Source organism: Papio anubis, chromosome 18 (assembly GCF_008728515.1).
Source record: "Papio anubis isolate 15944 chromosome 18, Panubis1.0, whole genome shotgun sequence".
NCBI lineage: Eukaryota > Metazoa > Chordata > Mammalia > Primates > Cercopithecidae > Papio > Papio anubis.
In genome coordinates, this window is record NC_044993.1 from 65,852,597 (window position 1) to 65,924,685 (window position 72,089).

The 72,089-nt window shown below is 41.3% G+C and overlaps 1 long non-coding RNA gene across 1 annotated transcript; it reads right to left on the bottom strand.

Moving 5' to 3' along the window:
• Window positions 1-14,967: 14,967 nt before the first annotated feature.
• On the bottom strand, window positions 14,968-45,645 carry LOC103880298. The gene is made up of 6 exons (XR_002519130.2): window positions 42,455-45,645; window positions 40,781-40,878; window positions 38,864-40,156; window positions 36,249-36,376; window positions 34,441-34,540; window positions 14,968-15,297 (listed from the first exon to the last, which is right to left on the bottom strand). It is a non-coding gene; the product is annotated as an uncharacterized LOC103880298 (long non-coding RNA).
• Between the last annotated feature and the right edge of the window lie 26,444 nt (window positions 45,646-72,089).

The window sequence follows — 72,089 nt, forward strand, 5'->3', positions numbered from 1 at the left end:
GGGGTCTCACTGTCACTCAGGTTGGAGTGCAGTGGCGCAATCTCAGTTCACTGCAACCTCTGCCTCCCAGACTCAAGCGAGCTTGGCACCTCAGCCTCTTGAGTAGCTGCGACTACAGGAGCATGCCACCACACCTGGCTAATTTTTTGCATTTTTGGTAGAGATGGGGTTTTGCCATGTTGCCCAAACTGGTCTCAAACTCCTGAGCTCAGGCAATCCAACTGCCTTGGCCTCTCAAAGTGCTGGGATTCCAGGTGTGAGCCACTGTGCCTAGTCATCTTTTGTTTTTTTAATTAACAAAAGATTTTGGTTATGCCACTCAATGCAAACGCATTTTAGATAGACATATCAAAATTGGAAAAAAAAAAAAAACATTTTGTTACATGTAGTAAGGACAAAAGGCATCTCTGATTTTTAATCTTTTCAGTTGGGTATGGAAAAAGTCAGGTTGGAAAAGTGTTAGAGTAAATCTCAGGGATGAAATGCAGTTGTCAGCTATGTGTGATGTTTATCAATAAAAGAGCAGATAATCTTAAAAGTTGTTCTTACGCTGTGTAAAAAGATTCACATTTAAATTAGCCATATCAAAAGTTCAAACATTCTTCCAGTTGGCATTTTCCAGATGTTTTTATTTTCCCTCTTTTTCTCATCTTCACTAACCCATGAGCCGTGTTTTATGTAGTAAATGTTAATTTTCTTATTATGCAGACAGAAAATGAAAGCTTAGAGAGGTTTTAAATTGAGCAATCATTTAATGAACATTTACCATGTGCTCAATATTTTATTCATATAATCCTTACAGTAGCTCTGAGAGGCAGGCATTACCATACCCATTTGACAGATGAGAAAATTAATATCAGGGAGATTAAATACTTTATCCAAGCTTATACAACAATTGACTCAAAATGAATTAAATACTTAAATGTAAGAGCTAAAACTGTAAACGTCTTAGAAGAAAAAATAGAGGAAAATCTTTATGACACTGGATTTAGCAATGATTTCTTGGCTATGACACTAAAAGTCCAGGTGAGAAAAGAAAAAATATAAACTAGACTTCATCAAAATTCAACTTTCATGCTTTAAAGGACACTATCAACAGTCAAAAGAAGACCTGCAGAATGGAAAAAAAATAGATATATATCCTCCATCTGATAAAAGATTACTATCCAGAATATATAAAGAACTCTTACAACTGAACAACAACAGAACTCAATTTAAAAATGCACAGGTGGCTGGGCATGGTGGCTCACACCTGTAATCCCGGCACTTTGGGAGGCCAAGGCAGGCAAATTGCTGAGCTCAGGAGTTTGAGACCAGCCTGGGCAACATGGTGAAACCCCTTCTCTACAAAAAACACAATAATAAGCAGGGTGTGGTGGCACGCACCTGTAGTCCCAGCTACTTGAGGGTGCTGAGGCGGGAGGATCGCTTGAGCATAGGAGGTTGAGGCTGCACTGAGCCATGTTTTTGCAGCACTGCACTCCAGCCTGGGTGACAGAGCAATACCCCATCTCTTAAAAATAAATAAATAAAAGGACAGAGAATTTGAATAGATATTTCTCCAAAACAGATATACCACTGGCCAATAGCATATGAATAGATATTTATATCACGAATCATTGCTAAAATGCAAATCGAAGCTGCAATAAAATGCCACATTACATCTATTAGGATGGCCACTATTAAAAAAAAATTAAAAAAAAAAAACAGAAACCAAATGTTGGTGAGGATTTGGAGAAACTGAGGCCCCTGTTCATTGCTGGTGGGAATGTAAAATGATGCAACCGCTGTGGAAAACAGTAGGACGGCTCCCCCAAAAATTAAACACAGAATTGCCAAATAATCCAACCATTCCACTTCCAGGTATATGCACACACAGACGCTGAGGACTGCAGCTCAAAGAGGTATTTGTACACCAAATCCATAGCAGTAGGATTCACAGTAGCCAAAGTGTGGAACTCTCACGAATGTCCACGGAGAGACGAATGGATAGACAAAGAGTGGTACACACATACAGGCACAGATAAATAGTGGAATGTTATTTAACCTTAAAAAGGAGGGAAACCTGGATACATGCTACAACCTGAATGAACCTCGAAGACATTATTATGTTAAGCGAAATAAGCCAGACACAAAAGGACAAATATTGTATGATTCCCCTCCTGTGAGGTATCAAGCATAGTCAAATTCCTGGAGGCAAAAAGTAGAATGGTGGTTATCAAGGACTCAGGGTAGGAGAAAATGGACAGTTAATTTTTAATGGGTTTTAGTTTCATTTTTGGATGATGAAAAAGTTCTAGAGATAGATAGTGGCGGCTGGGTGCGGTGGCTCACACCTCTAATCCCACCACTTTGGGAGGCTGAGGTGGGTGGATCGCCTGAGGTCGAGAGTTCGAGACCAGCCTGGCCAACACAGTGAAACCTTGTCTCTACTAAAAACAGAAAAAAAAATTATCTGGGCATGGTGGCAGATGCCTTTCATCCCAGCTACGCGGGAGGCTGAGGCAGGAGAATCGCTTGAACCCAAGAGGCGGAGGTTACAGTGAGCTGAGATTGTGCCACACTGCACTGCAGCTTGAGCAACAGAGCAAAAGTCTGTCTCAAAAAAAAAAAAAAAAGAGTGGTGATGGTTGCACCACAACATGAAGACACTTAATGAACTAAACTGTACACACTTAAAAATGGCCACAATGGCAGCTTTTGTGTTATGTATATTTTACTATAATTTTAAAAGTCTTGAAAATGAAAGAGGTTAGCACAGAGGGCTCAAAAATGGTTCAAATCGGATTCCATGAAAAAGCAACAAAAATATGAGTCCTAAAGTTGCTAAATAGAAAGTCTCTAAGAAGCCAGAGATCAGAGCAGCAGAGTACAGGTGGCAGGTATCCCATGGGGCTCACAGCACTTGCAAACAACTTGTTGGATTTTTACTATTTCCTTTTCTTTTCTTTTCTTTTTTTTTATTTTTCTTTTCTGGAGTCTTGCTCTGTGGCCCAGGCTGGAGTGCAGTGGCATGATCTTGGCTCACTGCAACCTCTGCCTCCCATTCAAGCAACTCTCTGCCTCAGCCTCCCGAGTAGCTGGGATTACAGGCGCCCACCACCACACCCGGCTAATTTTTTGTATTTTTAGTAGAGACAGGGTTTCACTATCTTGGCCAGACTGGTCTTGAACTCCTGACCTCGTGATCCACCCGCCTCAGCCTCCCAAAGTGCTAGGATTACAGGCGTAAGCCACCACGCCCGGCCAAGCATTCTTATGATTTTCTAAGGGGAAAATAATTCTCACCCTGAAACGTGCCCAGAGTTAATATTTTCCTTCTACTCTTTCAACCATCAGCTACCCCTTAGCTCTAATATTCAACAGCTTTTATGATTAAATAGGGACAGGTTGAAAAGATGGCACATTAATTAATGATGAATTACCCTGGACCACTGCAGAGTTCCTCCTATAAGAGTCACATTAATAGCAGAAATCAGTTCTTCATTATTAAGGAGGAAAAGGAGAAGTAAGAACGAGGCCCTCATTTTCTGCTAGATATTATTGCCGAGTCGATTTAGCATCTCGGCTCCTAAGCTCCACTCGAGTTCACCGAAGCTTCACAACTATTAAAATGCTCAGGATTCAACGGAAACACCGAAAATAAAATGGAAACTAATCTACATAACAAAGGCAGAGAGAAAGCAGGCATCTCATCAGCCATCACCAGATCTTTGCTTTGAACAAGCACTGAAGTCTTATAGGGTGAATATAATACAATAGGCTGCATCATTTGAAGGTAAGTACCTGCTTTGGGCAATCAGGACAAAGTGGTGCACATAGAGATGTAAACACTCTAGGAGTGAGTGTGTGTGTGTGTGTGTGTGTGTGTGTTAGGGGGGACATGGAAAGCAGTGGACTAGATGGTTTCTTTTAAGGTGTTAGTGTGTCTCTGTATTTACTATAGTGTCAGCTGCTCTCTGTTCCACACACGTTCCTTTAAGCCTAAAAAGATGCATTCTCCCGAATCCTTCTTGCCCGTGTAACCAAGTCTCAAATGTAATCTGACCTCTAGGCCAGGAGCTTAAAATTCCAATACTTTTAGGAGCCAGGAATGTCTCATACATTGGAGAAGTGAGTCAGTTATTATAAAATAGAGAGTGGTGGTAAGTCTGGTACATATTAAGCATCCAGTAAATTTTTTAGGATTGTGATTTGGGCATCATAATTTCATAGAAAGAGAACTCCTTTGGTAATATTGTTTGTATTTAATCTAAATTTAATCTCTCTCTACTTTTTTTTTTTTTTTTTTAAATACAGGGTCTGCCGCTATGGCCCAGGCTGGAGTGCGGTGGCATGATCTTGGCTCACTGCAACCTCCACCTCCTGGACTCAAGCCATCCTTCCACCTGAGCCCCCCGAATAGCTGACACTACAGGCACATGCCATCACATCTGATTAATTTTTTGTATTTTTAGTAGAGACGGGGTTTTGCCATGTTGCCCAGGCTGGTCTCAAACTCCTGGACTCAAGGAATCCACCCACCTGGGCCACCAATGTGCTGGGTATACCTGCCTTTTAAAAAAAGCAATGAGTTTATTGTGAAACCACACAGGCCCGTAGAATAAAGGCATCTAGGAAGAGATCAATGAAAGGGGTGAACTAACGATTGAATTGGACCATGCATCTCGCTCTGAGCTTCCTGGTAGACAATAGAAAGTAGAAAAGTGATGCAGTAAAGGCTTTCATGGTCTGATTACCAATTTATTTTATCAGGTCTTCAGAAACATCATACCTCTTAACTGAGGTTTGGATATTAAGAAGGGACTAGCTATGCCCCAAAAAAGAGTACCATGGAGAGGGAACAGCAGAATAGAGGTCCATGGGAAGTCACAGTCTTTGAGTGGTGATGATAATGTAGATGTTGATATGTACTTCATAGACAGATTAGTATTTATTCACTCAGCAAAGATTTGTTGAGTGCCTATGGTGTGCTAGGAAGTATTCTAGATATTAGGGATTAATGAGTGAAGTAAGTAAAAATTTCTGTTCTCGTTCTAGCAGAAGTAAGAAAATATGCAGCCTATATAATGAACAAGGAGTTTAAGTGTTATGTGAGAAGTGATGTATGCATTAGAAAAAAAATAAAATGTAAAGTGGAGTAAGGAAATCATGGATGATATGGAAATAGTAATGGACATTCTTCTCTTGATCTCAGGATATCTCTGAGAATCAAATGAAATCAGACAGTGAAAGAGTTCCAGAAACTATTTTGTAAAAATAAATTAGTTAAGATAATTGAGAAGGCTGTTTTCAAAGACTTCACCCATCCATGCATGCACACACATACACATTAATATTTAGCTATTGGAATACCCTGAAAGGACACATCTATCTCACTCTTTCTCCTGGTAAAGGATTATCTATTAGTGGCGAAATATCCTTGGTTCTTGGCCAATAGCAATTAGGAGATGGCATTTCAGAAGATAAGGAACAGAAGTGTGACCCCTTCACCTTGGTTGATACCTCTCTAGTCCCCATGCTACTGGTAATATCACCACAGGCACAAAGCCAGTAAGCCAATCAGAGCCTCTCTGCAGTTCACTGGGGAATGTCACATCTTCTTCCTTTTCTACTTGTTGATGATTGAGAGAGAAACAATCACACCATTTCTTTCCTCCATTGAAACAGACACATAATAGTTAAACACTCAAACTGACTGATATAGTGTTCATTATAACTGAAACCAGTGAGCAAAAACAAGTTTTAGGATCGAGTAGTTGCCAACAGAGTTAACCCAACAACTAAATACATCATGTAAAGTTTCTTTTGAAATCCTTGTTTCCTTACAGAGCTACATAGTCCTCATTCCGTCAAGTTCTGGGTTGGCAAGATGGCAGAACCCATAGGATTTTTTGGTGGACTGGATGTGGGGTTCTTAAAAAAGAAAGGAATTAGGATGCGTTTATGGTTTTTTGTTCTGGGCAGTTAAAAGGATGGGATTGTTCTCAGTGGAGATGGGAAAGGCTGTGGATGGAGCAGGATTTGAAGGGTGGATGAAGAGTTTAGCTTTGGATATTTTGAGTTTGAGATGTCAATTGGTCATCCAAATAGAGGTGTTAAAAAGAGAAGTATATATAAGAGTCTGGCATTTGAGAGAGAGTTCTAGGCTGGGAATCTAAATTGGAGTTATCAGAGAATATATCATGTTGTTTGAGAGCAGATGGCCAATGCTTACTAGGTCACATCATTGTGTGTCTACCAGTGTCAGTCAAGTGGTGGAGGACTAGAAAAGGGAGAAGAAAAACTACAGACAACTCTTTCAAGGCGTCGTACTGCAAAGGGTAGTTAAGAAATGGAACAATAGCTGTAACATTAAAATTTATAATTTGCTAAGTGCTTACAGTATTTGTGATTCTGGAGTAGACTTCACAGCTTAACCTCAATTATCCTAAGAACCTGTGAGGAGGACTTGTCATCCCAATTTTACCAAAGAAGAAAGGAGTTCAGTGAGATTGGGTGCTGCTCAATGTCATATTGCCTTAAGCGACTGAGCTTGGATTCAAACCCAAGACTCTAACTCTATGCCCAAGTCCTTGTACTGTGGATCTATGCATGTGTCTTCTCAACATTGTCCCCCTTTGCTAACTTTTGGGAAGGGTGGGAGGTAAGGAAAACAGAGATTTGGGAATTTTTCTCATTCATTTTGTGTTTAACAAATTAATTCAGTGTGAAAAGTAAAATGAGCTCAATGTCATATTGTGTCTGAATTATTGACAACCATTCTTATTCTAACCAGGAAAAAGCATCACTTGGTAAAATCAAAGCCCCTCACTTTCACTCTACCTTTTCTATTATTAAAAAAAAAAAAGCCGCACAATTTGGTACCTATTATTTTACATTGTAAAGTGATGAAGAATTAGAAAATTGTTAGATAGCAGGTGACAAATTGCAATCTGATGGGCCAACATGAACCTATAAAAATGTTATCAAGATGATATTAAACAGTCTATTCCTTACTTAGCATCCAGGCAGGAAATTGGAGCTATTCTTGCTGGGATATCTCACACTTAGATATTTTTCATTTAGATAATGCTATTTGAAATTTAACTGGATTACTGGTAATTTGTCTCTCCAAGTGATGTACCTGAACCCTTGGCTCAGAATATCCTTTGCCTAGTTTTTAGTGAAAGGCCTTTGGAATTTCTGAAACTTTTGTGTGTGTTTTTGGCAATGATGTTTCGTTTGTTTCATCTCCTTCAGGGCTCCTTTTCTTTAAAGGAAAGAAAACCATATTTTCTTTCTTATGCCAATATTTGTGTTATGTGTCAATTAGACAGGAGGTACGATTGGGTTCGTAAGTACCGTATGGCATAACGTGTGTCTATGAAGTTCATCATTAAATCCCAAGAGCTCAGTACAGTCCCTGCTGCATAGTAGGGACTCAATTCACATTTACTGAATGAACACGTTTCATTCATTTATATTAAACCTGTACTTTACATGGTATCCAGCACAGAATAGGTGCTAAATTAATATCCATTACATTGCCCGACTCAGGAATTTGGTAGTTAACAACTCCCCACTGCATGGAATCATCTCAACCCAATTTCACCTCATACCTCTTTTCTCACAGTCATCTTATGGAGGTTGAGGCAGCTCTGTCTCATAAGACTAGGCTGTTTTTCTGCATAAAGGAGAACACCTGTTACTGCCTAAAAGTAGAATTAGAGGTAGTGAAATTTAAGGTAGTGTTTGGAAAGTGGGAGGAGGATCATTGTAGGCATGATCACAAAATTGTACCTGAAGGCCAAAAATAATTCTCAAAAAAAAAAGCTCTATCTTATGAAAATAATAACATAGAAACCATCTGGGTTTGACTCTCAGATTGTATTTGCAAAGTCTGAGAAGAGAGGAAGACGGGATGAAGAAATTCCTTCCTTTAATAAAAAAAGTTACTGAGCCTGTGTTGGGTGCCATGCTTTTTGCTTGGTGCTGGAGCTGCAGTGGGGACAAGGAAAAGTACCTGATTCGTGAGTCAGGTATACAAGAGTTTATCTATGACAAAAGTCATACACTCTATGGGAAAGACAGATTATAAAGAAGTTAAAATGGACAGGCGAGGTGGCTCACACCTGTAATCCCAGCACATTGGGAGGCCGAGGTGGGTGGATCACGAAGTCAGGAGTTCAAGACCAGCCTGGCCAACATGGTGAAACCCCATATTTACTAAAGTACAAAAAAATTAGCTGGGCATGGTGGCGGGCGCCTATAATCCCAGTTACTCAGAAGGCTGAGGTAGATGATTGCTTGAACCCAGGAGGCAGAGGTTGCAATGAGCTGAGATTGTGCCACTGCACTCTAGTGTGGGCACAGAGCAATACTCCGTCTCAAAAAAAAAGAAAAAAAAAAAAGGAAGAAGAAGTTAAAATGCATATAGTTGTGGAAATGAGTCACACATAACAAAATAGTTTAAACGATGCTGACTTGAGAAAATTAATATTAGCCAATAATAGGGTAAAGAATAAGAGGTATGCTCTTTACATTATTGGAAAAGGCACATGGTAACCAAAACATATTCCCAGAAAAAAAGTCAGAAACGGAAGCCCTGGCCAGGCACGGTGGCTCATGCCTGTAATCCCAGCACTTTGGGAGGCCGAGGTAGGTGGGTTGCATGAGCTCAGGAGTTCAAGACCAGCCTGGACAACATGGCAAAACGTCATATCTACTAAAAGTACAAAAATTAGCCAGGCCTGGTGGCACATGCCTGTGGCCCCAGTTACTCGGGAGGGTAAGGTGGGAGGATCACTTGAGCTCAGGAGGTCAAGGCTGCAGTGAGCTAAGGTTGCACCACTGGGTATCAGAGCAAAGCCCTGTCAAAAAAAAAAAAAAAAAAAAACTAGAAAGAAAAGAAAGGGAAGCCCTAAAAGCAAAACAACAACAAACAGAACAGACAGAAGACAGAAGGTAAACTGAGTGGCTTTTCAGAATATGTAAAGAAATGAAAATCAAATGCAACTATTTGGAAAGGGAAATGACATAAATAGTTAAAATCAATGGGACAAGCCAAGTTTTACCTGAAGAAAACAAGCAAAAAGCAGAGTTGGAAATTCTACTTTTTGCTAAGGTAAGATGCAAAGCAAAGTTCATGAAATGCAACAGGGATCACTTTACACTGGTAAAACATGCAATCTGCAATAAAAATATAGGCCAGGTGCAGTGGCTCATGCCTGTAATCCCAGCACTTTGGGAGGCTGAGGTAGGTGAATCACCTGAGGTCAGGAGTTCAAAACCAGCCTGGCCAACATAGTGAAACCTCGTTTCTACTAAAAGTACAAAAATAATAATAAAAAATCAAAGCTATGTGCATGTGATGTCAAAACTATGACTCTTTTTACTCTTCTTACTTCTATTATCCCTTCCATCGGAAAGACAGAAGATGAAAATGCTACCCATATTACAGAAAAATATGAAAGACAACCAACCTACATGTTTTAAGCACACTTGCAACTTTTAATCCACATGAGCAAACGCTGACCATTTTGTTACAAATCAATCTGATAATTTAAAGCAGGAGTTCTACAGGACTCATATTCAGTCACACATTGTGTTATCCTCTTAATAAATCTTTGTTTTTTGATACTTGTGGGCTAGAGGAGGTACCCAAATGCTGGTAGGACCTTGACCCCAGCTGGTGTCCAAGCTCTTGATGCCATTACAAGAAAGAATTCAAGAACGCGTCAGAAAATAGTGAAAGTACAGACATGTATTGCAAAGGGAAAAGCACACACTCAAGAAAGGCGAGTGCAGGTGCATTCAAGAGACAGAGTAGCATCCAACTTTGGGTTTGGGGCTTCTGTCTTTATGGATTTCTCTAATCAAGGGGTAGAATATTCACGAGGATTCCTGGAAAAAGTGAAGATTTCTGGGAACTGTGGTGCCATCCATTGTTATACCAGAAATGGGTGCTCCCAGAACTGTCATGGTGCTGGTGGGTGTGTGGTTTAGTATGTGAATGAGTCTATCATGAGGTCCTAGGTGAGACCTAGGTCAAATCCAGTGCCATGTTGGGTCCAGTTGGTCTTAGCCAGCTTGGCCCACATCCTGATTTTCAGGGTCATTTCGGCCCCTAGATTCTGCAGCTATCTCAACAGTTTCCTTTTTGCTGGTCATGGGCAACTCCTGCCTGGAATTTTCTATTCTGTGACCAACCTATATTTTTCCTGTCTCATTTCTACTAAAAAGTTGAAACCCTAAATCCTCATCTCTTACAATACTGTGAAAGGAAAATAAATCTTGGGACCCCAAAATCACTGAGCCAACAGAAAAACTCAAGCTGGGAACTGTGTCAGGCAAACCTGCTTCCCATTTTATTCCTAAATAAGATAGCTACAAAGATAGAAAAGCTACATACCTCCCTCACAGTCTTCCCACAAAGAAAGTTTTTTGTGGACAAAGGATGGACGGAACTCAAAGTCATCCCTCTGCTCACCTGAGACAAATGCACATCTGACTGCTTCCTCTGCCCTATTTCACTAAGCCAGACGAAGGTATAAGTGATTATTCCTCTACCCTCCTCTCACATGTAAATTGTGTATTCAGTGAAAGACTCATCCAGAGACTCCAAAGAATGCAATCGATTCTCTCTTATGTACCTGTGGGATATGATGAAGTTTCTCTTCAAATAACCTGATCAATCTTTTATTCTTTAATTCATAGTACCCCTTCCCCCCTACCTTTTCTCTTTTGTCACCTTTTACCTTTGTTAGATGCCCAGGCATGCCACAGTACCAGGCATTATCCGTACCAGCTCACATTCCTTTCCTTATTTGGAAAGACAACTAACTTTCTAGTTCATTACAGACACCCCTTCCCCTTTCCTCTCCGCTTTCTTTTACATGCCCACCTTATCTAAAAAAAATCAAACGTTTAGCCAACCAGGATTAGTTTAGATTGTACGAACCAACCCCAACCAATGGGGAAAGGACACAGGGGCAGGACTTGCATCAGGGATAAAGGCTCTCGAGCCCCTTTGTTCAGGTGTGCTTTCATGGCGACTGGCCAAGGAGGCACCCCTCTGTGCAGACATAAAATTGCTTTGCTAAGAATCCTTTGTACAAGTGTTCAATTTCCTTAGGATTTTGAGCGTTACTCCTAACATACCTATGACCCAGAAGCTCCCTCCTCCACTTCGAGTTGTTCTGCCTTTCTGGACCAAACCAATGTATACCATTCACAGATTGTCTCATGTCTCCCTAAAATGTATATATCCAAGCTGTGCACCAACCACCTCGGGCACATGTTGTCAGGATCTCCTGAGCCTGTGTCTTGGGCATATCCTTAACTTTGGCTAAGTAAACTGTCTACGTGGATTGAGCTCTGTTTCAGATGCTTTTGGTTTCACAATACCCTTTGTTGCTTTTGAGTGGTGGGCTAACAAGAGCAGAAAGGCTAAAGCTACACACACATCCCAGGAACCGACCGAAGGAACCCAGTGTCCCATGGCAAGCGATGAACAGGAGGAAGCCCTTTTTCTCCTTTGTCTTTGTTTCCCAGAAGACAGCCCAGAAATCCTAAGGTCCCAGGAAGCAAGTATTGGTTGCATAATTTCGTCATGGAAAAGATTATAGCACTTTTTGAGAATGGAGACCAGAAAAGCTTGGCCTTTAGAAATGAGGGCTTCCAGGTAATCTAACCTCTTGAAGTGAATGTTAATATTTACATTATCTTGTTAACATCTTTATGCTTTCTCTTTCTCTGAGATATGAGCCCAAAGGTTCAAATATTTTAAATGTGTGTTCCTTGGAGGGAATCTGGTCTATCACAGCATTTTATAGAGGAAAGAGTGTAGCCTCTGTTATCCACCCATCTCAGTTTGAATCCCATCATGGTCATTTATCTATTTATTTAGAGACAAGGTCTCACTCTGTCATGCAGGCTGGAGTGCAGTAGTATGATCTTGGCTCACTGCAACCTCCGCCTCCTGGGTTCAAGCGATTCTCGTGCCTCAGTCTCTTGAGTAGCTGGGATTACAGGCGTGTGCCACCAGGCTCAGCTAATTTTTGTATTTTTAGTAAAGACAGGGTTTCACCATGTCAGTCAGGCTGGTCTCAAACTCCTGACCTCAAGTGATCCACCCACCTTTGCCTCCCAAAGTGCTGGGATTACAGGCATGAGCCACTGCACCTATCCATGGTCGTTTTTGCTGGATAATCTTGGGAATATAAGGTACTCTGGGCTTGAAGTCTTTCATCTGTAAAATGGGAAAACCGTAGCCTTACTTGCTCAGTTCCTGAGTGACAAACTGGGATCTTTTATTGAAAGTACCTACTGCCTGGCACATAGTGCAAGCTATTATAGTTATTTTTGCTGTTGTTTTCATGGCTTATTCAAAACTGTTGCAGTTAGAAGCAGATCTGCTCTGATTTTCTTCACACTGTCTTTTAAAGATGCCCCAACATTGATAATATGAACACATGATGATACATTTTACTAGCAGCTTGTACTTTTCACAATGACATGGTACCCATTGTGACAGGTAAATCATGTGATGGTCATGAGTTCAGATGCCAGGCCAGACTATCTGTACTCAAATCCTGGTGTCACCACATTCTAATGACCTTGAAAAGATATTTAGCCTCTCTGTGACTCAATAGCCTCATCCTCTAAGTAGCAATAATTGGGGTGTCCACTTTATGGGGTTCTTACTTGACTAAAGTCAGTTATACTTGAATAGTTCTTGATGCCTGGCAAGTAGTAGGTGCTTAATAAACGTTAATGATTATTATTAGTTCATTGAAATGTGGTTGCCTCATGCAAATGACACTCTCATCTGAAACGTAGAGAGACTGAATCACGGAGCAGTTTATAGGAATGGCCACAGTCACACAGTGCATTTGCAGCCAGCAGTCCCATCACCCAGAACAAGGCCCAGGTGCTGGAGCTCCAGGCAGGATTTATTTCAAAGGCAGCTTTCCTGCACACCCTCCCTTCCCCCGCAACTCCCCACCACTGTTGCAGGAAATTATGCTTCGAGCCATGTATCTTCTTTGACACGCTCTGCTCTTGAAGAAACACTCCCAATTACTGTGGCTGTGTTCTCCGTGATTGCAATGTGTCATGACATTTCCAAGATGTAAGTTTCTTTGAAAAAGGCATTAGCACCAGGCGAGTGAAGCGGCTCATTTTTCAAACTTGGAAACTGTCGTTGGCCCCGCTCAGCGCTGGTGAAGCCTGAACACACTGTTTAGTGAGCTCCGTCAGGCGACCAGGGTTCACCCCGTGGGCATGTTCAGCTGCGTTCCCTTGGGGAAGGTTGCTGAGAATGTGCAAACGTGTGTGCACATCCACCCACACCCACCCTCACACATCCATCCCTGCCTTACACTACACACACTCAGTCTATGTCAGGTTCTCCCGAATTCCAGATTCCCTCCTAGATCCTAATCCCCTCCTCCAGCCTGGAGCCACTTGATACTCCACTTACAGACTCCTCTACCCCTGTCCACCACCATGAGAAAGCATTACACTCCTTCACGGTTCTCCATCTGTATCAGCCAGGGTTATTCATTACAAGCAAAATAAACTATCATTTGCTGATTTAAGCAGTAATGGAATTTACCAGAAGGCTTTCAGTTGGCCCATAGAATTACCAACCTCAGGAAACAGGCAGGAAAAAAGGAAGTTAAGACAGCCAGAACCCTGGGCAAATTCATACCATAGCACCAGTCCAGTGAGAGCACCACTGAGCACTTGCTGCCCCATTGATTGGCATGACTCTCCCATTGGAAAGGATGCTGGTGCTGTGCCCCTTTTCTGGTTCAAGTCCTGTTGCATGCATCTGATTGGTTAACCTCAGTCCAATGGCACTAGTATAGCTGCAAGGGAGGCTGAGGAAGTGAGGAATGGCCATATTGCTTTCCTACCGTAGTTATAACAAAGTACCACCAACTGGGTTGTTTAGAACAATAGAAATGCATTGTCTCACAGTTTTGGCTATACTCCCTCTGAAGGCACTAGGGAAGGGTTGGCTCCACACCTTTCTCCTAGTTTCTGGTAGCCTTGGACATTCTTTGGCTAGTAAATGACTGTCTTCTCCCCATGTCTGTTCACATAATCTTTCCTCTATGTCTGTCTGGCTTTGTCTAAATTTCCCCTTTTGATAAAGACACCATCATTCTGGATTAGAGACCACCCTAGTGACCCCATCTCGACTATATCTGACAAGACCCTACTTCCAAATACAGTCAGATTTTGAGGTTATTGGTGCTAGGATTTCAATGTATCTTTCTTGGGGGACATAATTCAACCCATGCCATTGGCCTTTCAGTTTATTTGATACGAGGCAGGCTATAGTGGCTGCCAAGACTTATGCATGGTAGTTAATTTCTTTTACACATACAAAGAGGTTCAGATGCAGAAGCCAAACCCTGCTGACAGAACATCTGAAAAATATCCATTATACCCTCACCCTAATAATTCAGTACTCTAGGATTAGATATTCTCTGGTGTGTTATAATGATCCACATACCATTTCCTGAATATTTTGTAGCAGATGAATTGCTAAGAAAAAAACTTTACCAGCTGGGCATAGTGGCTCATGCCCTAATCTCAGCACTTTGGGAGGCCAAGGCAGTTAGAACCAGGGTCTAACTTCCCTTACAGTCATACTTCTTTGCAGAATATATGCGGTGGTTGAAAGTGGAAACTGGGTACAACGCCATGTCTTCTTAGGTCACCATTATTTGCATGGGCCCAGCCTTTTTTTTTTCCTGAGACAGAGTCTCACTCTGTCAGGTTGGAGTGCAATGGTGCAATCTCGGCTCACTGCAACCTCTGCTTCCCAGGTTCAAGTGAATCTCATACTCAGCCACCTGAGTAGCTGGAACTACACGCATGCACTACCACGCCTAGCTAATTTTTGTATTTTTTGTAGATACAGGGTTTTGCCCTGTTGGCCAGGCTGGTCTCAAATCTTGACCTCAAGTGATCTGTCTGTCTCCCTTCCCAAAGTGCTGAGATTACAAGTGTGAGCCACTGTACTCAGCTAGGCCCTGCCTTTTTCCTAGAATCACTTCCCCTTATCTTGGCTAATTATTCCTATCCTCCTGGTCCCAGTAGTCTACGCTCACTTCCCCTTCCTGGGATGAATGACTTCTTTCCCAGAACCTGGTGCTCTGTATATGTCATGGAACGCCGGGGTTGCACTTACCTCTTTTCTAGTCTGTCTTCCCCACTGCGATCTTCTGGGGCCATCATCACTGTATTTGATTTCTCAATGTCTAGCACAAGGCTAGGTGCATAACTGATGCTCACTCACTGAAAAATGAAGGAAATGATAAAAAACAATGAGATGGTTGCCCCAACCTCCTGGACCTTGGGAATAGGTTGACAATAACTTGTCCAAGGAGGAGACAAGGCCCATCTGTAGCATAAGAACTCCCTGAGGGTCTCAGTTCCAGGCTGGGATTAAAATAGGGTGGTATTGTCCAATATGCCAGAGACCAGCCACGTATGGCTATTTACTTATTTAAAGAGAAGGTCTTGTTCTGTTGTCCAGGTTGGAGTGCAGTGGCATGATCACAGCTCACTGCAGCCTTCAACTCCTGGGCTCAAGTGATACCCTCTTACCTCAGTCTTCTGAGTAGCTGGGATTACAGGTACATGCCACCATGCCCAGCTAAAGCTTTTTGTTTTGTAGAAATGGGGACTTGCTATGTTGCCTAGGCTATTCTTGAATTCCCGGCCTCCAGTTATCCTCCTGCCTTGGCCTCCCAAATTGCTGGGATTATAGGCATGAGCCACTGCCCCTGGCCCACATACAGCTATTTAAAGTTAAATTTAAATTACTTAATATTAAATAAAATTAAAAATTCAGTTTCTCTGTTGCACTAGCCAGATGCCAATTACTCCATGCGTGAGTAGCTACCATGGTGGATGGCACAGGTATAAAATATTTGTATTGTCACAGAAAGTTCTATTGCACAGTGCTGTTATAGGGTTCCTGCATCTCTCTAAAGGGACTATATTATAATCTTAGTAACGGGTCCGTTCCCTCCACTCCGCATTTATTTTTAACTCATATAAAATCGTGCACACACTCACACACACAACTACCCAAACCACTCATCACTTTGATTTTATAAAAAAACATTTATTGATTTTAACTAAAAAGACACTTGTGGCAAGAGGAATTTTATGTCTTAGTAAAAATGTCCTGTTTGAGGGAAACTTTAAGACAATTGGATTTTAACTGGGCCATTTATTTTGTGCCATTGCCACAAGGATGCCACACGTTTAGCATCTGTTCCCTGGTGCATAACTTTAAAAGGGAGCTGGTTGGATCCTCTGGCCATGAGGTGACAGGTAGCTTGAGTCTCTTGGCTCCAGCAACTATGGCAATTTTTTTTAGAGTGGATCAGCTTTATAGTTTCTGCAGAACTGGAAGACTGACACTCAACATGACCTCTTGACATGGTATTCATTGGCTGGGCGAAGCATGTGATGTGGCAGCTTCTCCAATTGTTTCCAAACCAAGAGTAGATGCTGAAGTTAACCACTAATCAGGCTTTGCACAGAAAGGGAGGCCTGAGGTTTTTGCCATCGGCTGGTATTATAATAACATGTGAGTGTGTGTGTGTGTTTGTGTGTGTGTGTGTACGTGCACACGAGAGAGAGAAAGAGACAGACTGCATGCAAAGGCACCTGCAATTTCTTTTTTTTTTCTTTTGAGACAAAAAGTTTCACTCTTGTCACCCAGGCTGGAGTGCAATGGTGCAATCTCGGCTCACTGCAACCTCTGCCTCCAGGGTTCAAGCAATTCTCCTGCCTCAGCCTCCTGAGTAGCTGGGATTACAGGCGCCCGCCACCACGCCTGGCTAATTTTTGTAATTTTAGTAGAGATGGGGTTTCACTGTGTGTCCAGGCTGGTCTCAAACTCCTGACCTCAGGTGATCCACCCGCCTCGGCCCCCAAAATGCTGAGATTACTAGAGTGAGCCACTGCGGCCAGCAGCCACCTCTTATTGCATTAGTGCTTACCTCCTGGAGCCCAAAGGGAGTTACCATCGGTGTTTACACCCCAGCAATGTACTCGCTTAAATGTGATCTGCAGGCCATGCCTTTGGTACCCCAACGTTGGGACGAAGACCTCATCTGACTCCTCTATGATTAGCTTAGCAGATAAACCCAACACCTGCAGAGGCATCCCCACTGTGTCCACCCCTTGAAAATCTGTCCTCTCTGTGAGCTAAGAACACGTTGCCTTATCCTTTCAGGCACTTAGAGAGAGTGTAGGTCAATGCAAAACAACGACTCACAAATTCCAAGCTGTGGCTACAGATTTGATGGAGGAGAAGGAGAAAAAAGAGGGGCTGTGTGAACAGAGAGGAACTTCAAATGTAGACTGATAAAAGAACGGGATGAGGAAGGAAAACTGAGGGGGCACATTTGGGGTTCACAGGGGCCTCCGTCTCAGGTGCGCACACACACCGTATGTTTAACATTAATAATTGCTAAATGATATGAAGTGATATATCAATCAAATTAATAAAGCTTACAATATTTAGGGCATTTAGTTTGCTAAAATCACTGGCATCTGTGCCTATTAAAAATGACAGATGATTAGGATATCCAAAGTTTGGTAGAATCTGCTAGCTAACAAGGTAGAATTAAAATTTACATCTTGTTCTGGCATAATGAAGATAATTAAAAAGAGTGATAAAACCCTTTGATTAACCCTCATCTCTTCTTGCATAGCATTTTATTATGCAAATGAAACCTCCAACACTGTAAACTTAATACCAGTTAAGAATATGAAGATGTTCTCATTTCCAAAGTACAAAGATATATGCGTACATATAAAATATTTGATTGAAATGGGGTCTGTTTTGCAATAAAGTGGAACTCAGGAGTGTGCAGCTCATGGAACAAAATTATGTCTCTCTTTGCTGCAGGCTTGAGTTCTTGTCCACTATGCCATCCATGCTGTTCCCCATTAGTTTCTGCTTTGTTATTTAATTACCTGCCCTGACACGTGATGGCACTGAGTGCCCAGAACGCAAACACAAGAATGTCTGTGTCATCTGATGAAGGGCTCACTCGTAGTCCTGACTTTGCTTTCTTGAGTTAAAGAGCACATCACAGTAACTTTAAAAAGCAGAAAGTCCCTTGTCTGCCCATCTCTGGGGTTTGAAAAGATGTAACCGCCCAGTGGGTTCACCTTGTCTGCTGCGTAGACACAGCCCATTTATCAAGATAGGAGAATTGCCATGGAGAAAGAGTAATTCATACAGAGCTGGCTGTGTGGGAGACCAGGGTTTTATTATCACTCAGATCAGTTTCCCCAAGCATTTGGGAATCAGAGTTTTTAAGGATAACTTGATGAGTGGGGGGCAGCCAGTGAGTTGGGAGTGCCGATTGATCACGTCAGAGAGGAAATCATAGGAAGTCAAAGCTGTCTTCTTGCATGAGTCAGTTCCTTGGTGGGGGCCACAAGATCTGATGAACCAGTTTATGATTGGTGCCAGCGGATCCATCAAGTGCAGGGTCTGCAAAATATCTCAAGCACCAGTCTTAGGCTATACAGTAGTGATTTTTGTTTTTAGAAAACAAAACAAAAATAATTTGTTTTGAGAAAGGGCTGTTATCATCTTTGTTTTCAACTATAGACTAAGTTCCTCCCAAAGCTAGTTCAGCCTTCGCCCAGGAATGAACAAGGACAGCTTGGAGGTTAGAAACAAGATGAAGTTGGTTAGGTCAGGTCTCTGTCACTGTCTCAGTCATACTTTTGTAATGGTGGTTTCGAAGAGAGGGATTCGAAAATCAGAGGGATGAGTTTTTTTTGTTGTTGTTGTTTTTTTAAAGGATTGACTCTCTCAGTAAGTAATTTCTCTTCTCCCTGAGAAATATTTCTTCTTCAGTTGTGCCAAAGAGAAGTCCAGGATGGCTGAAAGTGGTGCCGAGCTGATTTAATAGATTTTCCCTTGGTCAAGTGAGTTAATTGGCAGGAAAATAACAAAAGTCACTGTGAAAGAAGGAAATCAAATTCCTCTGCCTCTCTTTGCACTCTTCAGCCATTGCTCTCCATCCTCTCTCTTCACAGGGAATGAGCCTTGAGTTATGCCGTGAGAAGCAGCCAGTGTTAGCAAGAGAAATCTGAATTTCCTTCCAAGAACCATGCTTTGAAGATTGTTAAGATTCAGAGTCAACCAGACAGATGATGTGGATTGCAGGGGTGGACACATGAAATGAGATTTACTGCCTAGAGGACTGGGGACATGACGAAGCTGAGAAGCTGGGGGGAGACTAGAAATGCAAGAAGGAATAAAGGTGGAGGGAGAGAAGTTTTGGAAGAACCCACAGAGGAGAATGCAATCTGAGGATGTAGTAGAGAGAGATGGGGCCATAAGCCATGGAATGTTGACAGCTCCCAGAAACTGGAACAGACGAAAGATACATTCTCCCTTAGAACTTTTTGGTAGCCCTGCTGGCACAGCGATATTGACTTCTGACCTCCAACACTTGAGAGAATAAATTTCTGTTGTTTTAAGCTATGGGGTGTGTGGTCAATTTATTACAGCAGCCAGGGGAAACTAACACAGCTTTCAGTCTCGGGAAGTGGGAAGTTATACGAAAAGTGTAACCACCCAAGGGGTTCACCTTGCCTGCTGCCTAGACACAGCTAATTTATCAAAACAGGGGAATTGCCATAGGGAAAGAGTTTAATTCATGCAGATCTGGGTTTTACTGTGACTCAAATCAGTCTCCCTGACCATTCCAGGATAGGAGTCTTGAAGGACAATTTTGTGGATGGGGGACAGGGAGTGAGTTGGGAGTACTGATTGGTTGGGTAGGAGATGAAATCCTAGGGAGTAGAAGCTGTCTTCTGCTGAGTCAGTTCCTGGGTTGAAGGCCATAAGACCAGATAAGCCAGTTTATCCATCTAGGTGCTACCAGCTGATCCATCAAGTGCACGGTCTACAAAATATCTCAAGCACTGATCTTAGGTTTTGCAACAGTGTTGCTCTCCCCAGGAGCAATCTGGGGAGGGTCAGAATTTTGTAGCCTCCAGCTACATGACTCCTAAACCAGAATTTCTAATCTTGTGGCTAATTTGTTAGTCCTACAAAGGAAGTCTAGTCCCCAGGCAGGAAGGGGGCTTTGTTTTGGAAAAGGGCTATTGTCTTCTTTGTTTCAAAGTTAAACTATGAACTAAGTGCCTCCCAAAGTTAGTTCAGCCTACACCCAGGAACGAACAAGGACAGGTTAGACTCTAACCTAGAAGCAAGATGGAGTTGGTTAGGGCAGATCTCTTTAACTATTATAATTTTCTCAGTTGTAATCTTGCAATGGTGGTTTCAAAAGGTGACTGGAAGAAAGCAGAAGGAATGCCTGCCTCATCTTGCAGACATCAGGTGCATTCCTGAGAAGCTACAGGTAAGCTTGGTCCTTTCCAGTATGGTCTGTGTTGTAGCAGTGTTCTCATCTTGAAAATGGGAACTATAATAACACCCACCTCGTAGCATTGTCGAGAGGATTAAGTAAACTCCTAAATGTAAATGGCTTAGAAGAGCATCTGGTATAGAAGCTGTACTACAGAAGTGTTAGCTTGTAGTTCTGCTACTGTTGCTACTGTTATTTATTATGTTTATTATATTTGCAGCAATTTGCATGCCTTCCTGATTATTGCAGGGCCTCTTTGAATAATTTCATTTACCTAAGTATTTATAAAAAAAAAACTTGAAGTTTGTTTTCCAAAATATTATAAAGTTATTTCTGAGTGATGGGTTGGCCATAGAATTTTATTTGCCTGTCTTTGCTTCTATTTCCTAAATTTTTAGCAGTGAACACATATTACTTTGGTAATAAAAACATTAAAGTTTTGTTTTTATTTTCATTTTTAAAGACTGTTTTGTTTTAATTCTTAACAAAAGTGAAGAAGCTCAAAGCCAGGCAATGAGTTGATAGAGAACACTATATATACACATATATACACACACACACACACACACACATGTTTTAGAGATAGAGTCTTGCTTTGTTGCCAGGCTGGAGTGCAGAGGCACAATCTTGGCTCACTGCAACCTCTGTCTCCTGGGTTCAAGCGATTCTCCTGCCTCAGCTTCCCAAGTAGCTGGGACTACAGGCATGCACCAGCACGTTCAACTAATTTTTGTATTTTTCTAGTAGAGACAGGGTTTCACTATATGTTGACCAGGATGGTCTCGAACTCCTCATCTTAGGTGATCTGCCCACCTCGGCTTCCCAAAGTCCTGGGATTACAGGCATGAGCCACCACGCCCAGCCAGAGAACACTATATAATATTTTTGATGAAACCTTAAGATTTGTAAGAATTTTCAACTAGTAACTGGGGAAAGAGATGGGATTGGGTGGGTGGGTACAGGAAACAGATTGGGAAGCCAGTTTCAAAAGGTTGCAAGTGGCTGGGCACGATGGCTCACGCCTATAATCCCGGAACTTTGGGAGGCTGAGGCAGGCAGATCACAAGGTCAGGAGATCGAGACCATCCTGGCTAACACGGTGAAACCCTGTCTCTACTAAAAATACAAAAAAATTAGCTGGGCGTGGTGGTGGGCACCTGTAGTCCCAGCTTGGGAGGCTGAGGCAGGAGAATGGCATGAACCCTGGAGGCAGAGTTTGCAGTGAGCCGAGATCGCACCACTGCACTCCAGCTTGGGCGACAGAGCGAGACATCATCTCAAAAAAAAAAAAATGTTGCAAGAGATTCAGAGTAAGATTTTTATATCCCCAAATATTGCCCTAAATATCTGCCTGAAATGCCACCACTGTGGATTGAGTCCTCTCCTCTCCGGGGGATTATTTCTGGGAATAGAAAAACATCTGGTCACTAAAGACCAGGGTTTATCAGCCTGGACACCATCGACACTGTGGGCTGCATCATTCTTTTTTGTTGACGGATATCCTGATTACTGTAAAATGTTTAGCATCATCCCTGACTTCTTCCCACTGGATACCAATAGCACTCCCCGACCCCTCTGTTGTGATAATGTTACAGGAAAGGGGTCCCGATCCGGACGCCAACAGAGTGTTCTTGGATCTCGCACGAGAAGGAATTCAGGGCGAGTCCACAGTGCAAAGTAAAAGCAAGTTTATCAAGAAAGTCAAGTGGTGAAAGAACAGCTACTCCACAGACAGAGTAGGGCGTTTCCGAAAGTAACAGGAGAACCTGTCCGCCTTAGGTATAACGCTTGAATATATGGGGAGATGTGCTCTCCTACAAGGGTTTGTGATAAAGGATTAATTTTCTTAATTACTATATTTTGCAAGAATCGATATTATTTTTAAAGCAAAATGAGGAATGTCTCTGTTCTCCAGATACTGGGATATCTGGACACTCCCAAGTCTGGGTCTGTTTAGTAAACCTTATTAATTTGTTCCCTTAACCTTACACATCTAGAGGCTCGGAATGTCTAACTTTCTGGGAAAGCCGCTCAGCAAGTCCCCGCCTCATTTTCCAGCCCTCACGCAAAATGGAGTCACTCTGGTTCAAAGGCCTCTTACAATAACAGAAAGCATTTCCAGACATTGTCAAGTATCTCCTGGGAGTTGGGTAGGGACAACAATCACACCACCACTGCCTCTCCTTTCAGTTGAAAGTCACCGCATAGACCAAGGTCCAGCATTGCTTCCTTCAGATTCTGTTCAGGGAAATTCTGTTGATGGGAAGTCCTGGCTCAGATTCTAGACCAAGCTTGTTCAACCTGCAGCCTGTGGGCTGCATGCAGTCCAGGATGGCTTTGAATGTGGCCCAACACAAATTCCCAAACCTTTTTTTTTTTTTTTTCCCGAGACGGAGTCTTGCTCTGTCGCCCACGCTGGAGTGCAGTGGTGCAGTCTCAGCTCACTATAACCTCTGTCTTCCGAGTTCAAGCAATTCTCTTACCTCAGCCTCCCAAGTAGCTGGGATAGCTGGGATTACAGGTTCCCGCCACCACGCCCAGCTAATTTTTGCATTTTTAGTAGAGACAGGGTTTCACCACATTGGCCAGGCTGGTCTCGAACTCCCGACCTCAGGTGATCTGCCCGCCTCTGCCTCCCAAACTGCTGTGATTACAGGTGTGAGCCACTGCGCCTGGCCACAAATTTGCAAACTTTCTTAAAACATGACTGTAACTGCCCAAGGGTTCACTGTGCCCGCTGCCTAGACAGAGCCCATTGATTAAAACAGGGCAATTGCAATAGAGAAAGAGTAATCCACGCAGAGCCAGCTGTGCAGGAGACCAGAGTTTTTTTTATTACCCAAATCAGTCTTTCTGAAAACTTGAGAATCAGAGTTTTTAATGATAATTTGGTGGGTAGGCGGACCAGCGAATCAGGAGTATACCAATTGGTTGGCTTGGGGATGAACTCAGCGAATCAGGAGTATACCAATTGGTTGGCTTGGGGATGAACTCACAGGGAGTCGAAACTGTTCTCGTCTGGGCTGCTGAGCCCATTCCTGGGTAAGGGCCACAGAACTGGTTGGCAGGTTCAGGTGGGGCCATCTGGTCATCAGAAATGCAAAAGTCTGAAAAGACATCTCAAAAAGTCAATCTGAGGTTCACAAGAGCGATGTACCTTCAAGAATAATTGGGGAAGTTGCACATCTTATGGCCTCTGCAATAATGGTTGGTAATACTTAGAATTTCTGTCCCTCTCATCTTGACTTGGTGGGTGGTGGCCTTTCATTTGTTTTACAAGAACAGTTTAGCCTTTTGGGAAGGGCTATTATATAAACTATATACTAAATTCCTTCCCAAAGCTAGTTTGGTTGATGCCCAGGAATGAACCAGGACAGTTTAGAGGTTAGAAGCAAGATGAAGTCACTTAGGTCTGATCTCTTTCACTGTCATAATGTGTTCAGGTATGATTTTTGCAAAGGCAGTTTCATTAGGAAACTTTTTTGTGATTTTTTTTTTAGATCATCAGCTGTCATTAGTGTTAGTGTATTTTCTGTGTGGCCCATTCTTCTTCTTCCAATGTGGCCCAGGGAAGTCAAAAGATTGACCACTGATGTTCCAGATCATGGAGGCAGCAACTGGATGAAATCCTTTGAACTGTGGATTCAGAATGCTTGGATTGCTTTAGGGGTTTTGTTTGTTTGTTGGATTTTGAGACAGGCTTCTTGCTTTGTCACCCAGGCTGCAGTGCAGTGGTGCAATCATAGCTCCCTGCAGCCTCAATCTTCTGGGCTCAAGAGACCATCCCACCTCAGCCTCCTGAGTAGCCTGGGCCACAGGCGTGCACCACCATACCCAGCTAAGTTTTTATTTTCTGTAGAGATGGAATCTCACTATGTTCCCCAGGCTGGTCTTAAATTCCTGTGCTCAAGCAATCCTCTGCCTCAGGCTCCTAAAGTGCTGGGATTACAGGCCTGAGCCACTGCACCTGGCTGCTTTATCAGTTCTGTCACTCACTAGCCATATGACCTTGGGCAAGGCATTAAACTCCTGCAGTGTGCAGTTTCCTCACCATAAAATAGGGGTTAATAACATCAAACTTTACATCATTTTCATGTGAATAAGAGGTAACATATAGGCCACAGTGCACTGTGCCTGGCACACAGTACGACTTAATAAATACCTGGTCCCTTCCCTGCAAGTTGGTTGGTGTGTCTCAAAAATAAGAGCGATTAACTAACAATACTGTATAATTGACTCCCCCCATCAAAAAGCCATCAAACAAATTAGGTACCTGCTTCTTTTATCAAACCCAATTTTCCAAGCCTGCTTTGTCTCCACCCCAAAACCTCAGTAAAAATAAAATACAGAACCCAACTTGATACAAAATTATGATTTTTTTTTTCTTTTTGTAGTTTAGGAGGGTCTGAACAGAAAGCCCTTATCACTGAGCCTCAGCTGCAGAAGGAATCCTTTAATCGTGACCATCCTCCTGGAAGAATAATACAGATTTAGGGCCAGAAGTGGGTTACTGAGCAAAGAGGAAATACTGCTAGCGGCAACCCTACCCCTTCCTGTTGGCTGGGATTGGCTTTAATCTGCTTCCATTGTCGTTCTGAAGTCTGGAGATATTTGAGTATAGCCTAATTAAGTAGTTGTGGGCCCAGAGAGAATTTATTTTTGTCAAACCCATGTCATACGGAGGGGAATGTGTCAAGGATGCTTGTAAAACAAGCTGGCTCTCTTGAGACCTGTAGTTCCCCAAGCTGCCCTGGGTCTTGATCGTGGTGATTCTCCCTTAGAATCCTTTCGGAGGTGATTTATGAGTTACGAAGAAATCACTTAAACGGATAGTAAGGGTATGGGAGTCCTCTGTAAGGCTTTTCTCTTTAATGAAAAGCAGCCTCAAATCATTTTCTCACAAAGAGCAGCCTGTAAAGTTGAGCTGGAGACATACACAAACACGTTGGCGGAGTTCGCCCGGGTGAATGCGGGCAGTTACTAGGAACTAGACACCTTCAAGATGGTTGCACCATCTTCCCTTCTCTTTGTCAGCCACGTGTACAGTAAAGAGCAGACAAGACGGCACCAATCAACTGGAAAGCCCATTTGCATAATAAGATCAGGGTGAGGCGAACAGCCTTCCGCACACGCTGTGTCAACGTCATACTTGATCGAACCAATCTGTGAGCCCTATGCAAATCAGACACCACCTTCTCTAGCCTGCCTATAAAATCCGCTGGGGGCAGGGCGCGGTGGCTCACGCCTGTAATCCCAGCACTTTGGGAGGCCGAGGTGGGCGGATCACAAGGTCAGGAGATCGAGACCATCCTGGCTAACACGGTGAAACCCCGTCTCTACTAAAAATGCAAAAAATTAGCCGGGCGTGGCGGCGGGCGCCTATAGTCCCAGCTACTTGGGAGACTGAGGCAGGAGAAGGGCGTGAACCCAGGAGGCAGAGCTTGCAGTGAGCCGAGATCGCGCCACTGCACTCCACCATGGGCGACACAGGGAGACTCCATCTCAAAAATAAATAAATAAATAAATAAATAAATAAAATCTGCTGTGGTCTGAAGCCTCCCTCCTTTTTCAGACTTCTCTCTCCTCTCTCAGAGCTGCTCACCTCTCTTCTTTCTTCTATTAAACTTTCCACTCCTTAACCCACCCACACGGGTCCATGTCCTGAATTATTTCTTGGTGCCAACAAAGAGGTACTTTCGCTTCAGTCTCTGGTAGCTTGCTTTTCACAACCAATCAGACTGATGGAGAGCCATGGCTTCATTTACCTGAGGTGAGCTCCAAGTGGCCAATGGGAAACCTCTAGCGGGTATTTGGACCAGAGAAGGTTCTGTGTGCGGGCTCTTGAGCCCCTACGCTTGGACCTGCTCCCACCCTGTGGAGTGTACTTTCGTTTTCAGTACATCTCTGCTTTTATTGCTTCATTCTTTCCTTGCTTTGTTTGTGTGTTTTTGCCCAATTCTTTGTTCAAAATGCCAAGAACCTAGACACCCTCCAGTGGTAACACTTCAGCAAGTGACAACATCTTTGAGCCTCCGTTTTCTGAGTTAAAAATGAGGATATTAAGTGAAACTGATTGATGAATTTAACATTTATGAAACATCTGTTTTGTGCAAGGCACTGTGGAGAATTGCTTGAGCACAGGAGTTTTTTACCCCTAGTTGCGAGGGTTAAAAAAACCTGCAAATGGTGTCACTGTCTTCATGGAACTTACATTTAGTGGTGTGCTGCTAAGGTTTAATACGTGGATTTCAAAAAAATAAAAAATAGAAGAAGGACCTAGTTTGTAATATTTGCCAATTTCTGTGGTGTAAATATTTCCACCATGGCTGACTTACGTTTTTTTTGAGATGGAATCTCACTCTGTTGCTCAGGCTTGAGTGCAGTGGCGTGATCTCAGCTCACTGCAACCTCTACCTCCTGGATTCAAGTGATTCTCCTGCCTCAGCCTCCTGAGGGGTTCGGATTACAGGCACCTGCCACCACACTCTGCTAATTTTTGTATTTTTAGTAGAGATGGGATTGCACCATGTTGGCCAGCCTGGTCTTGAACTTGTGACCTCAGGTGGTCCACCTTCAGCCTCCCAAAGAGCTGGGATTACAGGCATGAGTCACCATGCACAAACACCATGATTGACTTTAAGTTACCAGTGTAACATTGGTGAATGCAAAGATAGAAGGCAATGTGCAACGTCAGCTCCAATGAGCTGATGCACGCTGGCTCCAACTCATCATTTCTATTAAAACACTGAAACCTCAGGAAGGTATCATGAGGATTCAGTGAGGTAATAACCAGGAGGTATTTTGCACATAGTAAGGAATGAATACGTGCGAGCCATTATTATCACTTGAGCAGCAGGAGCCTTAAATGCCCCCATAGCAGGGACTGCAGAGCTGACCTTCCTCTTTCTCACTCCTACAAGCAGGTCTTTGCCAAGTTCTGAGTTCTTCCTCTGTCAAATCATTCTGTGGCTTCCTCCTGCTATTGGTCTCCTCCTATTGTTGTTACTATAGGTACAGCTCTGCTTTTAGTTTTCTCAGTGTCTCAGAATCAACCAGCCTGATGATGCATGCAGATTCTAGCGTCCCATCCAGAGAATGTAATTCAGAAGATTTGGAGCATGTCTCACAGACCCTACGTTTTCACAGGTAACCCTGGGTGACAGAGTGTGACTTTGTCTCAAAAAACACAATTTTTTTTTAGATGCAATTAACATTTACAATCAGTTAATTTTAAGTAAAGCAGAGAACCCTTCGTAACTCGGGTGGAACTCATCAAATCCGTCCAAGGCCTTAAAGGCAGTAATGCTCTGTTCAGTTTAGTGATGTCGTCAGGTTTATAATGTGCATCTTTAACATTACTGTCTACCTTTATTTATTTTGTTTTTTATTTTTATTTTTATTGAATCGGAGTCTCGCTTTGTTGCCCAGGCTGGAGTGCAGTGGCACAATCTTGGCTCACTGCAGCCGCCACCTCCCAGGTTTAAGCAATTCTCCTGCCTCAGCCTCCTGAGTAGCTGGGACTGCAGACACCCGCCACCACACCCGGCTAATAGTGCAACCTTGTCTCTAGTAAAAATACCATCCACCTTTAAATGCTATAATGCCACTACACAAACACTAAAAGGACTTTCCAATCATGCTGTTAGCGGTGGTAGTAGTTACCCATAAGGGTCTGCAGCAACCTCAATTCAATTCTTGTCTCCTCGGAAGAAATAATTCTCCTGAGGGTCAAAAGGCAGAAGGAGAGACCAAGCAAGTTTTAGAGCAGGAGTGAAAGTGTATTAAAAGGCTTTAGAGCAGGAATGAAAGGAAGGAAAGTCCACTTGAAAGAGGGCCAAGCAGGCCACTGGAGCGACCAAGTGCACGGCACGACCTCTTGCTTGGGGTTTCTACGTTGGCATACTTACAGGACGTTGCTCGGAAGGACGCCTTACTTGCGTTACTTCTTCCCACTCCTGAGATCTTATCAGGAAGCTGCTGGTCACCAGTTTCAGATGTTTTCTATCAACTAGGAGACCGCCTTCTCCTGACGCCAGCTGTGACCAATAATTACTTTAAGGAGACAGTGTAATAGCTACCCGACCATCACCTGATCGCCGCCCGACAGTCCTGGTATGTGTAGAAGGGAGCCCTCTCCTGCCATGCTGCTACCTGACCAGCTACCTAGTGTAGCAATACTACTCCATCTGTACCTTGCTCTTGCACGAGTGTGTTCATACCCACTATTTCTAAATGGGTTGTCAACCCACAAGACCTTAGAATCATGCTTCCTTTAGGTTGTTAATTCAATATTTTAAAATAAAAATTCACTTGAGCTTTAAAAAATAAAAATATAAGAATAAAAATAAATCGTTGTTTGTATTTACCAACATGTTTACTTTTTTGCACTTCTACCTGTAGATATATATGAGCCTCCACCATTCAACCTTCCCCGTTTCTTCTGCTGTGCATCTGCTGAAGCCAAAATTTCTTACCTCTTGTTAATGGAAAATATTCTCAATTTTCTTTCATTTTTAGAGACATTTTTGCAGTATAGAAAATTTGAGGTTGATAGATGTGTTAATTAATTAATTAAATTCTACAACTTCAAAGATGTTATTCGAATGTCTTTTGACTTGCCTTGTCTCTGATTAAGTATCTATCAGCCAACTCGCATTGTTGTTCTCTTGCTGCAAGACGTATTTTTTTTCTGGGATACTTTTAAGGTTTTTCACTACGTCTTTTGTGTTCTGGAATTGGAGGGCAATGTGTCTACATGTAATTTGCTTTGTATTTATCTTGCTAAATGTTTGTTAAGCTTCTGGGTTTTGTGGATTGACACTGTATTTTGAATTGTATAATTCTCCTCTTTTATCTTCCAATATTTCTTCTGTACTATTTTTCTTTCATTTTTCTATGGGGACTCTCTCTCTCTCTCTCTCTCTCTCTCTATATATATATATATAAAATTTTGTTTTTTGAGATGAAGTCACACTGTGCCTCCCAGGCTGGAGTGGAGTGGCACAATCTTGGCTCACTGCAACCTCCCCCTCCTGGGTTCAAGCGATTCTCTTGCCTCAGTCTCTCGAGTAGCTGAGACTACAGGCACACACCACCACTTCCAGCTGGTCTCGAACTCGTGACCTCAAACGATCTACCTACCTAGGCCTCCCAAAGTGCTGGAATTACAGGTGTGAGCCACCACACCTGCCCCAGTTATACATAAATTATACTGTTTGATTTTGTCCTGCAGGTCTCTGATGCTCCTTTTCTTTTTCTTGATGAATCAGTATAGATAATTTTATTGACTTTTACTTTTTATTATATTTTTATTCTATTTCAGGCTACAGTTAAGCTCATTTGATGGATTTTTTTTTTAAATTTTACTTTAAGTTCTGTGATACATGTGCAGAACGTGCAGGTTTGTTACATAGGTGTACATGTGCCATGGTGGTTTGCTGCACCTGTCCACCCGTCATCTAGGTTTTAAGTCCTGCATACATTAGGTATTTGTCCTAATGCTCTCCCTCCCTTTGCCCCCCACCCCCTGACAGACCCTGGTGTGTGATGGTCCCCTCCCTGTGACTATGTGTTCTCATTGTTCAACTCCCACTTATGAGTGAGAACATGTGGTGTCTGGTTCTCCATTCCTGTGTTAGTTTGCTGAGGATGATGGTTTCCACCTCCATCCATGTCCCTGCAAAGGACGTGAACTCATTCTTTTTTATGGCTGCATAGTATTCCATGGTGTATATGTGCCACATTTTATTTATCGAGTCCATCATTGATGGGCATTTGGGTTTGGATTCTTTCTTAGAGCTATTATATTTTTCAGTTCTAACATTTCCAGTTGTTTCTTTTGTAGTATTTAAACGTTTCTGTTTTAATTCCCCTTCTATTTATGCATATTGTTCAATTTTCCCACTAGATTCTTTAACATATTGATAGTAGTTATCTTAAAGTGTTTTTTGCTAATTCTAACATTTAGGTCATCTGTGTGTTTATCAATCAGTTTTTTTTTTTCTCTAGCTAATTTGAGCACATTTGCCTACTTTTTAAATATCTTAGAATTGTATTTGAAAAGCATTGTGGGCTGGATGTGGTGGCTCTCACCTGTAATTCCAGCATTTTGGAAGGCCAAGCAGGCAGATCACTTGAGATCAGGAGTTCGAGACCAGCCTGGCCAACGTGGTGAAATGCTGTCTGTACCTAAAATACAAAAATTAGCCAGAGGTAGTGGTGAACACCTGCAATCCCATCCCAGCTACTTGAGAGGCTGAGATGGGAGAATTACTTGAACCTGGGAAGTGGAAATTGCAGGGAGCTGAGATTGTGCCACTGTACTCCAGCCTGGGGGACAGAGTGAGACTCCATCTCAAAAAAGAAAAAAGAAAAAAGAAAGACATTGTATATACAAGATGAATAGAGCCTGAGTCAAGAAATACTACCCCAGAAAATGGTTTATTCTGTCCCTTCTCAGACATCCACATTAGAGTGGAAGGGTTCATTCCCTTTAATCTCATCCTAATTTTACTGGGTTTGGGTTGGGTTGCAGCTTCAGTGTCCTTCAGTTCACCATTGGTTTTAAATGATTTGAACGTAAGATCAAGATTCTTCCTTCAGCAGGGCTTGGGATCTGAGTCCTAGCATGAATTCTTTGATCTCTGTCTCTCCTTCACTACCAAGGCTCCAGCTCTTTGGACCTTGGAGAACTCTTTCTGCTCTACAGCCCACCTGCATATTTTCACTTCTTCTTCTTCTTCTTTTTTTTTTTTTTTTTTTTTGAGTCAGAGTCTCACACTGTTGCCCAGGCTGGAATGCAATAGCTCATTCTCAGCTCACTACAACCTCAACCTCCCAAGTTCAAGTGATTCTTGTGCCTCAGCCTCCCGAGTAGCTGGGATTACATACACAGGCCAGCATGCCTGTCTAATTTTTGTATTTTTGGTAGACATGGGGTTTTACCATGTTGGTCAGGCTGGTCTTGAACTCCTGACTTCACGTGATCCACCTGTCTCATCCTCCCAAAGTGCTGGGATTACAGGTGTGAGCCACCGTGCCCAGTTATTTTCAGATTTTTTGAAGCTGTCTCTTAGTCCTTACGCCCCCCTAGCCTTCAGTGAGCTGCACCATGTACTCATGGAGGTTCAGATACAAATAATTAGCAGGTGAGTGTGCCTCTGAGGACTCCGCCTGCTCTTCTGCCCTGCCCCCAGCCTTCTGTGTACAGTTCTGCAGCTCAAAAATCAATGGGAGTGCTGGAAAGGAAAGTGTCTGAAAGTGAATGAAGGAGCAGTTGCTAACATAGGGGAGAAACAGATGCTAAAAAGTCAGTGATTTTTCACTACATTATTGCACACATGCTCGCAACGTGACTTCAATTAATCTGGCCAGGTTTACTTCTCTAACTTCTTCTTTTTGGTGGATACTCCCTGGTTTCCATCCTGTACCACAATTGCACCAAATCCCATGCCATTCCCAGATTTTTTTCTTTTAAATTTGCTCTACCAGAAACATCTTTAACATTTCCCATTCTTCACTCCATCGATGAGTCCTATTTATCAGCAAAATTCCATTTCAAGTTTCCTTCTCCAAGCAAGCCTTCCCTCAGTCTGATTCAAAAGCCACCCCGTAAGTTTGTATGTGCTCTCCTTTCTTCTAGCCCTTATTCTATTTTATTTTGATTACTTGTCTACTAATACATTTGTCTCCCACACTAGAATCTGTGTTCCTTATGGAGTGAAGCAATGCCCAATTTCAGTTAGCATCCCCAGAATCTAACAGAGCAACAGGAACTCAATGATTTGTGTTAAGGAACATTGAGCACCCAGGTCCCCCTTTTCAACAGCTTCATCTTAGTTTCTGCTTCTTTCATAGTAAACATAACCACAGTTCTCATCTCTTCACATAGACCCCACTACTTTAAGTGATTATGCTATTGTTTATGAGTACTTACTGCTTCCCAAAGCTTTCCAATTATTATTGTATGCAATCCCCCACAACTCTGCAATTTTGGTGTGCATTAGCCTATTCTCACACTGCCATAAAGAACTGCTTGAGACTGGGCAGTTTATTAAAAAAAAAAAAAAAAAAAAAAAAAAAAGAGGTTTAATGGATTCACAGTTCTACATGGCTGGGGAGGCCCCAGGGAACTTACAATCATGGCTGAAGGCAAAGGGGCAGCAAGGCACGTCTTACTGGAGAGAGAGAGAGAAGGGGGAAGAGGCACACACTTGTCAACCACATCTCGTGAGAACGCTATCATGAGAACAGCACAGGGGAAACCACCCCCGTGATCCAGTCACCTCCCACCAGGCCTCTCCCCCAGCATGTGGGGATTACAGTTTGAGATGAGATTTGGGTGGGGACACAGAGCCAAACCATATTATAGTGCTATTACCATACTTTTCATTGACAGATGATGAAACTGAGGCTTAGAGTATTCCAGCAATGTTCCAGAAAGACCTGGGATTCCAACCGAGGTCCGTGTCAATCGAGAGCCCACACTGCTGTGACTACAGCTAAGCCTTTTGTGTCTTCTCCCCTCCCTTTTATTTCTCTATTCTCCTCCCTTTCTGCCTCTGGCTCCACACTCCATGATTGGTTGATCAGCAAAGCTAATCCATCTGGTGGTTGACACGCGGTGCCTCGGAGCTCTGGTTTTCCCGTTTCTGCTTCTGTATCATCCAGCAACTTCTGTTTTCCTCTGAGGTCACCCTTAAAGGTTTATGTGTCGTGTTTCTCATTTCTGCCTTGTCAAGGAAATCTTGCCAGTGCATCTATCAAAGTAATCATCACAGGCCTGATGTAAGAGTATGGTTCCTCTCACATTTTTCATTACTAGATAATTTATTAATATCCTTCCAGAGCAGCACTAGATTTATCTTGATAAAACTGCTATCAGCGGCGACATAAGAGATGCCCCTGGGATGCACCAGGAAGAGCCGTGCACTCACCTCTTTCACCCCTTAATACCTCAGGAAGCCCAACCCAGAGTCAGCCCAGGGGGGCTGCCAAGACCCAAAACATTTTATCATTTTGATAAAGTTGACCCGGGGTAGCCTCGAAGGGATTGCAACCTATCTCTTCTTTCTTTTCTGCTTGTGGCAAACACAGGCTTGTCTGTGTATCTGGGAAGGCAGGTAGTGAGGGGTGGATAAATTACCTTCAAAGAGTTCACTATTTATCTCATTTTCATGTGCGCATCTGCAGGGAACAACTTCACCTCTCAGCTCAAGTGGGCTTCCTGTGAGGCCTCGCGTCTGTAAGTGGTGACAGACCTTTGCATTATTTTTGTGGCAGCTTCCGGTCATGGACTTCTTAGAAATGTGAGTGGAATGTATTGTCCTTGCCTTCTGTTCTCCTTCATGTCCTCTTCTCTCCAGGAAGAAAGTGGAGAGACCAGACGCAGTTCCCTCCATCCCTGCTGAATATTTGCAAAAATAAAAAGGCAAGAGGCCTTCTCGGTGAGGCAGCTGTCTCCATAGGCTCCCGACAGACGTCATTGCAGGGGTGCATTTGAGATGCAAGTATCCCTGCATTTGCCGCAATTGAGCGTAGCTCTTTTATAAATTGGGTTTCATGGTTCATTTATCTTGACAGCATTTCCGCCCCCAACCCCTCAACAAAACCAAAAGACAAAACATAAATAAAAATATACATAGATACTATGGGCAAATGCTCTGAAGGGAAAAGTAAAATCTCTTGGTGCTGCTATGTGTAAACAGATACCTGGATATATTGTTGCTGGAAGGGCCGATCGGTTTATCAAACTGGGAATAAATGTGTCTGTATCATACTCAGCCAGGCTTTTATCCCACCATTTGCTATATGTGCACAAAGAATGATTTTTGTAATATGTTTGTTTTTGCTGCATTGTTTATAATAACAAAAGACTTGTTATGATAGAAGAAACTGGTACAGTAAATAATGGTACATTCATAAGATGGAATACTGCACAGTCAGGCAAAGGTGGAGACAGATATACACGTTAGGATAAGGAACAAGCGATACTTAGTGATAAAAAGCGAAGTAAAAGTACCTTTTATAGAATGCTCCTCTTGTCCACACATTGATTGTTACTTGAAGGATATACAGGAAACTAGCAACAGTGGTTTCATGGGAGAGGGAGACCTGGTAGTCTGAGGAAGGGAGAGAGAAGATTTATTTATTTATTTATTATGGCTTTATATTTATTTATTTGTTTATTTTTTGAGATGAAGCCTCGCTCTGTCGCCCAGGCTGGAGTGTAGTGGCACGATCTCAGCTCACTGCAACCTCCGCCTCCTGAGTTCAAGCAATTTTCCTGCCTCAGCCTCCTGAGTAGCTGGGACTACAGGTGCACGCTGCCATGCTCGGCTAATTTTTTGTATTTTAGTAGAGATGGGATTTTACCATGTTGCCCAGGCTGGTCACGAACTCCTGAGCTCAGGCAATCCGCCTGCCTCAGCCTCCCAAAGTGCTGGGATTATAGGTGCTACTTAAATTTTCCCTGATTATGTGCCACGCTTTCAATTAAAAGTAAAGGACCATTGGGAGGCCGAGGAAGGTGGATTGCCTGAGGTCAGGAGTTTGAGACCAGCCTGGCCAACATGGTGAAATTTTGTCTCTGCTAAAAATACAAAAATTAGCCGGGTGTGGTGGCGGGTGCCTGTAATCACAGCTACTCAGGAGGCTGAGGCATGAGAACTGCTTGAATCCGGGAGGTGGACATTGCAGTGAGTCAAAATTACACCACTGCACTCCAGCCTGGGTGACAGAAAGATACTCTATCTGAAAAAATAAATAAATGAAAACAAAAATAAATAAAAGTAAAGGATCTTCATTTGGCTCTTTTTTCTGTCAACATTTCTGAGGCATATATGTATATATATTTATATTGCTTTTTTCCTAAAATGAGCTTGAGCCACACCATCTGGTTCTTCCCCCCTCATTTCCCTCCATAAATAATAAAATCTATGTTGTGCAGGTGGGTCATAGCTGACCAAACCGAGGAAACAGTGCCAACCACAGTACATTGTTCTCTAATGGACAAAGCCAATTTTCATGTCAGTAATTCCCACAATGGTCCGAGTAGCAGGAAAAAAAAAGGAGTCTATTGCTATTTTCCAGTTGAAGAAATTGTTCAACTGGAAAATAGTGTGACATGTTCAAGGTCGCACATCCTGCAGGGAATAGAGCAAATACATTCAAATTTGACTGAAGCCACGAAGCACGCCCTCTGCCTTTTGCCCCACTCACTCTGGGAATCATTTCTCTTGGGCACTTTCAGAGGTAATGGCTGTGCACTCCCATTTATTTTGCACAACCCCCTTCTTCTACCTGCTGCTGAACTGGGGACCTTCCCAGTCCTATTCAGTTGCTGGTGAGGCTGTGCCTGCAGGCTTTGGGCTCCAGGTGCCTGCTGGAGGAGAGCTGGCTCTTTCCATTGCTATTTCAATGCTGAGGATGGCTCCAGCCTCCTGGACAGATGGCCAATTGCACTTGAACTCTCAGAGTGCACATACGTCAACAGTGATAGAGAGCTTCAGCTGTGACCAGAGCTGGGACAGCCATCCAAATGCAGAGCCATTCGTCACTGTGGTTGATTCCATAAAATCAGCAATGAGGGGACAGATGAGCGGGGAGGATGCAGCCTCTGCTCTCTGTAGCTTGGCAATGCTGGGAAGACCCAGCGCACACCTGACTTCACCAGAGTCAAGACCGTCGATCTCTCAGAGGTTAAAAATCCTCAAGGAAGTGCCTTTCTTAAGGTTACCACACCCAATAATTGTTTTAAAAAATATGCTACTATGACTGCTAGACACACAAAATAATAGTATACCTTTTTTTTTTTTTTTGATGACTTACCCAATGGAGCTCTTGGAGAAGGAAGTTCTCTATCTTTTATTCTGTTCCAATCCCTATCTCCTCTGACGGTTTATCTTTTTCTTTCTTTGGGGTGCCACTTCATCTTCTAATACTGGCTTCTCTAGTGTCTAAAAGAGAAGTGCCAGCAGAGCAAAGAGAAATGCAGAGTATTCAAATCTCCTATTCACGGTTTCTTAGTGGGGTAGCCTGGGGGAAGTTGCTGGCTATGCCCAAGCCTCAATTTCCTTTCTCCCATACTCGGGCTGAGCTGCATTTTTAAAACCCTGATTAGCTTTGAGGAAGACCTTCAGCATCAAATGTGCAGGATTCAGAGGTTCCATAGAAAAGGCAGAAAGAAAAGAGCCAGGTGACAGGAGGATTCTGAAGCAGGTGCAGAGAGGCTGGTTGGAGAACCCAAGGAACACTGGGTCCTAATGCTCTCTGTGAGTGACTACGAAGTGCCGATAACATTTTTAACTCCTGTGCTCTAATTACCAGAGGAAACTCTCTGGAGGCAGACAGGAGCAACCACTATGGCCTGAGAAACACAAAGATGGGGGAAAGATGTGTCTGTTTGTAGAGGAGGAGTTAGTGGGGCCCAGTTTGTAGAAGTTCACTTATTCAGTGTGATGGTTGATTTTATGTGTCCACTTGATTGGGCCATGGGGTGCCCAGATGTTTGGTGAAACATTATTCTGAGCATTCTTGGGAGGGTGCTTTTGGGTGAGGTTAATATTTAAGTCGTTAGACTGAATCAAGAAGATGGCACTCCTTAATGTGAGGGGACTTCATCCAATCTGTTGAAGGCTTGAATAGCACAAAAAGGCTGCCCCTCCCCGAGATTTCTCCTGCCTGACTGCCTTTGAAGTGGGAAATTGACTTTCTCCTGCCTCCAAACTGAAACTTAGACATCGGCTGCTTTTTTGGGATTTCAGGCCTGGTGGCCTTTGGACTGAAATGACACTCTTGTCTCTCCTAGGTCTCCAGCTTGCTGACTCATTCTGCAGATATTGGCACTTGTCAGCCTCCAAAATTGCATCAACCCAGTACCTTATAATAAATCTGTTTATACATATCTCTATCTAACTATCTATCTACCTATATATCTGTCTCTATCTGTTATCTATCATATCTATCTATCTATATCTATCTATCTATATGTATCTATCTATCTATCATCATCATCTATACATATATCCTATTGGTTTTGTTTCTGTGGAGAAACCTGAGTAATACATTCAGTGATGAGTTCCTGTTCCCACTATTTGTAACACTAGGCTTAATTCTGTGCATAATGCAAGTAGAAGTTGCCAGGTTCTCTAAGACAGGGATGGATAAACATCTGTGGCAGTTCAGAGGTGAGGGGTGAGACAGTTTGCTATACTAGAAACAATGAACATTTGACGCTATTCTGTGAGAAGCAGAGACCCAACAATTATTGAGCATCTATTTAAAAATAGTAGTTCACGGCCGGGCGCGGTGGCTCAAGCCTGTAATCCCAGCACTCTGGGAGGCCGAGGCGGGTGGATCACGAGGTCAGGAGATCGAGACCATCCTGGCTAAATATGGTGAAACTCTGGCCTCTACTAAAAAAAATACAAAACTAGGCTGGGCGTGGTGGCGGGGCACCTGTAGTCCCAGCCACCAGGAGGCCGAGGCAGGAGAATGGCTGAACCTGGGAAGCTGGAGCCCAGTGAGTTTCTCGAGATCCGGCCACGCACTCCAGCCTGGGCATGACAGAGACCCGCCCTCAAAAAAAAAAAAAAAAAAAAAAAAAAAAAGTAGTTCACTTACTTCCCAACAAATCTCCAGAAACTAAACACTATAGTTCTCATTTTCCAGACTAGAAAAGACAAGCTACAAATTCAGACTCATTGGCTCCGGGGTCTATGTACTTTAGGCTCCTAATGCTTCCTGGGCTCAAGATCATTAGCAGACTCAATAGCAGAATCATCATTCAGATTAATCTCAACAAACTTGAACCCTAATCTCTTTTTTTTTCTTTCTTTCTTTCTTCTTCTTTTTTCTTTTTGAGACAAACTTTTGCTGTGTTGCCCAGGCTGGAGTGCAGTTGCCAGTCTCACCTCACTGCAACCTCCGCCTCCCAGATTCAAGCAATTCTCCTGTCTCAGCCTCCCAAGTAGCTGGGATTACAGGCACATGCCACCATGCTCAGATAATTTTTGTATTTTTAGTAGAGACGGGATTTCACCATGTTGGCCAGGCTGGTCTCAAACTCCTGACCTCAAGGGATCGGCCTGCCTTGGCCTACCAAAGTGCTGGGATTACAGGCATGAACCACCACACCCGGCCTAACTTGAACCCTAACCTCAAGTTCATCTCCCGGCACACAGAAAGTAAAAAGTGAAGCCTCACACTCAGGATCTACAAAAACAAAGACATACACAACTGTATGAGATTCAGTTTTGGCATCTGTCGAATGGGTGAAAGATATTTATTCATGGAGAAATTGCAAGAAATAATGGTAGCATGATTTTTACAAGTACAAAAATGATTATTACAGTAAATATTAGAGTAAACATCCACACTTTGGATGTTTACTTATGGTCACATTGCTGTTCCACGCCAGCATAATCTTGCCGAATGCAACATACCTTTGTCCTGCTTCAGTGACTTCCCTGATGCCTTGCACCTTCTTCTTGTACACCCAGCTCACTCTCAACTCTGACACTTCTGGGTGGAAATGGTGGGTTGATGGTCAAATATCCTGGGTTCACCGGCTCCCATGTGATCCCTAGGTGAATGAAGACATAGTTCCCCTCCAGTCTCACCTGTAGGGTAACCTAAAGCCTGAGAAAGTCTTTAAATCCATACTTATGTCAATCTATTTTTTTCAAGGCATAGTGTTCTTAAACCATAGTGATTCACAGAGTAATCTCAAGGAGCTTAATGGAGGATGAGGGATTTAAGAACTAGAGCCTGGAACCATGTATCTATTTCCCAGACTCTGAAAGAGGGCAAACAAAATGTCATCTATGTGCATGTAAGGGTGGAGGGGGCAGGCACATACTAGGTGGATTGGGAGCATGCACTCCAGACTTGAACAGGTTTAAATGACAAGGACATAACAAGGTCAATCAGAAACTCCAATTTATTCTTTTATTAAACGAATGCTTTATGGCAACCACAGAGCAAAACTCTCAAGTTCTAGTTGATGTAAGAAACATAAACCCCCCGCCCAGAGACTGGCTGGGAAGGTGGAGAGATGAGTCAGGGAGTCAGTAACTAAACTCTTTTCTCAAGGTTATTTAGCAGATGGAAAATTTTCCATAAAGCTCCAATGATCCCCTCTGGAACCTCCTAACAGGGCTGATACTTACAATAAGTCTTAAGCTCCAGGGGAGGCCATAAAAGAAACCAATAATAATGACAGAAGAGGCTCAACACAGTTAGCCAAAGATTCATCCCCACAAGGGAGGTGGAAGCCTTCCACCTATGAGTGTCAACAGGCCTTTACTGCCCACACTGGGGAAAAGCAATTGGCTGAGAGAGGTAGAAGGGCTTAGAGAATTTCCAGGTTGACAGTTAAGTTTCTAATTGCTCCACTGCCTTCTTGGGTAGTGAGGAAATCTTGTTAGGGGTTGGGACCGGACTAGGCATTATAGAACTTGATTTGGTGCCTCCAAATGGTGATATGGGCTTGATTTGTCCTGGGTTCCTTCTCCTGTGACGTAGAGGCTGATACAACTGGGACAATACCTATATGAGACCAGGTATGGCCTAGATCCCTGGCTTCAAAAGGCGAGATGACCTAGTAGACTAAAAAGAGCATCTTTAAGCTCAGACATACTGAAATTGAACTCACATTTTGATTCTCAAAGGCCTTCTCTGAGCTTTGGTGTCCTTTTCTGAGCAGCGTGCTTAATAATACATCCTTCACAGGGTCACTTGGTGAATAAATGAAATGCTGTCATCAAATTACCTAACATTGTGCTGGGCATAGATTAAACATTCACACAATGGTAATTTTCTGACCCATCCCTTTATAGAACTGGAGACCGTATATCGCTGAACAGACTTGGATCTTGACTCAAACCTTAGGAACTCTACAGATGGATCTAGGCTTGTTCACCTCTCTCACCTTCAATTTAATTTCCTGGCTTTCCAGCTTCCTTCCTGCCTCCTTTATTTCCACTTAAAGTGTGCCCATCTCCTGACACTGCTTTCTCTACACTCTGACATTCCCAAACCAGGCTTTGCTTTATCATAAACCCTCACCCTGCTATTCCTGTGATAGAATCGATCCTTTCCTCTTTCTGTACTCCTTAGCATACGTCTCTGTAGACAACAACAAGCAGTTGCTCTGCTCAGAATAACTTAAGACAGTGCTCATTAACGTGTGTTTGGTGGGATGTCAAGAATGCCCGTACTACCTTAACCCCAGCTCCATGCAGGCTAGACACCTAAATTCAGGAAAGAAAGTTTCAGCCACTGTCTTTTGATGGAGGAGAAAAAAGTGTACCTCATTTATTAGAGCTTCCTAGAGCACAAGAAACAAAGAACAGACTCACATCTCAATAGATTATTTCAGGGCGAGAAAAAAGTCCTCTGAGTCATCAGGCATTATGGTGAAGGGAAGTTTCTTTCTGATTGCTGAGGATGAGCTTTCCTAGTGCAAAAAGAGAGAAAGGTCATCCCATTTGGAAAAGATGGGATATGCAGACACACAGAGACAGGTTCCAAACAGTTTTCTGCGGTTAAAGCACAAAATATGTTGAAGGAGATGAGCCTGGGGAAGACAGTGGTGCCAGATGTTGAACAGAATAGGTTGGAAGAACAGAGGCCAAAAAAAAAAAAGTATATATAATATATATATATATATATACCCAGTAGGAAACTGCAGTGAATATTCACTGTGCCCTTTTGCAGCAATTCAAAAGGGACATCAAGAACATTTCCTTAATTATTTCAGGATCAGGGACTAGAACTCCTCCTAAGATAAACCTATTACAGACCCCATTGCTACAGAGCAGGGCTCCCTCAGGTTACTCTGAATCGAGGGGAGAAAAAAATTCTTGGAACAAGTATTTTTGACTAAGGGTGAACCAAGCTGAACTACTCCCATTGTTACGGTCCTATTTAAAAGGCACAATTCACCATGAGTTCAAAGCATATCTTCATTCAAGGTGACAGCTCAGCGATGAATTCTGAGAGACGTTAACAGGAGGAGTTATGAGGAACATAGCGAAGGAGTTAAAATTTGAAGGAAAAAAGGATTGGGGATTATATGGTCTTGAACTATGGAAAAGGTTGAAATGCATTGAAGAAAGCAATAAAGACTAGTGAACCAGAAACTCCCTGCTCACTTATGATAAAATATCTAGTTAATACCAAATAAAAGATTCAAATAGACTTGTTATGGTTCTTTAGAAAGTCTCTCTAAAATAATGCCTATATCCCCCACACTTTTTTTTTTTTTAAAAAGCACTTTCACAAATAAAGTGTTGCCTTTAGGAAGGAAGATTGGTTATGGGGAGTAAGCCGCTTAGCTAGAATGAAAAAGATATGAGAGGAACATAATTTCTGAATTTGGAATTGTTCTTAGACACTGCACTAAGCATCCTGCCTTGCAAACAAGACCCGCTGTTTATTTTCTGTAGGAATTCATGGGCCACCCTGAGCACAAATAAATGCACATTGGTTTAGTGGAAGAGATGAAAAATCATATTTACATTTGCAGTAAAGGGTGAATAGTGCTCTAAAAAAAACAGGCACTTCAAGAGCACAGAGGAGAGAGTGAGTGCTCAATGACTGGGAAAAATCAGGAAGGCGTCTTAGGAGAGATGACATTTGGGCTAGTTCTTGAAGGGTCAATCGGAGTTCGCCAGGTTGGAGAAAGACTTTCTGCTTGGGACGTATGGCTCAGTCCACTGCAGAGGGCAGGTGACGAGAAAGCATCCATGAAGTAGGTCTTAGAGTAAACGAGAGTTTATAGGCTGGGAAAAATACCAGGGGTCTACCAAACTGAACACCAACGAGCATTTATCTTCTTTCTTTGTCTATGATCTAACCACTGCTGCTTGCAAGAAGTACATATCCGAAAGGGGATTCGAGGAATGTGGATAATTTCCAAATCATAAACACAAGCATGAATCAAACCAAGCCCAGTTCCTCTCTCGTAAGAAAAAAGAAAGAAAGAAAGAAAGAAAGAAAGAAAGAAAGAAAGAAAACCTGTAAATGTTCACCCTCTCTGTATTTGTTTCCAGGGCTGCCATAACAGATTACCATACACCAGGCAGCTTAAGGCAACAGAAACATATTCTCTCACAGTTCTAGAATGTGGGAGTCTGAAACCACAGTGTCACCAGGTCGGTTCCTTCTGAAGACTCTGTGGGAGAATCTGTCTCATGCCTCTCTCCTACTTCATGGTGCCTGCTGCAGTTCTTAAGAGTTTCTCCACCTGTGGCTGCACAGGCCCCTTGCTCTCTGTCTCTCTCTCTGTATTTTCTCCTTTTCTGTTTCATAAAGACACCCATCATTGGATTTAGGGCTCACCCTAAACCCAGCATTATCAGGTCTTGAGATCCTTAATTCCACCTGCAGAGTCTCTATTTCAGATATGGCCATATTCACAGGTACTGAGGATCAGCACCTATCTTTCTTTACAGCCACCATTCAACTTACTACACTCCATTTTATTTTTTCCCAAAGTTCTCTCTTCTGGAAAGAAGTTGTCCCTACCACTTAAAAGAGTGAAAAGGGACAATACCAATAATTACGATGCCCAAAGTAGAAGAGGGCATTTCTAGAAAGCAGAGATTGAGGCAAGGATTACAGTAATGATACTCTGAGAGTTGAAAGCCCAGGACAACGACGGTTGTCGGGGGAAATGAAGGGAAGGCAGGGAAAGATATGAGGTAATGCTGTGCATTGCATTTCACTGCTGAGCACTACTTTGTAAGTGCTGCACAGAGGCAAATCAGGTATGCTGAGCAAGGCTGGTGGCCCAGCAGAAGGGATGTTCACAGAAGAGTGTTGCAAGAAAGATCTACAATTAGGAGAAGGGTCTATAAAAGAGAAACGAGGAGGAATTTATTACTCTAGCTTCTTCTATCCCCTGTTTCCCTTTGGTCAAGTTTCACTCCATGGAGGACCGATCTTCCACACTTCAAGGTTATATCATCTGCCCTTGAACTTCCCTCAGGTAGCCGGATCCCATACCTCACAATATTGCAGTCCATTCAAGATCAGAAGTAGACGGCTGACTCAACGTGGTTCAGCCTACTGGAAGTGAGGATCATCCAGGTCCAGGGCTTCAACCTTGACCCCAGACAACTCAGGGAAACTAGCTAGGGCACCAGCAAAGATGACAGTCAAGAGGTCCAGAATGTGGGTGGTAATTTTCCAGGGAAGGAGGCTGTAGAGAGAAATCCAAGAAGGCTAATGTTTTGTGCCTGATATTAGTATTAAGACCGGGAAAAATATCAGGGGTCTACCAAACTGAACACCAAAGAGCATTAATCTTCTTTCTTTGTCTATGATCTAACCACTTGGCTTCAACTGTTGGTGAGTTCACATAGACACTTTTTATGTCAGGAATTTGCTGTAAATACTCAGTATGTTTTACTTTTAAAGGTGGTGTGAGAGCTGTAGTAATATGGAGAAAAAAGAGAGTTAGAGATTTCATTAGCTAACAGTTTCCTTTCATAGCATAGATGCAAATCTAAAAAAAGAAAAATAAATACCCTTGACTAATTGGTTTGAGGAAATGCATAATAATTTGTTCTGCAAAGCAAAAAGTAAGCAATGAAATGATATGTATATTGTTCACCTGAATTATTTACTTTTATTTTTTTTAAATGTTTTTTGCTTAACTAGCAGAGAGGGAAGAAAGAAAAATAGCATCTACCCAACCCACGCTTTTTATTATATTTTTTAATGGTGAATCTTGCTAGAACCATAATGAAGCTCTGGAAGAAATAAAAACTTATGATCAGAACAAGCATTATAGACATTCATGTAAAACTGGAAGTGAATAGTATTTTCCCATCTGTTACTAATTCATAACCGGATTCTCTCTGGTATTGTGACTGAAGTACATTTTTATAATTCATTTCTTGGCTTCAACTGTTGGGGAGTTCTCGACTTTGTTAATTTCACAACATCAGATGTTCATGAGGAAGTTACCATTATGACTCACAGTCAACATGTTATCAATTCCAAGAGGGAAGGATGTTAGCCAGATAAAGTGGTGAATCGGAGGTTTTAAAATAGAGCTTTATTTCTAAACACCCTATGTTCCAGGAAACTATTGGGGAAACTAGGAAATGGCTCTGGGGCTGGATTTAAGGATCCCATAGGCACAATCACAGCACACCAGGCCATCCCGTGATCCAACAGCCCTGTCAATCCCTGTGGGTCACACGATGCCAAAACCCATTAGCTACTCATTAGCAAAGGTGAATGAACGTTTGACAGAATAGAAGCAATCTGCCTGGGAAGTGGGGAGACATAGGAAAGGAGAGAAAGAGAGAGAGATAGAGGAGAGAGAAAGGGAGAAGGTTGGGGGGAAGAGAGAGAGGGAGGGAGAGACTGAAAGGATGGTGGAGGGAATTCCAAGCTTAGACAGTCCCACACTTTGGCATTCTAATCTAGAACAACTTCATAACTAAGACTAAAGGGAAATCACTATTTCTTAATAATAACAACCACAAGCAAAGATTTCTGTAAGTCCAAAAGTTTAAAAGCAGAATGTTATTTTAAGCAATCTGCTGTTCGGCTAACATTTGTGAGATACATAAAGGAAGACAAAATTAGACTGAACCTAATCAAGATTTATTGTATTTTTGCTCAGTCCGTTGAGTTTTTAGCACAGCAAATGTTCTTTTTGTTTTTTCCCCTATCATAATTTCATTTTCCAGATTAATTTCTGAATCTTTGCTTATATGTTGCTAAGTAGAAGCTACAATACTTTTACCGTGGAGACATTTGTTTGGTTATTTGATATACAAACATAGTCTGAAACAACAAATATAAAAGAAGACATATGCACCTATGACATTTCCCAGAACATGAATCTTGTCTTATTGAAATGAACTGAATTCATTATTTTTGGATGCTCTATCCTCTTTCCTCTAGTTATTACTGAACCAAAAAAGGTTTAGCTGGTGTAAGAAAATTGGTACAGCACTTTAGAAAAGCACAGTTATTCCCAATGCAGAAACTTTAGAAAAGCATAATTTCAAAATGAGTCAAATTTAAATTGTCTGACACAGTTATTCCAAATGTAAAAACTCGTCCTGAGGAAATAATCCTCCTTTGAAGGAAATATTTTTTACTCAAAATTATTGACCGCAAAATTGTTAACAATGATGAAAACTTCAAAACCACCTCAGTGAATCACCATGATTATGAAAAATGAGGGAAGCTCATTCATTAGGCCAGTCGCCATTTATTTTTAAATTTATTTATTTATTTATTTTTTGAGATGGAGTCTTGCTCTGTCGCCCAGGCTGGAGTGCAGTGGTGCAATCTTGGCTCACTGCAATCTCTGCCTCCCGGGTTCAAGTGATTCTCCTGCCTCAGCCTCCCAAGTAGCTGGGACTACAGGCACGTGCCATCACGCCCAGCTAATTTTTTGTATTTTTAGTAGAGACGGGGTTTCACCATGTTAGCCAGGATGGTCTCGATCTCCTGAGCTCATGATCCGCCCATGAGGCCTTGGCCTCCCAAAATGCTGGGATTACAGGCGTGAGCCACCACGCCTGGCCTTAAAATTTATTTTTATGAATATTGTGTAGTATTAGGGGAAGACTTCTCAGAGAAAGATTAGTATGGCTAGTCAGATGAGGATACCCTAAAATTGATCTTTTGCCAGCAGAGTGCTCTCTGGTTATGAAAATGGAAATTGGAAAGAAAACAAGCAAACAAATAAACCAAACCAAAAAAGCAAACAAAAAAATTCTGTTACAGTTTTCAGACCTGGTCCTGTTTTTTCTGAGTTCAACTTTTGCAGGCTATTCCAACAAAATACAGTAATAATAAAAATATTAAGAGTAGCAACAAAAGTTTTCTTAAAGTACTCTATAATAAACCTATGATGTCTGTACTATTCTCATTTTGCAGGTGAGAACACTGAAGGCTAGAAATAGTCAATCACACTTCTGAGTTCTCACAGTTATTAACTGGTTGGATAAAGCATTTGAGTTCAGGTTGGTTTTACACCAGACCTGCGTGCTTGTGCCAGCAGTATTTAATATGCTCCTTAAGGTTAAAGTTAGAGAGGAGACGATTACAAAATATTAAGAAAGATGATCTGTAAGTGTGAAAACTATGAAAAAAATGAAAATAGAAACTAAGGACATTATGAGTTCTGAGATAATCAAATACTCTTTGGAAAAGGGAAAAATTGATGAAAATTTTCAATAAGACCTTCTATATTCAGCATCTTTTATTAGGGTTTGCAACATTAACTCCAATGACAGCAATGGCAACAAAAACATAGAAATAATAAAAATGTCCCTCCATAGGGGATGGATGGACTCAGTGTTGTTTTATCAACGTGATAGGAAATTATGCAGATATTAAAAATTATCATATAACTGTGTGGAAATACAAAAAATGTTTTTGATCAACTAGAAATGAATAAAGCAGAACATAAAATGACATGGGCAATATTAATGCCATCTTCTAAAAATGTGGGCCTATGGTCAGGGACTGGGGTAAGGCATTTAGAAGTGAAAATAATTATGTTTTGGATAATATTTCTGTATTACAATATAATTGGGCTATTATATCTTTCTTTCAATAATAGACATAAACACACACATCTTTTAGGTATCATGAGTTTCATATCTTTGCTCATTTTAATATGTAGAGCTCAACAGGATAAAAGAATAAATTCTATGCATCCATGCAAATGGAATAGAATAATGAACCCATTGTATTCATTATACAGCTTCAAAAATTATTAACTTTTTTTTGCATAAGGCATTTTTATTATTTGAATATTATTCAAATTATTATTATTTGAATTATTTATTTATTTATTATATGAAGTTTGGGAAAAAAAATAATCCTGGAGATCATCACTAAACCTGGGGAAGAATGTTGTGTTAGAAATTGAAAATCTATTGACTGATTCGACTTGGAAGTTGTCACTCATCTTGGCCCTCCATTTGAGCCAAGAACTGCAGCCATCTCTTTAATAGGTAGGTGTTAAGGGTTGAGTTCAAAAAAAAAAAAATAGAAGAACGAGAAGAGAAAAACACTAGAAATCTGTGCCTGGTTGTCAGAGGGAGACAATTAAGTGTAACATGAATCAGGGAAAATGATGTCCACTACCAGGCCCTCGAGGCCTCCCAGAGGCTGAACCAAGATGACAGGTTAAAACCATGAGTGAAGTTAAACATCACCAAAGGGCATAACTACCTCAGCACCTGGTGAGTAAATATGATTCAGACACATGCACGGGTCTGAGATGCAAGTATTAGACTAAGGGAAAGTATTTTAAGGACTATAACTAAATACCCCTATGAAATAAATTGGGAGTTCATTCATTAACTGATCTGTTTATCCATCTCTGCAGCTATTCATCCATCCACCCACCCATCCATCCATCTACCCATCCATCCCTCCGTCTGGCCAGTCAGTCAATAAATTATAATTTTGCAGAAAACGAAAGACCTTCAGAATGTTTGGAACATGTAGTACAGTGTTAGTGTAGAAAGAGTCTTAAGTGTTAAGAAGAGGCTTTGTCTAAAAGTTTAGACTTTACCCTGAGCCTGATGGAAAACAAATTAAAAAGTTTTGAGCAGCCAAGTGACAAGATAAGATCTGCCTTTTAGAAGCAAGTGGCTAGTAATTAGCATATGGTCACCAAAGGGCTGCAGACTTTAATTTCCCAGAGAGGCAAATAGAAAAGGGGAGTGTCTAAGTTGTCTGACCAAGCCTGGAAAGAAACATTCTAGCAGATTTTCTGTCAGTGGGGCTTCAGGGCCTCCAATTATTCCAGGAAACCACGCCTTTCTTTTTTAATAATAAATAACCATCATCTATCAATCAGGCATTTAATCTAAAAGGTTCAGTTGAGCCGAGCCACTATTTTCCATAGTCAATTTTAACTACTATTTTAGATTAACATCAAACGTGTCACTAGGGTTGACACAACAGCATAGAAGAGCTAGAAAAATGCTAAAGAATAATCAAATCCCTATTTTTCCCACAATGATGACACAATCACACCCTTCCGTGGTGTATCTGTTTAAGAAATAAGTAGGACAAATGACAACAGACTGCTTTCCAAGGTGGAGCCAAGTCACCTGATTTCAACTCTGCAGACTTTTTGCAGATTTTCAAGAAAAGTGTAGAAAATTCACACTGCCACAGGTTCTTTCCTCTCCACTCACCAAACTCTCCCTAGCAGTAACCCAAAAATATGACAGCCAAATATCATCTATGTTAAATTACTTTTTCAATAGTAGATGATTTATCGTTGATTAGGTAATTAAATCAAATACAAGTGGCTGAAAGTAAATCTATTTTTATCATCCCTGTAAATTAAAAGTTCCGCATCATAAAAAATCATGACCATCTTGAAAATGACTAGTCAAGCGCCTTTTAGAGGCAAGCAGGATTTATTGTCAATTAACGTATTGAACTGTATAGTCAGCATAACCCTGTGTTCAAGACTTTTAAAATTATTGGCTTCCGCTTCTGAGCTGCTCCTATCATGGTAATGAAATGTATCTAGCTATTCTCATATTGAACAATTCCGTAGGTTGGGTTTATATCTCACTATAACAACATTTCATTTTATTATTATCTTCAATCCTCTGTAATGAATACAAATACATCCTTTTTTCCATCACGAGTTTATCAATTTTCATTGATTTGCCTATAATGAATACAGTCAGAAAAAGAAAGGCAGACAGATCATATCCATTAAAGAGTCTTTAGCTTCAAAAGTTTATCTGTGGCATTGTTTAATCTAAAAAGAAAAAGAAAGTCATCAGGAAACTAATTAAAAAGAAACATTACTTTCAGGCCTGCTTATACACAAGAAGTCAATAATTATTGCATAAAGGGACTGAGGAGCTATTACCCTTCTAGAAATTTTGCATTTGCATCCAGCCCACTTGAAAAAAATAAAATTATTATTCCTATCAAATATTTAGGGCATATGGATAATCACATTATCTATTATAATGTTGTACATCTTTCAAAGTTAATAAAGGTCAACTGGAACTGTAAAAGCTAAGATGCACTTATAACAAGTTCAATTTTTATAACTAGTTACATTTGACAGCTTGTGCACACACCTGTTTTTTGTGGCGAAACTCTATAAACCCACACTGGCTCTGTGTCAGTGAGAAATTCATGTGTGTTTCTCGTTGTACATATCTTTATCTGAAGCATGATTTTTGTCTGAGGTTCTTCCCATAAGGAATGATTTTCTGTTCAATTAGTTCTATTATAGTCTATTAGTCCATTTTGCATTGCTATCAAGGAGTACCTGAGACTGGGTAATTGAAAAAGAAAAGATTTATTTGGCTCACAGTTCTGTAGGCTGTACAAGCATGGCTCCAATCTGCTTAGATTCTGGTGAGGCCTCAGGAAGCTTTTACTCATGGTAGAAGCTGAAGTGTGAGCAGGCGTGTCATATGCCAAGAGGGAGCAAGAAAGGAGGAGGTATCAGACTCCTTTAAACAACCAGCTCTTGCATGAGCTAACAGAGAACTCACTTATGACCATGGGGAGGGCACCAAGCCTTTCATGAGGGATCCACTCCCATGACCCAAGCACCTCCGGACAGGCTCACCTCCGACATTAGTGATCTCCTATCAACATGAGATTTGGAGGGGACAAATATCCAAACCATAACATCTAGATGCCACTGAATTGGGAGCTCAGCAAGGCAAGTGGCTTTCCCAAGATCACATTGCTCATGTGAGGTAGTCTGGAAGCTGAGTTCAGATATTGGACTCCAAGCCAAGTGTTCATCTCGCCTCCTTGCAAGGCAAGGAGCAGGATTTTGCCAGAGCGAGGGCACGTATCCCCGCTTTCCTGCAGATGAGGACTTGAAGTGAAGGCTACAAGATGCCCACATTTATTTTTTTCTCGAACTGCTTTCTCCTTTAGCTTGGAGAAGCACATCTCAAAATTAAAGAAGGGTTAGTTGGGAGTGAAAAAAATCACTCATTTTCCTGGGGTATGCAAAGAAAGCAGCCATAGCAGGGTGGAGGACATTAGAGATGTGTCTGCAGTCTCTTCAAAACTGTTTAATCTAATCCTGTTATAATCAAAATCCAAGTGACGATGCCTTCAGTGACATTTCATGGCCCTGTAACCATTGCATCTGTTTGGGCTTAGCGTTTGCATCCCCATGTGGTAGTGTTATTTGGTATAAATCAAGTAATTCCATAGCATTTTAGGAAGGAGAAAAGTTTATGAAATACCAAAGTATTCCAGATTTTCTTCTTGCTCTTTCATTATTTGGAGTTGACAGGAGTACCTTCCCGAGAAGAACAGCTGGAGCTCCCAATTTCTTGTGCAGGGGCACAAGAGGCTGAACCTGAATCCAGTTCAGATATTAGAATTTCTTGCATGCAGTAGAGAGTTTACCTTTGACCAAGCTACTGATTGCTTAAGGTTTCCTAGTTAGAGCATAAGACACATAAACTGCCTCATTTAGGATGACTATGAAGTTGGTCACTCAAACAGGGCCATGAAGAGTCCAGGCATAAACTGGGACTATCCCAGACAAAACTGGATGCATGTTCACCCTTCTTATTCTTCCCCATATATTTTGCCCTTAACCCATAATAAGTGCTTAGTACACTTTGTTGAGAATAAGTTTTAATTTTTGTTTGGGTAGAACTTGATAGTCATTATATGGCCTGTAGAACGCCAGCATTGACATTATCTGGGAGCTTGTTAGAAACACAGAACCTCACACCCCACTCCAGAGGTACTGAATCAGAACCCGCATTTTAACAAGATCCCAAGGAATGTCATTTGAAAGTTGAAGCTTGACAAACAATGAAATATGACGTATTGGAGTCGGTGTAGTTTCTAGTGAACTTTGGTTAAATGTCTTTAACTTGGCTACCCATTACAATAATCTGAGCCATTTTGAAAAACATACAGATTCACCATTCCATACGACCCAGTATTTCCACCCCTTGGAGTACAATTTTTTTTTTTAAAAAAATACTATCATGCCTGTGCACAAGGAGATATGTTCAAAAATGTCCACTGCAACATTGCAAAAGTCAAAACTTGGGAATATCTTAGATGCCCATCAATAAAAATGTGGATAAATAAACTGATAAATTCAAACAAGAGAATATTATATATCTGTGCAAACAAAGGATCTGGTACTATCTTCATCAATATGATTATATCTCAAAAGATACAGTTGTGAGAGTAGAAAATGTGGAAAACTATGTAAAGTTATATCATGCATACAATATTAAAATACTCAGAATATTGCTGTATGTTACATGTGGACATACATCTTTGTAGTAATGATATTCAAGCATAGACGGAAATAGCAAACATAAAATTCAGAATACAAGTAACTATCGCCGGGGAGGGAAAGGTGTAATGAAATCAGAGAGGGGTAGAATGGAGACTTCCATCATCCAGGATACATTTTATTTTTAAACTTGGTGGTAAATACATAAGCGTTTGTTTCATTTTCTATGAATACTGCTTGCTTGTAACAGTTTATAGTAGTAGCTAGAATACAGATTTGCATGCAGATCTTTCTCAACACATATTAAATGAAAGTAACCAGGAACAAGGCCCAGGAGTCAGTGTGAGCACCCAAGTTGATTTTTATGGGCAACCAGATCTGTGGTGCTGATGATCTCCAAGATGATTTGAGAAGAAAAACATGCATAGTTCTATAGTAAGATATATCACCTCGATTACTTTTAGAGGCAGTGCGTTGCCAAGGAAAAACATGGGTTTTGGATCCAGATAAGAATGGAGTTTGAATCTTACTCTAGTTCAGGATGGCTCCAGACAAGTGATTGGATGACTCTAAGCCTCACTTAAGTCATCACAAAGTGGAATTGTTTGAAGGACTAAATGAGAACAAATCCTGGCTTACAAGGCAGTCTGCAAATGGTTACTAATTCTCTTATTACAAAATTACAAAACTAAGCTTCTATTGGTGAAGATTTAAACACCTATTCATCCAGCATTCATTTATAGGGTGTCTTCCATGTGCCAAAGACAAAAACCAGATCTGACTCTTGTTCTCAACAGCCACCACCTCAAAGATCATCTACACCAGGGAATTTCAAATCTATGTTCCTGTCTACTGTGGACGACAGACAGGTTCTAAAGAGTCAACACTGTGGTTTTTGAATAAACCCACATCTTTGAGTAATGCATCCCTTTGGGGCATACTTCATCTACCGTTATCCATTTAACTTTATATTTGATGTGATTCCAGAGGGGCTGCTAAACATGATATTCTGTCTCCTGACCACATGGGCTAGCATGTGACCAAGACTGCACGTTACTATACTCACCCCTACCAATTGGTGGGCTTGTGATCCTCACTGACCAATCAGAGCTCTTCCCTGGGATTTTTCTGCATGGACACTGGCAGAGAAAAATAATATATTTCCTCTGGGTTCCAAATGAAAATATTCTAGGCCTTAGCTGTTTTAGCTACAGCTTCCTATTTTCCAGTAACGTGGAAAAGGCATTTGCATAGGAAGCGAGAAACTTAGACCAAAGGTAATGACTATTTGATTCCTTGGATCCAATATCATTCTTCCCAGTTACAAGTACAAATACATGCTCTTTCTTTTTTTTTTTTTTCTTGGCTTAAACACATAAATGTTAGAATTCTTATTTGGCACCAGCCAACATTGTCTTGATTAAGACATATTCTAAGATAACTTCTCTCATAACACAATCTGTTTAGTGCCTCATTTAAGGTCAATTATCATTAATTTGCAAAATCATACGACAAAAATCTAATGTTTATTGTATTTAATAGTCCCAAAGTGTTTCTTACTTCTCACTCTATTTGATTAAATAATCTAAGAATTGTGCCCTTCTTTTCTTTTCTTTCTTTCTTTCCTTCCTTCCGTCATTCCTTCCTTCCTTCCTTTTCTTCCTTTCTTCTTTTCTTTCTCTTTCTTTCTTTCTTTTCTCTCTCTCTCTCTCTGTCCGTCCTTCCTTCCTTCCTTCCTTCCTTCCTTCCTTCCTTCCTTCCTTCCTTCCCTCTTTCCTTCTCTTTTCTTTTTTGGAGTTTCACTCTTTTTGCCCAGGCTGGAGTGCATTGGTGCAATCTTGGCTCACCACAACCTCCGCCTCCCGGGTTCAAGTGATTCTCATGCCTCAGCCTCCCGAGTAGCTGGGATTACAGACGTGCACCACCATGCCTGGCTAATTTTGTATTTTTAGTAGAGACAGGGTTTCTCCATGTCGGTCAGGCTGGTCTTGAGCTCCCGATCTCAGGTGATCCATTCACCTCATATTCCCTAAGTGCTGGGATTACAGGTGTGAGCCACTGCGCCCAGCAGAATTGTGTCTTTTCACCTATTTAGGAGATGCATTTCATTGCTAGGAATAGAGATTCATCTATAGTGGTTTGATCACACAAGAATTTATTCATTAACATAAGAGTAGTCTGAGGATAGGTAATTAGAACACTTACGGTGGCTTCACAGGGTCAGCTTAGATCCAGGGTAGCTTTCATATTTTTACTTTGTTAATCCTAACACTGATTTCCATACACAAATTCTCCTCACAGTCCAGAATGACTGCTGATGTTCCAGCCATCACATCTATATTATTAGAAGCAAAAGGAAGGAAGAGTGGTTATGAGAGAAGGAGTGATTGCTAAGCTGAGACAGCTTTCAATAGTTAACCTTTTGGTTTTGTTTTGTTTTTTGAGACAGAGTCTCTTTCTGTCACCCAGGCTGAAATGCACTGGTGCGATCTCGGCTCACTGCAACCTCCGCCTCCCGGGCTTAAGTGATTCCCTTGCCTCAGCCTCCCTAGTAGGTTGCATTATAGGAGCCCACCACCACGCCCAGCTAATTTTTGTATTTTTAGTAGAGATGGGGTTTCACCATGTTGGCCAGCCTGGTCTCAAACTTCTGGCTTCAAGTGACCTACCCGCCTCGTCCTTCCAAATTGCTGGGATTACAGATGCAAGCCAACGTGCCTGGACAGCTTTTAAAAAATCCTACACAACACTTCCACTTAGATCTTATTGACCAGAATTGTCCATGAGGTTAAAAAATGGAGTCTTTGAACTTATGCAGTGTTGTTCTCTACAAAATCACATTCCTTTGCTAAATAAAAAAGATGGACGAGAGATGAGGTAGTCAGCTAGCCATATCTGTCAACCTTTCCAAATCAGTGTGGATCGTTTTAGCTTTTCAGTGTTTATCCCTGGTCAAATCACACCAACATCTTTGCATCCTCCTCAAAGGAGGATAAATTAATATGATCTGTGTGGCCCAATTGGAGGGAAGTTTCGAGAAATTTTTTTTTTAATTTTTCCATAATAAAAGAAGGGGGGTTCGCATGGGAGTGTGGGAGGACAGAGGGGTGGCCCTAGTTATAAAATGATGAGAAGGGCCCAGGGAGTGCTTTCTGGGGGAGGACACACCTGTGTTAAATCTCAAAGGAGAAATCTGGACTGGGAGGACATTCCTAGACACTGCAAAGTGTATAATGGGAAGTGAACGGAGCTAAGTTTTGGAGTGCCTTACTTTTAAAGACTTTCCTTCAGAGGCCATCACACTAGAGTTGGCAAACTTTTTATGTAAAAGACCAGATAGTAAATATTTTAGGCTTTATGGGCATACATTCCCTACTGCAAGAACTCAATTCTGTCTCATTGTAGCAAAAAAGCAGCCACAGACAATAGGTAAATCAATGGGCATGACTTTGTTCTAATAAAACTTTATTCACAAAAACGGCAGTTGGCCTCACCCTGCAGTTTACCAACCTCTGCCCTTGAGGAAATTCTAAACGATCCTTCTATTCTCCTTGTAGAAGATGATATTACACAATTTTTGGCATATGAAGAAGCAATCGATAAATAGAAACACAAAAATATGTAGGAAAATCATATTATCTATGCCAAACAGAAAATTGCAGAAATATTTCCTTTTTGCAGATTTTTGTGAATTTTGCTAGCTTTTTAACACTTGCAATATGCCATCTTTTTAGTATTTGAAATAAGTGTCACTTTAATATCTAAATTTTCCTTAGTGCTTTACTTTTGCCTTCTTTTTTCTCGTAGAGGGACTCCAAAACTGTATACGCTTTCAGCCCTACAAAAACCAGATCCATTCCTGCCCGGAGGCATGAGAAAACTGCACACTGGGGGAATTGCAAGTAATTTGGTATTGCTCACGTGAAATAGGGAGGTGATTAAAATCACAGTTGGAAGGCCTGAGTTGAAATCCGAGTATTACCACGTATTAGCTGTAAGACTTGGGAAAGTTATTCCCCTTCCGTGTATATAAATATGTATGCGTATTTTTTTTCTGTAGAATAAAGATAAGAACACTTTTGGCCTCAAAGGGTTACTGGGGGGTTGAGATGATATGATCCAAGCACAGGTTTCAGTGTAATGTGTAGTACACAGTGAGGGCTTAATAAATGCTGCTGGTAAAGTGCTGGTAAAGATGAGGACAGTGAGCGGAATAGCGAAGGCTGTGCAAGGGGTCAATGTGCAAATGCCTGATTTAGAGGACCCTTTACACCACAGCAGGAATTTGGACTCTGTCCCGCAGATGATGGGGATACAGGAGTTTCGGTCCAAGTCTGGCTTGCCCAGATTTTCATGAGCTCCTGAAACTGAATCACAACTCTAAGAGAGGAGGTCCAGGGAGCCCAGTTCAGTCAATACCTGCAACATCAGCAGAGTTGGAGGTTTAGGTTTCAAAATCCCTCCTAGGAATGTCTTCCGCTGAGTTATAGGCATCAGGGGCCCGTAGCAGAAGGAAATGAAATGCATCAGCGAAGGCCTGGAAGAGTTCTAAAGCTGGTGTAATTAAAGCTATCTATCATGTCGCTGAGCATGGGAAGGCGGGTTTGGCGATTTGGATCCAAGAGCAGCATCCGGACTAAATCCGCAGGTGTTTCCCAGAACCCCATGTAGAGCTATTCATACCTGCAGCAACAGGACAGGAGACTCCAAGCATATACTGCCCATCTCGTCATTCTTTTACTAAAAGTTCAGTTGGTTTGTGAGAAGGTGAAGCCAGGCAACGTTCCTAGAAAATGCCCAGACACATGGGTGGTATTAGGCATGAAAATTACCAGACCTTGGGGGCCTTGTCTGGATGAGACAAGCAATATCCTTATACTCTCTTGGTGCTTCCAATATTGTAACGTTTAATACAATTGAAATAATAATAATAAACCTTTTTGTGTAATGCTTTGTTAAATATTAGACTATCACCTTGAGCAATTAGCTATATGATAAAGAAGAATATTCCTGTTTTATTCACTTTTCTATCCCCAGTGCCTAGCATTGTGAAGACACACAACAGACTTGTTGATATCTGTTTTATAAATAAGTCAATAATTTTGGAGGCATTGTTTTGGGAGGTATAGGGTGTTAAGTGAGGGAGAATTTTTATCTCATATTAGTCCATTCTTACATTGCTGTAAGAACTACCCAAGAATGGGTAATTTATTTTTAAAAAAAAAGTTTAATTGGCTCATGGTTCTGCTGGCTGTACAGGAAGCGTGACTAGGGAGGCCTCAGGAAACTTACAATCATGGCAGAAGGCAAAAGGAAAGCAGGCATGTCTTACATGGCTGGAGCAGGAGGAAGAGAGAAGACGGAGATGCTATACACTTTTAAACAATGAGATATTGTGAGAAGTCACGCGCTATCACAAGATCAGCAAAGGGAAAGTCTACCCGCCATGATTGAATCACCTCTCACCATGCCCCTCCTCCAACATTGGGGATTACCATTTGACATGAGATTTGGGTGGGGACACAAATTCAAATGATACTATACTTCTACCTTAACGAATGTCCCATTAGCCTGTATTATTCATGATTCACTCCTTCACTCATTTATTCACACTATTTTCAAAACTTAAAAAATTTCATTAAGATATAATTTACATGCCAAATTCACTTATCTAAAATGTACAATTCAATGGCATTTAGTATATTTACAGAGTTGTGCATTCATCACCACATTGATTTGAATGTTTCCATTTCCTGAAAAGAAAGTAGGCACTCCTTAGCCTCTAATCCCCTAATCCTTTCAGCCCTAGGAACGCAATGATCTATTTTCTGTCTTTATTAATTTCCCTGTTCTGGACACTTCATATAAATACAATTATATAATATGTGGTCCTTCTTGATTGGCTTTTTAAACTTAATGTTATGTTTTCAAGATTCATCAGCATTGCAGAACGTATCAGTACTTAATTTCTTTCTTTGGGGGTATGGAGTCTGGAATTCGGTTGCAGGATCTCGACTCTCTGCAACCTCTGCCTCCTGGGTTCAAGCAATTCTCATGCCTCAGTCCCCTCAGTAGTTGGGATTACAGTTGGTGCCACCCCACCAGGCTAGTTTTTGTATTTTCACTAGAGACAAGGTTTTGCCATATGGCCAGGCTGGCCTCTAAGTCCTGACCTCAAGTGATCCACCAGACTTGGCCTCCCAAAGTGCTGGGATAACAGGCATGAGCCATCGTGCTTGGCCAGCACTTAATTTCTTTTTAGCACTGGATAACACTTCTTTGAATGTATATATCCTGCATTTTATTTATACAATCAGCAGTTAATGAACATTTGGGCTGTCTCCACTTATTTAGTATAATGAAACTTTTAAATTCTTAAACATTGATTGGCATCCACTGTTTTCTGGGTACTCTTCTGGTCTCCTTATGTGAAGATGAGTAAGAGTTGGTCTCTGTCCAGGTAAAAAATTGCAATCTTCAGTCATGGTTAAGAAGTAGATACTTTGGGAGGTTGAAGAAATCTAGAGAAAGGAGCAAGTATGTTTGCAACTAAAATAATAGAGTCAGATATTAAAGCTAGGTGAGTGGGAGTTTAGTGGGAGGGCTGGGAAGGTGATCAGAGGTAGAGGAGACAGAGTGAGTGCATGTTTCCTGCTGTGGTCAACCCCTGTGTTTTTAGCACAGAGCAAGTAGGTCGGGGTGGCCGGAGGTCAGGTAGCATGGTGGGAAGGGGATTGAGCCTGATTGGAGCTTCCCTACTCTAGAATTTGTGGGGAAAACAATACAAAGCAAGTTTCTCACCCACTCGAGAGCCTTTATCATCCAGGTTCTATTCTTTGATACATTAAGCAACTATTTATTGACACTTATTATGCCTACATACTGAAGATAGAGCGGGGAGTAAGAGGATGAAGACAATGTACTTGCACTCATGGAGGTCACATTTCAGTGTGGAAAAAAAAAAAAAAAACCAGATAAAACATGCATGAAGAAGTATATAACATACTTTCCTGTCACATTTTTTCAACATATAAATGATTAGACTATCCTATGTACACTTTTTTTGTTGTTGTTGTTTAGATAGAGTCTTGCTCTGTCACCCAGGAAGGAGTGCAGCAATGTGATCTTGGCTCATTGAAACCTCTGCCTCCCGGATTCAAGTGATTGTCCTGCCTCAGTCTCCTGAGTAGCTGGGATTACGGCCATGTACCACCATACCTGGCTAATTTTTGTAGTTTTAGTGGAGATGGGGTTTCACCATGTTGACCAGGTTAGTCTCGAATTCCTGACATCAAGTGATCCGCCTGCCTTGGCCTCCCCAATTGTTGGAATTACAGGCATGAGCCATTGTGTCCAGCCTAGAACTTGCTTTTTAATTTGATTTTTTTTTGCTTGAAGAATATCTTGGCAATTAAACCATAAAAGCATTTAAGCATCCATCTATTGTTTTTTTGTTGTTGTTGTTTCTGTTTTTGCTAAGCCACATGGCATTCCTGCTAGAGTAAGCAAAATTTATTTAAACAGCATTAAGTCACAATCATTTAGTTTTTTTTTTAACCAGGGTTTGTGGTGAGCAATGTTGTAACAAATACACTTGACTACTACCTCTGAAGGTAAGTCAGGAAAATTGGAATCTCAGGATAAAGAATATGTGCATTTTTAATAGTTTACATTGCCAAATTTTGTTTTAGGGAAACTGCAGTGAGCTTACACTCACACCAATAAAGTAAAAGAGCACTGCATATAATACTGAAACATTTTAGATAGAGAGATGAACATGACTTAACTGTGTATTTTAGGAATATTCCATAGAAGTTGCTTCAATTTTAAGGAATGGGTTTGAGGTGGTATCTAAATCCATGTGTGTTGCTATAACAAAACACTATAAACTTGGTAATTTATAAAGAACAGAAATCCATTTACTCACAATTCTGGAGGCTGGGAAGTCCAAGAGCAAGGAGCTGGCAGGTTTGGTGTCTGCAGAGGGCTGTCCTCTGCTTCCAAGATGGCGTGTTGTTGCTGCATCCTCTTGAGAGAAGAAATGCTAGATCCTCACATGGCCGGTGGCAGAAGGGCAAGAAAATTGAACCCTGCATAAAGATTTTTTTACAATGGCTCCAATCTCTTTATAAAGGAGGAGCCCTCATAGCCTGATCACCTCTTCAAGGTCTCATCTCTTAATCCTATTACACTGGCCATTAAGCTTCAACACCTGAATTTTGGAGGGGACACATTCAAACCATAGCATGCAGAAAGACGGAATGAAGGAGAAACCAGTTTGCAGTTACCTAGAGTGAGAGATGATGTGGCAGAAGCAGAGGGTGTAGGGAGTGCAGAATCGAGGCATGAGAACGCAGACAGGTTGACTGCTGAAAGGAGGGAATGGAATTTTCAAATGTCATCTTAGGGGTGAAAGGGTTTAGACAAGGGCCCACATTGGAAAGATGGGGAAACCAAGGCCTTGAGAGAGGAATCCACTCTTGACTCCCAGCATCCAGTGTTGTTTCAAGCTTTGCATTCAAATGATAAGACTTCAAAACTGCTCGGAGAGCTTACCTTAAATGACTTACATGAAAGCCTAAAGAAACAACAATAAAAAAAAAATCCTAAACTCTCAGTGGGGGAAATTATACTTGCTTTTGGAAAGAGGCCCTGGACAGAGCTTCCCGTCTGGGGGAACATATGGAACTAGGCGTTCTTTCTGAAGAGGGAATGTAGGTGTGAAGCTGCCAAGGGACCAGACGGCATTCTTGAAAATCACAGGCTTCCTCTGGGTTTCCATCCCTGTAGCAAAATGGGGATTCATTTGAGGGGTACCCAAGTGAAACCACAAGACCTAGAAGAAAATTGCCTTCAGGTTTCTGGGGCTCAGTTTGAAGACACAGATAATTGTGGCTTCTCTAGAAATTAGATTCTAACAAATTCCACAGCTTGAAGTATGGAACCAAATATCCAATTCTGAAAAACACATTTGTATTAGATCAACACTTTCACCAGGAACATAAAAAAAAAAAAACCCTTAATATAATAAAATGCATTTGATAGTTATCAAATCAGCTATACATTGAAGTTGGGGGAGGTTCTGGAGAGAAGGAAAACCTGCTGAGTTAGCCCAGCAAACTGGAGAATCTGAGTGGAACGCATCTTCTAAGAGCCAGAGAAATAGACTTGAATGCTTTTCAGTCTTAAAGCATTGTGGAGGCCAAAGAGAAAAGCAAATATGGAGTTCGGAATTATCCAGACATTCTGAAACCCATGTGGTCAAGATTTCAGGAAGAGGGGAAGTTCAAGAACAGAGCCTGATAATCTATGTTAATTTTTCTTTTTAATTATTGGCTAATTTATGAGAGCAGAACAGGATAAGTGGCAGAATCACTGTGCAGAAACTTGCTGCTGGGAGGCTATGTATCTAGCCAAGGGTAAAGAGGAGGTGAGGATTAAGTTTAGGATTCATTAGAGTGCAGAGCTCTATATGCATGGCAGGCATTTAGTTAGGACAACGGAAAGACCACATCCTAGGGGGAGAGCTGAAGTAAAAATAGAAATGTTCTTAAAACATTACAACATACTTTGGATAATCTTGATTCTTAATTGCATGAAGGTGATCCATTCTTAATTAAACTTTCTGCTAGAAGCAAATAAATACCTCCAAGAGAAAGATAATGCAAATCCTTTATACTTTTCAAAAATTTATGTTGTATGGTATTCATCCAGAAATGATCAGGCATACCAAGAGATGAAGCCGATAGAAAAAAATGGACAACAGAAACAAAACCAGAGTGATTCAGATATTGAATAGTATGTCAAATATGGACTGGAAAACAACTCTGATTAAGATATTCAGAAAATGATATGAGATAGAGAATTTAGAAAATTAATGGGAATATGGAAAAGTTAACTGCAGTCAAACTCTAGAATTGTAAAAATCATTATAATAATTAAATCACAAATTGAGCATATATGAAGAGAGTATTAATGAAATAGAGGGTGTTGGTAGAAGGCATTCAGACAAAAGTTCTAGGAAAAAGGTATTTATTACAAAAAAATAAAAAATAAAAAAGCCCAGAAAAGTGGTAAATGGGGCACAGTGTTTGCTCTAACAACATGTATGTATCTGAGGTATCAGAATTGAATGAAACAAGAAATATTTGAAGAAACAATTACTGAGATGTTCCCCAAATTGTTGAAAGGCATAAACCCACAGATTCAGGAAGCACTACAAACTAAAGTAAGATAAATACAAATACAACCACTCTATATTATATTATAGTCATATTGTTGAAAAATAAAGACAGAAAATTATAAAAACAGAGAAAAAAATCCACATCATATTCAGAGAAATAGTAATAAATATGATAGCCGATTCTTAGGGAAAAAATGCAAATCTGAATGAAACACAGGGAAAAAGCAAACTTCAACCTTGAATTCTATATATACTATATATTAATATATATATACATGTATATATACATAAAGAAATAAAGGATTTTAAAAATTTGAATATATTTGAATATGTATGTATATAAAATATGTATCTATTTGCTATATGGAAAAATAATATTATCTTATGTGATTTAAAATATATATAGACTGAAAATATATGACAATATGACAAAAGGCAGGAGAGACAGTAAATGGAGATAAAGTATACTAAGGTTCTAACATCAGGAAAGCAATTAAAGCAGTAACTTATATTTGACTATAGTCAAGGATGCATCCTATAATCTCTAGGGCAACTATTAAAAGAGCAGTAAATGGCGAGGTGTGGTGTCTTATGCCTATAATCCCAACACTTTGGGAGGCTGAGGCAGGTGGATCACCTGAGGTCAGGAGTTCAAGACCACCCTGGGCAACATGGCAAAACCCAGTCTCTACTAAAAATACAAAAATTAGCCAGGCGTGGTGGCAGACATCTGTAATCCCAGCTACTCAGGAGGTTGAGGCAGGAGAATCACTTGAACCTGGGAGGTGGAGGTTGCAGTGAGCCAAGATCGTGCTACTGCACTTCAGAGCAAGACCCCATCTCAAAAAAAAAAAAAAAAAAAAAAAGGTAAGACTCTGTCTCAAAAAAAAAAAGAGTAGTAAAAGTATGCATAATTATTATGTCAACAGAAGCTGAGATAGAATAACAAAAATACTCCAACAGAAGTCAAGAGAAATGAGAAAAAGGGACATAGAAGAAATGGGACAAATAGGAAAATTAGTAAGGGGATGTTAAACCTAAATATATCACAAATTATGTTAAATGTAAATCGATGAAATAATGTAATTTAAAGACAAAGATTGTCAGAATTGAGTAGATAGAAAGATAGAGATGGGGAGATGTTTCCTGCTTACAAAAACGTTCTTTAGACGTGAGGATAAACTGATTTTGAAAATAAAGGCATGGAAAAGATATGCTATGCAAACAGTATCCAAAAGAAAGCAGATATAGCTATATTAATAGAATTGTGGACCCAAGTGGGATTGTAGCTGGACACAATGGATAGCATCAGCCTAAGGAGAATCTGGGATTTACTTACTTATTCAACACATGGTTGCTGCATGTCTACTATTTGCCAACAAAGAAGGAAAGCTGTCAGAGACAGGAATTTCAGTCAATAGGAAAACGAGTTGGGAAACATATGTTGAAATAGGGTGGGAGTTACGACTTTTTTTCTTTTTAACTTTTTGAGAAAAGTTCTTTTAAGCTTTTTATTGCTAATTCAGATTAATGATATGGGAACAGGGGTGAATTTAAAACCTCTTAAATGTCTTTGCTTGCACTTGTATTTTTAATAGGATGATATTAAAAGGGGGAAGGTGTATTTGTGTTCTTTCAAGACACTTATCTACATTGCCATGAATAAAGCATAGACCAGTGCACCGAAACCTTTCTCGCTGCCACTGAATTGCTATTTCTCTCTGAACAAGACATTTCTTCTTTCTGGGCTAATTGAGGTGACATAGGATGATCAGACTGTAAGTTCCCAGAAGTTTCTGGGATTCTATTATTTTAAGATATTAGAGGGCTACCTCAGACATCCAACATGAACCACTCGAGGATGGTTGAGTTCTTCTCTGTAAGTTGTAAACTTTAAAAATAATAATTCTTATAATGAATAAATAATTTATCATTGTTAGTATTATTTTATATCCTCTAACACTTGTCAAGGGCTTACCACCAGGCATCCTCATCAGAACTTTATACTTATCCCATTTTATAACTGAAGAAGGAACTCGCCAGGTGACCTAGCTTGTAAATGTTGAAGGTCTGTGTGGAAGACACATCTTTATGGTTGTTATGGACTGAATGTTTACGTCCCATCAAAATTCGTATGTTGAAGCTTTAACTCCCTGATATGGTTTGGCTGTGTCCCCACCCAAATCTCATCTTGAACTGTAGTTCCCATTATCGCCATGTGTCATGGGAGGGACCTAGTAGGAGGTAATTGAATCATGGGGGCAGTTACCTCCATGCTGTTCTTGTGATAGTGAGTTCTCACAAGATCTGATAGTTTTATAATGGGTTTTCCTCACCTTTGCTCTGCATTTCTCCTTGTTGCCACCATGTAAAGAAGGAAGTGTTTGCTTCCCCTTCCACCGTGAGTGTAAGTTTCCCGAGTCTTCCCAAGCCCTGTGGAACTGAGTCAATTAAACCTTTTTCCTTTATAAATAACCCAATCTCAGGTATATCCTTATAGCAGCCTGAGAATGGACTAATACACCCCCGATACAGTGGTGTTTAGATGTGAGGCCTTGGGAAAGCAATTAGATTTAGGAGAGGTTATGCAGGTGTAGCCCCTATAATGAGATTAGTGTCATAAGAAGAGGGAGAGACACTATGGTTCTCTCTCTCTCTCTCTCTCCCTCTCTCCTTTGCTTTCTCTCTCTCTCTCTCTGTCTCTCTCTCTTTCTTTCCGCCATGCGAGGACACAGCAAGAAGGCAGCCTTTGGCAAGTCAGGAAGAGAGCCCTCACCAGGAACCAAATCAGCTGGCACTTTTATCTTGGATTTCCCAGCCTCCAGAACAGTGAATAATAAATGTCTGCTGTTTAAGTCATTCAGCCTACAATATTTATTTTGTTATAGCAGCCCAAGCTGACTAGGATAATTGTCCTCTTCTCATCTATGCCAATTTCTTCTTCAAAGACCACTAGTAAATTACGAACTCACCCTTATTCCCAGTCCCAATCATTCTGCACGTAAGCAAGACTGAGTTTTAGGGGTCTGAGTCCCTGCCTCAATGTGAGATTACAGTTTATTCTCTAATTAATTATGCAGCAGCATCTTTGGCTAATAAAGCCTAAACAAAGAACATTTAATCCAATTCATCGTTTTTTCCTCCATTATGAGCAGCCTGTCAAACATAATCAGTTTCCGCAAGCAAAGTGGAGAGGAGGCAGGCATCAGCCACACCTGCTTAGCAGGGTTGCTAGCAGGAAACTCACAGTCAGAGAACAGTTGGCTGTGCAGATGGCAGAGATAGGAAGATCTGAAGGGAAATCCACTCGCTGACTGGAGCTCAGTGCAGGAAAAGGGTCATTTGACAGTTGCAGGCAGAGAAACACCTCCTTCTGCCTCTGACTTAGTCCAGCCAATGGGTGAGAACTCAGAAAAACAAAAGCACAAACATTTACAAAGAGCTTCCTATGTGTTCGAAATTTAACACATGCAATCTCTATCAAACAATCATCAGGCTAGAGATTGACTTTCCTACTTTCCAGATGAGAAAAATGAAGACACAACAGGTAAAATGACTGACTTAAGGTCATACAGCCAGTAAGTAGAGTTGTGGGGATTTGAATCCATGTCTTCCAGATTCTCTTCTCTGTTCTGGGCTTGTTGAAGAATGTTCAATGAGCATCCACTGAACAATTGTTCCATGCCCACTTCTGGAAGAAATGCTGGGGAGAAATGCCAGAAATGTGGACGGCATCATCCTTACTTTGAAGAGATTCCTGATACAAATAGGAAGAGAAGAATTAATACTTCGGGACTAATTTTAAAACAGTGATATGTTGAACTGTGTTGCTATGACTCTGGGTAGGTTACAAAGGAACAGATTATCACAGTTTGGTCTAGCTAGAGTAGTTGCTAGCTCTTAACATCTCAGAATTGCAAAGGGCCATGATAACTATGTGCAAATACACTCTTGGGAACCCTTCAGGGTGAAGACCATGTCTAATTCATTGATCTGCCCAAAGTTTTGATCACTGTCAGGAAATAATTGTTGAAGATGTAAATAAAAATTAACCTTAATGTATAAAGAAATTCAGACATCATCTTCTCTATATAAAATTTTTATTTTGTTATACTTTCTCATTTTATTTTATTTATTTATTTTTATTTTTTGAGACAGAGTCTTGCTGTGTTGCTCAGGCTGCAGTGCAGTTGCACGATCTCGGCTCACTGCAACCTCCACTCCCCAGGCTCAAGTGATTCTCGTGTCTCAGCTTCCCAAGTAGCTGGAACTACAGGCATGCCACCACGCCCAGCTAATTTTTTTCTGTTTTTAGTAGAGATGGGGTTTCTACACGTTGGCCTGGCTGGTCTCAAACTCCTGACCTCAGGTGATCCACCAGCTTCAGCCTCCCAGAGTGCTGGGATTATATGCATGAACCACCACGCCTGGTCGTCGTCTTTATATTTTAGATGAGGGGTGTCATGAACTCCTTTCAGAAATTTATAAGAACGATGGGAAAAGATGCACATACAATTTTTGATGGTCCAGGTCTCCATAGAAGCTCTTCTGTTATTATAACATGCAACATAAGAGGCTGATTCAGGAAACTGTGACACATTTATTCAATTCAAAGGACACTGTTTGTTTGTTTTCAGACAGAGTCTCGCTCTGAGCTCAGGTTGAAGTGCAGTGACACGATCTCAGCTCACTGCAACCTCAACCTCCCAGGTTCAAGTGATTCTTCTGCCTTAGCCTCCTGAGTAGCTGGGACCACAGGCGCCCGCCACCATGCCCAGTTAATTTTTGTATTTTTAGTAGAGGTGGGGTTTCACATGTTGGCCGGGTGCGGTGGCTCATGCCTGCGATCCCAACTCTTTGGGAGGTCAAGGTGGGTGGATCATTTGAGGTCAGGAGTTTGAGGAAATAGTTTTTAAAAGTAATGTTTATGATAACGTCAAAGAGATCTACTTGGTTATAAAGTTAAAGGACATGAAACCATGATGCAAAGTGTTTACATGTCTTATGGTCTCTACTAACTATAAAATTTTGATTAAGAGTTTTGGCCAGAGCAAGACTACCTGGGTCCATTCCTAGATTTTCTACTTGTCAACAGTGTGGCCTTGGGTAAGCTACTTGATCCCTTGCTCCCTCAGTATCTTTATATCTAAAAATGGTACTTTAAAAAGGGAACCCTTTTGCACTATTGGTGGGAATATAAATTAGTACCACTGCTATGAAGAACAGTTTGGAGGGTCTTCAAGAAAAAAAAAACACTAAAAATTGAGCTGCCATATGATCCAACATTCCCACTGCTGGGTATGTACTCAAAAGAAAGAAAATCGGTATATTGAAGAGCTATCTGCACTCCTATGCTTGTTGCAGCACTGTTTACAATAGCCAAGATTTGAAAGTGACCTAAGTGTCCATCAACAGATGAATGGATAAAGAGAATGTGGTACATGTACATAATGGAATATTATTCAGCCCTAAAAAAGAATGTGATCCTGTCATTTGCAACAACATGGCTGCAACTGGAGATCATTACGTTAAGTTAAATAAACCAGACACAGAAAGACAAACATCACATGTTCTCGCTTATTTGTGGGATCTAAAAATCAAATCAATTGAACTCATGGACATCGTAGAAGTATGGTTACCAGAGGCTGGGAAAGGTAATGGATGGTTGGGAGGAAGGTGGGGATGGTTAATGGGTATCAAAAAAAAAAAAAAAAAAAATAGAGCAAATAAGACCTACACTTTGGTAGCACAATAGGGTGACCATAGTCAATAATAACTTCATTGTATATGCTAAAATAAAGAATGTAATTGGATTGTTTGTAACTCAAAGAATAAATACTCCATTCCCCATAATGTACTTATTTCACATTGCATGCTTGTATCAAAACATCTCATGTAACCCACAAACATATACATCTACTATGTACCCACAAAAAATTTTTGAAAATTAAAAATTAAAAAATGATACTTTCTGCATAGTGTAATTGTGAGAATTAAGTGATAAAATATACTGTAGATAAAGCACTTTACACAGTGCCTGGCATTGAGAAAAATTTTCATAAACACTGATAAACACTGCCTATTACTATTATTCTTATATTTTGTTTACTTCAGAAATTACTCTGGGAGGCTGATGTGGGAGGGATCTCTTGAGCCTGGGAGGTTGAGGCTGCTGTGAGCCATGTTGGTGTCACTGCACTCTAGCCTGAGTGACAGAACATGACCATATTTCAATAAAATTTACTCTGTAATTTAGTCTTATTTTACATATCACACACACTCACATGCACACACACATGCACACACATACACACACTATATTAACTGTAGAATTTACCTCTGAGAAGAGAATAGGATTGTTTACGGAAAGTGATGGAACCCTTCAAATATACCCTTCACACATTTTTCCAATAGGCATGTATACGCATGCATTACTGCAAATCAAAAGAAGAGAGCGCACTGCAAATTTGTAGTATTAGGGCAAATGTAAGCCATTCTCTCCTCTGCACTTTATTCACAGAATGGAATATCTTCTGCATACTGAAATTGTAGCCTTTGTAGGATAGAGTGTCTCAGTTGAGACTCACTGTTTAACTTCTCCAAGGAAAGAGAAGAAACATGCAAAGGTTCCGTTGAATATTGCAAAAGCCTCACTGGAAAACAGATGCCTGATGGACTAGTTCACTGCCTTGCATATGTTCATCTGTGCCATTGATATCCTGAAATGAATAGCCCCATCCATTCCCAGAGGGTCAAATCACCCAAATGGAAATACTCTGCTGCCATCTAATTAAGCAATGGAACTGAAAACAGAAGCTATTAAATATCTCCTTGAAATGTTAAGTTTTCAATCCTAGAAGTGTGCTTCACCATTCAAACAATAATATTTAGGCATGAAATATTTCTGTCTACTTTCCTCCATAGAGACTTGGCCAGGGGCAATTAGCAAGCGCTGGCAGGCTGCTGTTCAAAAGAGAATGAGATGAAGCTGGATATTCTAGGAACCAAGTAGAAGTTATTCTGAGGAGTACATGTTAGATAATTCACTTAAGCAAAATTTCAAAGACATTCACAGAGTTTCAATTATCCAAACAACAGAACTCCTATGAGAGTTTTGTGGCCAATGAACTCAAGATAATATCAGCAGAGGGGAAAGCATATATTTCCTGATGAACAGGAAATTTCAGTACGATCAGGAGAAAAGTAGGGGAAAGGTATCTGTGGTCAGTAAACAGCCACTGTTGCTGTCTCAGGTGATGAGAAGAAGTAATTTGGGTGTTAATGTAAAAAAAAAAAAGAATCTTACCAATTACTTAATTTTTTGGTAGAATATTCCCAGAGTCCTCTGTCAAAGGTGGGGCAAATAATGATCCACCCTTTGGCAATAATAGGAAAGAAAATATGTTTTATATTCTTATCTTTATTTATTAAATAAATATGTATTGAGTGTCTTCTTTCTGCCATCTCTGTTCTAGGCATCTTTTTCTAGCAGTGAACAAAATAGGCAAAGAGATGTTTAGAAGGAAATGCAGATAATTAGCAAGCAAACATATATACAAATAATACAAATCCAGTTAGTACTAAATGCTATGAAAGGCAAAAACAAAGTAAAATAATACATGGTGCCTGGGTTGACCAGAGAGGCCTTGATCTTGACTGATCTGAGGAGGTGGAAAGGGAGTGGAGGTTGAACATTATGAAATGTTATGTTTCCCATCTGAAATATTCTTTCAGGTCCTGCATACCAGTGAAACTACTGATGTCAGCTGGTCTGAAGGACCCCATGAGAAGCTAAGAGGAGTCACCTACGTGAATATTTGAAGATAACGTGCTTCTGCCAAAGGGACCAGCAAGTAGAAAGGGCCAGAGGAGGGGCTGGGATATCAGAATATTGTAGGACTAGCAGGTGTGTATGCCACTGCACAGTAACAGACCAATACACTGATACAGCAGGCTTTGCAGCAGAGAAAGAGTTTAATGATGGTGGGGCACCAAGGGAGGAGATGGGAGGGCACCTTCAGTCTATCACCCTGAGGAGTTCTGGGCTGGGATTTTTTTTTTTTTTTTGAGACGGAGTCTCACTCTGTTTCCCAGGCTGGAGTGCAGTGGCACGATCTTGACTTACTGCAACCTCTGCCTCCCAGATTCAAGCGTTTCTCCTGCCTCAGCCTCCTGAGTAGCTGGGACTACAGGCGCCTGCCGCCACGGCTGGCTAATTATTTGTATTTTTAGTAGAGGCACGGTTTCACCGTGTTAGCCAGGATGGTCTCAATCTCCTGACCTCATGATCTGCCCACCTCGGCCTCCCAGAGTGCTGGGATTACAGGCATGAGCTACCGTGCCTGGCCCGGGCTGGGGTTTTTAACAGAATCATGGAGGACGAAGGGTTGGAAAATTGAGGTCATTGATTGGTAAGGTAAGGAGTTTGAAATCATCAGAATGTGGAGACTCCATTCCTTGATGAGTTAGCTTCTCATGGGGTCCTTCAGACCAGCTGACGTGAATAATTTCACTGGTATGCAGGAACTGAAAGAATATTTCAGATAGGAAACATAACATTTCATAATGTTCAAGTTGTTAGCTGTAGAGGACTGAAGGGGAACTGTGATCTGCCGTCTACATGATTCCACGACAATAGGTACCAAACGGGTATGTGGAAACAGGTCAGAGACCGAGCTGGCCTCATGATGAATGCTGCATGTGCCACAAACTTGGCTCATTTTCACTTCTTCCCCTCCCTTTTTCCCTGATTAAATTCATACAGTGGGTAGGGACTATCAAGAAGAACAAGAAGCCCAGAGTGATGGCAATGTTAAAGAAGAATGGTAGGCATTTTATTTAACCAGTCTCTGATAGGCAGATATTAGGCAGGGACCTGACTTTACTTTTTTCCCCCTAAATAAGAGATAATGTGGCTGGGTGCAGAGGCTCACAAATGAGGCCTAGGCGGATGGATCCCGAGATTAGGAGTTCCAGACCAGCCTGGGCAGCATGGTGAAACATGGTCTCCACTAAAAATACAAAAATTAGATGGGCGTGGTGGTATGTGCCTGTAATCCCAACTACTGGGGAGGCTGAGGCAAGAGAATCTCTTGAGCCCGGGAGGCAGAGGTTGCAGTGAGCCGAGAGTATGCCACCATTGCACTCCAGCCTGGGCAACAGAGTGAGACTCTCTCTCGAAAATAAAAAAACCCAAAAACACAAGAGCTGACTGGGCACGGTGGTTCACACCTGTAATCCCAGCACTTTGGCCAAGGTGGGAGGACCGCTTGAGGTCAGGCGTTTGAGACCAGCCTGGCCAACATAGTGAAACCCTGTCTCTACTACAAACACAATGAAAAAAAAATTAGCTGGGTGTGGTGGTAAGCACCTCTAATGCCAGCTACTTGGGAGGCTGAGGCAGGAGAATCTCTTGAACCCAGGAGGCGGAGGTTGCAGTGAGCCAAGATTGCACCACTGCACTCCAGCCTGAGTGACAAAGTGAGACTCCATCTCAAAACAATACTAAAAATAATAATTAGAGCGAATGTTATTATTATCCTTACAGATTCAAAATGTGTGATTTCTCTGTTTATAGACAACCTCACAGGAACGTGCTGTGTCATCTCTCTTTTCCTGAAATGCAGGGTGCAGGAATGAGTGCCTGGCTTAGCAAGAAGGCTCAGCCTCCCCTACATAGCATATCACTGTTGTTCACAGCCCGTCATCCTATCCCGAGAACCATCAGAAAGTGACCACAACTTGTTACTTTGTGAAATAAATGTTCCCTACAGGAAACCCCACTGCTTGTCCTGGAAATGGAAATGATAGCAGGGATTTACGGAAGTGGTGATTCTGAGACAGAAACACATTTCATGTGGGAATTTAGTTTTATACTTACAGACTCATTGTTTTTCTGAAGGAGTAATTTGCACTTCTTCCGTCATGCTTTATGCATTCACGAGGAATATTGAATGTTGCTCTGGTGGTATTTAGAAATTTAAGGATTAGTGAAGGTCTTGGGTCTTCTCCCTCATAGATAGAGACAGCTTCCCTGAAGAGAGTACGCTGTATTTCAGGAAGTATGAACCTTCGGGTTGAACAGACTTAGGTTACAGTCCTGGTTCTAATGTTTTCGTTTTTGCTTTTAAACCGTGTGATCCTGTGAACATCATTTAACTTCTCTTATCCTAATTTTGTGCAACCGTGAAAAACATGGACTTAGAGAATTCTTGAAGTA